The 72,089-nt window shown below is 34.8% G+C and overlaps 4 protein-coding genes across 6 annotated transcripts in view; 3 read left to right on the top strand and 1 right to left on the bottom strand.

Moving 5' to 3' along the window:
• The window catches only part of LOC110105761 (protein BUD31 homolog 2), a 17,245-nt gene extending 12,262 nt beyond the window's left edge, over positions 1 to 4,983 (top strand). Inside the window, exon 4 of the mRNA XM_020835394.2 lies at positions 4,658 to 4,983. Coding sequence (XP_020691053.1) covers positions 4,658 to 4,813 — 156 coding nt within the window. The 3' untranslated portion in view covers positions 4,814 to 4,983. The remainder of the gene's footprint in view (positions 1 to 4,657) is intronic.
• A 3,249-nt stretch (positions 4,984 to 8,232) lies between these two features.
• Positions 8,233 to 10,051, top strand: LOC114578326 (2-oxoglutarate-dependent dioxygenase DAO-like). Its single transcript, XM_020835386.2, has 3 exons — positions 8,233 to 9,170; positions 9,278 to 9,593; positions 9,800 to 10,051. The coding sequence occupies exons 1-3, from the start codon at positions 8,833 to 8,835 to the stop codon at positions 10,049 to 10,051; spliced, it is 906 nt and encodes a 301-aa protein (XP_020691045.1). The 5' UTR covers positions 8,233 to 8,832.
• A 1,407-nt stretch (positions 10,052 to 11,458) lies between these two features.
• On the top strand, positions 11,459 to 12,852 carry LOC110105848 (2-oxoglutarate-dependent dioxygenase DAO-like). The gene is made up of 3 exons (XM_020835513.2): positions 11,459 to 11,990; positions 12,104 to 12,419; positions 12,497 to 12,852. Exons 1-3 carry the CDS (start codon positions 11,542 to 11,544, stop codon positions 12,755 to 12,757), a joined length of 1,026 nt encoding a protein of 341 aa, XP_020691172.2. The 5' UTR covers positions 11,459 to 11,541; the 3' UTR covers positions 12,758 to 12,852.
• Positions 12,853 to 18,352: 5,500 nt separating this feature from the next.
• On the bottom strand, positions 18,353 to 52,285 carry LOC110105750 (IQ domain-containing protein IQM3). 3 transcript variants are annotated; one of them, XM_028693641.1, is made up of 12 exons: positions 52,160 to 52,285; positions 51,709 to 51,985; positions 51,485 to 51,599; positions 51,297 to 51,362; positions 50,779 to 50,867; positions 49,348 to 49,435; positions 47,424 to 47,567; positions 47,215 to 47,307; positions 34,344 to 34,445; positions 33,786 to 34,249; positions 22,239 to 22,285; positions 18,353 to 18,561 (listed from the first exon to the last, which is right to left on the bottom strand). In XM_028693641.1, the coding sequence occupies exons 1-10, from the start codon at positions 52,215 to 52,217 to the stop codon at positions 33,788 to 33,790; spliced, it is 1,494 nt and encodes a 497-aa protein (XP_028549474.1). In that variant the 5' UTR covers positions 52,218 to 52,285; the 3' UTR covers positions 18,353 to 18,561; positions 22,239 to 22,285; positions 33,786 to 33,787. The 3 variants fall into 3 exon arrangements, with proteins under 3 accessions (XP_028549474.1, XP_020691024.1, XP_020691033.1); XM_020835365.2 differs by lacking the exon at positions 18,353 to 18,561 and having other exon boundaries at positions 22,113 to 22,285; XM_020835374.2 differs by lacking the exons at positions 18,353 to 18,561; positions 47,215 to 47,307; positions 47,424 to 47,567 and having other exon boundaries at positions 22,113 to 22,285.
• Positions 52,286 to 72,089: the final 19,804 nt, after the last annotated feature.

Genomic DNA, 72,089 nt, shown 5'->3' with positions numbered 1-72,089 from the left:
TCTATTGTAATGTGAATTTTATGTTTTATTTTATCCCCAATGATGGAAAACAATCAATGATCATGTGAAGGTAGAGTGCTCTTGGGTCATGTCCACCTTTGGTTTGTTAGCTTCCTTGGTTCCTTGGGTAATTATTGTTGGGCTGATTTTCATTTGAATGGGCTTGGCCCATAGTTCTTTGGCTGTTTGGTGTTTGGAGGATTGGGGCTGATTGGGGGCTGTTTATTTTTAGCATTGAATGCTGGGTTCATGTGTTGCCGAGCTCCTTTCTTGGTGTCTGTTTGGCTCCTGGCTGTTCCGGTTCTGGCTGTTTGGTTTGTGGTGCTGCTGTGCCTTTCCTCTTGGGTTTTTCCTCCGTTCTGGTTGGCTCAATGGGGTGGCTGCTTTGGGTGTCTTTTGGACTACTTTCCCCTATTTATAGATGATGTATTATGCTGTTGGAAGGTTGTTGAAGCTTGATATTTATCTCTAAAAACCTGAGGGTTTCTTTCTAAGCTTGAGAGCTTCTCCTTCCACCTATTTCTTCCTCCAAGGCTTCTATCTATTTCTTCTCTCCACAAGTTTCCACCCCATTGTATCTTTCTTCTCTACAAAAGGTGTAGGAGGTGTTGTTGTTGGCAGGTTTGTTGGTATTTGCTGGAGGAGTTTCATCGGTTGTTGGATCGGGATTGCTGTGGCGGTCCACTGATTTGCATGTTCTTAAGAGCACTCTAATTTTCTATTTTATCGTTAAATGTGAGGTGACCACTTGTTGGTTGTTCTGAGGGGTATTTTATTTTATATTAGTTTATTTTGCTAAGTTTTCTATGGTTCTCCTGCATCAAGTTTGTCTTATCGATGGTTGTTCACTTGTTTTTGGATTGAGTCGTGTTCCGTTTTTCTTAATTGTTCTCCTTTGTGGTTTAAGTCTCTTTCGATCCCATCAAGCTATGAATTTCACCTTCCAGAAAAGGGAAGCAAATGAGCTTCCTCGTCTACCTTATCATTCTTCACTTTGGAAGTCACATTCTTATTCATTTTTAAAGACGACCTGCCTTTGGTTTTGAATGTTATCGTTCTGAAATATATTGAAAAAAATGGAAATTGTTATGAGTCTCTAGAGGGCCATGGAACTTTGGTACTAGTTAGCTAAAAATTCATAATGAAATGGGTTTTCTTTCATGTTTATGAAGAGTTGCAAACTTTTACCTCATAGTCATGTCTGCATCGTGTTTTTTATATTGACCGCAGTTGTGAAATGCTGTCCGTCTGAATAGGCTGTTCTTAAGCAGTATATGTCTGTTTTTTGGTTTTGTGCGATGACCCTTCTTTCTAAGTTTTCTGGACATGAATGGAGCGATCGAGTAACTATTCATCAACAATGCATCATGGGAAACAGGATATTTTATCCGTTTTATTTCTCTTGATAGTTGTTCCTATTTGCCCTTGGAGAAAAATTGTTCCAGCTTATATCTTGCAAATTGCATATTTTTGAACTGATAAATATTTTAGTCATGATGAGGTGTATGCTCGGAACTTCTAGCTATTAGAAAATCTATTTTTACTATCAGAAGCTTTTCCTTTTGATACTTCAAGAGCATCATTTGCAACATTCTTAATATTACAAGCTACTATTTTTCACATAACATTACCTCCCTTATGCACCGACAAAATTTTAAGATTGTAAATTTTACTCTCAAAGATATTTTTGTTAGTCTTTAAATGCCACCATCTAATCCTAGAACAACAATATACTATATTTTTCATAATCCGCCCTTCATCTTAAAGTCCAAAACTGATAAGCAGTGTGGGTACATAGACTTTAACTTAGAATAATTTTATAATCTCTGCAATCTAAACTGTATATTTTTCTTACAAGAAAATAATCAATCTGAGTTTTACTATATCTATTCTTATAAGTGATAAGTTGCTTATCTCTTTTCTTAAATAAGATATTAGCAATAACAAATCATAAGCTAGAGCAAAATCTAATATAGTCTTACGGTCTTATCACTTTCATTAGTTGCTCCAAATCCATAGCCACCATGAATGCTTTAAAAATCCTCTACCTCTCTACCAACATTTTCATTTAAATCTTCCATATTCAAACCTATTCGAGGAGCATAATTACTTATAATATTAATAATCTTATCATCATCAATAATATTCAAAGATATAATTCTATCTCAAATTATATTAATTTTTACAACATATCTTTCAAACTTTTATCTATAATTACACATACACTATTTCTAGTACGACTCATACTAGAATACCAAAGTTTAAACCCTAAACTATCAATCTCCTTAGCCTTATCTCTGACCCATTTAGTTTCCTGAATGCATAAAATATTTATCTTCTTATGAATCATAATATCAATTAATTTCATTAATTTTGCTTGTTAAGAGAACCTGCATTCCACGAGCCTAAATTAATTTTTGTTTCATGGACTAGCTTCTTTGCCCACATCCCTTCATGATGTGGGAACCCTTGCCTATTTAACATTGTATCTGGACGTCGATGCAGTAGCCCTTGCACATTTTTCTTTATATTCAGGCCATAGAGCGCGTCACTTCCAGAAAACGCCCTAGCATTAACACAATGTATTAAATGATACATGCCATGATTATTCGACAAATTTTATGTTGTCTGTCGACTACCTAATGCAATTCTTCACTTTCTCATCCAAGATGCGGGACCTGGCGATGACAATGTTAATAGCAAGATTAGTGAATAATAATAATAAATTAGGAAAAAGAACGTACCAAATCTTTTTTTATTACAAGATATATGAAAGAAAATAGCAAGATACAGTTGGATCTTCAATTGGAGAGGAAGATCCGGCTCTTCCAAATCCATAGCTAGTGGCTAGAGCCCTTACAACCTAAGAAATTTTAATTTTAACAAACTAAAAATATAATCCTGAAATCACTATATTGTTAGCCTTAAATATGCTCTCTAATTCTCTCCCAAATCAGCTATCTTTCTCTAAATAATTCTTTCATATTTGAATTTAAATTTAAATTAGATATCTTGCTCTAAATTCCCTCTCCCTCCCAATTATACTTAAAATTTTTCTAAACAATTCCCCTTTGATTAAGAACCTTCCGAAACAGCTCCCTCTTGATTAGGAAACTTTTTAATTCCCTCCCAATCAAATCGGTCGGTCCATCAATTGTCTACTAATTACCTTGAATATTTATATACGTTATTTATCACATAATCACGGTAAAGCTGTAGTTAATTTACTTTTAGTTAGTTGTTGGTTGGTTAATTGGGAAATAGAAGAATGCGATAGCTTTTTGACATTTTCTAAAAAGTTTAAGTAATGTTTTATTGTTAATGGAATATTATTTGTTTGCTCGGGAAATTAAACCATGGATTGTTAGTTGTAATTAGATATGGTTTGTTGCTACTATGTCTTTGATTGGAGGTCAATCGGGATGGTAGATATATTTGGTTTTTCTTCAAAGCAGCAATAAAAAGGAATACTTCACTTAGGGCTTACTTGAGATCACTTATTTTTTTATTTAGTTTTTAAACAATATGTTTGCTTAGTGTATTTTTTATCTGATTTTATTTTTTGTTTTTAAAAATAAATCATGGTGTTTTAAAAGAACACTGAAATTAATTTTTAGAATTTTTTTAGTGATTTTAGAAATAGCGATCACTGTGGCCACCAACCACCACCACCATTGTGTGAGCACCCCTTCTGTCATCGTCTTGTCAGCCATTGGCACCATCATGTTGGTTACCACTGCTGCCTTGCCGCCGCCGGCCGTGGCCGCCGCCGCCATAGTCATATAAATAAACAAAAAACATGTTTGTAAGATGCCAAATATTTTTTTATTTTGTCAAAATATAAACAAAACAAAATAAAAATAAATAATAAAAGGTAAATAATCCCAAATGGCCCCTTAGTATTTATTATGAGGCATTGCAAAATATAAAATAATCTAACTGCTGATCATGTGAAACATTTGTATGGACCGAGGTCAAGAATATCACCAAATCTTAATATTAATGCCAGTTCAAACCAATCACATAAACACAGTTGAAATAGATTAGTTTTCATTTTCACCAGAAATTGAAACCTGTAGTCCTAATAAACCTCTTCTCTCAATTGAGAGCATTTGTTTCCCTCTTAAACTTACCATAGCAGATAAACTTGCCAAAAATTATCTTGTAAAGTGATTTGCATAAGTTCCATGGAAACTTTTCCCTTCTGCTTTTCTTGTATTTAATTCATTTTATCCAATCTCTCAAAGTGGCTTTACCCTTAGAGATATAAGATATGATACGAAATGAGCATATACGTGAACAGGTTGGAGTAGCTCCAGTGGAAGATAAGATCAGAGAAAGTTGCCTCAGATGGTTGGTCACATAAAACGGCGGCCTTCAGATGACCCGGTTAGGAAAGTAGATGTAGTAGATTTGATTTATGTTAAGAAAGATAGAGGTATACCTAAAAAGACTTGGTTAGAAAATATTATAAACGATCTTTCTTTATTAGATTTAAACGAGAATTTGGCTTTTAACCGGACACAATGGAGAAAAATGATTCATGTAGCCGACTCCACGTAGTGGGACAAAGGCTTGATGTTGTTGTTGTCTCTGTACCTGCTACAATCTTCTAACATATTCCACCTAACCTGAATATTTTTCTGAGCTTATGCAGCCTGGTTATGAACGGCTTTGCTGTCTTCGATGCATTCAGCCAAGAGATCACAACTTCGGAACCACATGTGTATGCAGAGTTCCGAAGCACCTGAGAGAGGAAAAGGTCATAGAATGTGTCCATTGTGGCTGTGGAGGCTGTGCTAGTGGTGACTGACCCTTCGCTGTATGTTTCATCACTTCATTCAAACTAAATTATGCCAGTTTATATCACATTGGATTCCTTGATCCTGTATTATGCTAGTTAATTCTGTCAGTGCAAGAAAAATACAACGTTTTTACGGTCGTTTATCTTAGAGCACAATTTTAAATTTTGATGATTTGTTAGCTCATCGAGTTCAGCTCACGAGAGCCCGAGCCAATTTCGTTCACTCAAGCTTCATTTAGGTCAGCTTCTTTAAGTCTTTCTAAAATAGCTTTTTAGTACAAAAATGTCTGGTTTCAATAAGAAAACTATCCCAACTGGCCGAGTGCTTTAGCTCTGCTAGAAATATCCTTGCTGGAATTGCTTATTGGCATATGAAACTCCATTGTAAAATTCATTCCAATAGATTTTTTTAAGCAAATAATATGATGAAAACCCACCAGCTTTATTATCAATGACTGTATCCACCAAAATTTTAGCAGGTGTAGCCTGCTAGACTAGCTGTTGATTATTCTTGTATCAACATTCTAGTAAAAAAACTATAATTATATTTTTTAGAAGAGATTGGAGTGCATCTGCTTTGATAGTTTGTTTCCATTTCACAGTACAAACATTTCATATCCACATCAAACAAATTATAAAGAATCATTTCATATAAATATTTCAATTTGCAATACAAATGAACCAATTTGAATCAACCAAATGCTATTGTTAATTACATGCAAGCTTTGGTAATCCTCTGCTAAATCAACCTCTTAATTACTTCTTTTAATTACATGCAAGCTTCTGTGCCATATTCATGGATCTATTGGAAATGACAGTACTATTGTTAATTTTTTATATTTAGTCTCAACAAATTAGGCCATTTAATATTCTCATCATCTATTGCGTTCTATTAAGAGTTAAATTCTCATTTAAATCTAGTTAAGAAAGTTCATTTTTAATATTTCTAATTTAGGTTTTTTTTTTTTAGATTTACATCTACCTTTTTTAAAATAAGTTAATTTTAATATATCTACTCTACTAACCGGGTCATTGGAAGGTTACCCTTTTGTGTGACAAAACCATCTAAGTCGACTCTCTAATCTTATTTTCCATTAGAGCTACTCCAACCTTTTTACATATATGCTCGTTTCATATTATGTTTCTAAGAATAATTTATAGAAATTTACTCTTCGCTTAATTGAAAAAGATGGGATTACAAAGTAATAATCTCGACCTTGGCCTCTTATAATTATAATAGAGCTTGTTTAAAAAGTAGTAGTGGGATGACGATAGTGGTCAGACGGTGTTAGTTTTTCAGTAGAGGTCCGATAATGATACTTAGGTGATTGTGATCAGATTTCTACGAGACGATGGTGGTTGCAAAATTGGATGATGATGAATGATTATGACATTTAAGTGGTGGTGGTTAGACGGAAACAATAAAATAATGAGATATTATAACTTAGATAATAGCGATGGTTGATAGTGATCAACAAAGTCAAATGTTAAGTATAATTCTAAGGTTCCTCAGATCTTCATGCTCTCTCCTTGTTCAAGACTAGATATCTTTTTAATGAGGAGAATGTGATTCTATTTATTGTTTTTTGAGAGTGGCAATTTGATTAATTTGGCAAGAATTCCATAAGACTCCATTATGGCAGCACATATTGAACGCTTTGATTATAAATCATTTATTCAACATTTATGCATCTTAATGACCATAGAATTAAATGATTCTAGGCTTGTTAGATTCGTCTTGCCTAGACATTCAATTTGATTATAAGCGCGTAAGAATTGAAGATCGGTTTATCCTTCAATCAATATCCTATATTTTCAATCATACTTTAAGTACTTGATTTGCACTCATTTGGATCCATACAAATTTACTGAAATTAAAGTTCGAATGATCTTAAAATCAATTCTGATTTTTTTTCATTGGATTCATATCTAATAAAATGAATTTCTTAGTGAGGTATCAAAGATAAATTAGATAGAACTAATAATCATCTTAATTTTTCTCAATAAAGAATCCAATTTTAAGATGATACTTCAAGAGCATCCTTTGCAACATTCTTAATATTACATGCTACTATTTTTCACATAACATTACCTCCCTTATGCACCGACAAAATTTTAAGATTGTAAATTTTACTCTCAAAGATATTTTTGTTAGTCTTTAAATGCCACCATCTAATCCTAGAACAACAATATACTATATTTTTCATAATCCGCCCTTCATCTTAAAGTCCAAAACTGATAAGCAGTGTGGGTACATAGACTTTAACTTAGAATAATTTTATAATCTCTGCAATCTAAACTGTATATTTTTCTTACAAGAAAATAATCAATCTGAGTTTTACTATATCTATTCTTATAAGTGATAAGTTGCTTATCTCTTTTCTTAAATAAGATATTAGCAATAACAAATCATAAGCTAGAGCAAAATCTAATATATTTTTAATATTTTCTAACTTAGTTTTTTTAGTAGGTTTATCTCTACCTTTCTTAAAATAAGTCAATTTTAATACTTCTACTCTCCTAATTGGGTCATTGAAAGGCCAATATTTTATGCGACCAAACCATCTAAGACGACTCTCTAATATATGCTCATTTGAAAAAGATGGGATTGCAAAGTAATAATCTCAACCTTGGTCTCTTATAATTATAATAGAGCTTGCTGAAAAAGTAGTTGTGCGATGATGATAGTGGTCATATAGTGTTAGTTGTGCAATACAGGTCTGATAATGATACTTAGGTGATTGTGGTTAGATTTCTGTCAGATGATGATGGTTGCAAAATTATATGGCAATGAATGATTATGACAGATGAGTGGTGGTGGTTAGACGACGACAATAAAATAATGACTTATGAATTATAACTTAGATAATAGTGATGGCTGACAGTGATCAACAAAATCAAATGTTAAGTATAATTCTAGGGTTCTTCAGATCATCATGCTATCTTAAGATTAGATATCTTTTTAATGAGGAGAATGAGGTTCTATTGATTGTTTTTTGAGAGTGGCAATTTGATTAATTTGGCAAGAATTCCATAAGACTCCATTATGGCAGCACATATTGAACACTTTGATTATAAATCATTTATTCAACATTTATGCGTCTTAATGACCATAGAATTAAATGATTCCAGGCTTGTTAGATTCGTCTTGCCTAGACATTCAATTTGATTATAAGCGCGTAAGAATTGAAAATCGGTTTATCCTTCAATCAATATCCTATATTTTCAATCATACTTTAAGTACTTCATTTGTACTCATTTGGATCCATACAAATTTACTGAAATTAAAATTCGAATGATCTTAAAATCAATTCTGAAAGTTTTTTTCATTGGATTCATATCTAATTAAATGAATTTCTTAGTGAGGTATCAAAGATAAATTAGATATATCTTGATTATACTTTATATAACTAATAATCATTTTAATTTTCTCAATAAAGAATCCAATTTGATCTCATATGACTGTGACCTTATCTTCTAAATAAAAAATTCGCTAAACTTCACATCTCCAGAGGAGATACCATTATCAAAGAGTTCAACAAGCTTTTAAAAAAATAGCCAATCATTTATTGTTTTTGACGTCATAAATAATTCATGAACAATAATACTAAATAAATGATCAGAAAGAAATATTATATCTAAGTAATATTATATTATTTCTGTAATTTAAAATAAACCAATCACATTATATTTAATGAATAATACTCTCAGTCTTAAAAAATATTGTTATTTAACTAACACTGAAAACATGACCTCTATGAAAAAAAAAAAAAAAAAAAAATCCAACTCATTAAATTAGATCCTTTTCTTCATTCACTACCATACATTTATACTGTTCTTTTATCATTTAATGTGAATTATGGTTATGTCTAATGACACATCTTCTAATTTATAAAGAAAGGCCCATCATTTCTTAATAGAAAGTCATTAATAACTCACTGACTTCCATGTAATATTTATTTAAATCCTACTGATCAAAGCATATTTGAGAGCATCAACAAAAGAAAATTAGGGAAGTAGATGTGATAATGGCAATGGAGGAAATCTCGGTGCCAGTTATCGACATGGCGAAGTTTGAAGTAGAGAAGGAGAAGCTTAGGGCGGCGGTGGTTGGCCTGGGTTGCTTCCGAGTGATCAACCATGGAATCACTGAGACAATTATTGCTGATATGAAGGTTTCTGCAAGAAAAATCTTAGAGCTCCCCTCAGAGGTGAAGCACCGCAACACCGATGTCATACCCGGAAGCGGTTATGTGTATCCGAATCGGTTGAACCCATTGTTTGAGAGTTTGGGCATCTATGATGCCAAGTCAACTGCTGACATCCATGCCTTCTGCTCTTGCTTGGGCATCTCATCCCATGACATGTGAGCTCTCTTTGTTCCTCTCTTCTTTTTCTCCACAATATCTATACAACAATATTTCTTAAATTCCAGATTACTTTATATAATATATCTTCTAATTGAACATACAGAGAAATTTTGAGTACGTATGCTTCTGCACTTCATGGTCTCATCGTGGATTTAGCAACCAAAATAGCTGAAAGTTTAGGAATAGTAGACTGCTCGTTTCAAGAATGGTCTTGTCACTTACGGATGAATAGATATAATTTCACAAAAGAAACTATTGGCCATTATGGAGCACATGTCCATACCGACAATAGTTTCATCAATGTCATTCTTGAAGATGAGTCTAATGAGGGATTTGAGATGATGAACTCTAATGGAAATTTTGTGGCCGTCAATCATGTACGAGAAACATTTCTTATAAATGTTGGTGATATCGGAAAGGTAATTATGATATATTTTTATAAAAAAAATGTTTGATTTGTGGATAAATTAATTTCAATTTTATCTTCTCTCTCTCTCTCTAGTAATGATAGTGACAAATTGTTTAAAATAAGTCTCTAGAATATTGCTCATTCAAAGTTTATATTTCCTAGCAAATGCAAGTGTTAATAAAAATCTCATATTTTTTTTTCTCATGCATTTTGGAGGTTTGGAGCAATGGAAGACTTAATAATGTGAAACACAGTGTAGTATGCAAAAAACCAGAGCCACGCTTCACAATTGCCTTCTTTATACTTGCACCAGAGGATAACAAGATTGAGCCTCAAGCTGAATTGATAGATTCTGAGAACCCACGACTCTATCGAAGTTTCGACTATAGAGAGTATAAAAAGATTAGGACTTCAACTCTGTCAACAGCCGGTGAAGTCCTCCTTCATTGGGCTATAGATGAAGCTTAAATCAATGGCTTAATATACCTACTATGTAGCAACTTGTTTCATGATGGAATAATGGAAGAAGTGACTCATTTGAAGGTTGAAAGGTTTTAAGTTAAGAACTTGTTTGTTAATATAATGAATTCTCTATGTGGCATTGATAATTCATTATATACTTGTTAGATTGTAGTATTGGAGGAGGTGAAAGCATTGCTCTAAGTTACAAAAAGTTCTTACAACATAAATTATTTCCTTGCATTGATATCATGAAATCTCTCTATGGCATTGATATATATATAATTTAATTATTCACTTAATTATTTCTTATTTTAAACATTATATGTAATTCATAAATAATTTAGAATAATAAACATAAGTAGAAATTTAATAGAAAACTATATATTTTATTTGTATTCAAATTTTATTGTTATATTATTTCTCTTAAAGTATAAGAATAATCTACTTCTTTATTTTAACAAAAACATAGATATAAGTAATTTAGCCGAAATTTCATAACACTCCATCGTGAGGTCCATATTGATCCTTTAATTATAGATTATTTATTTATCATTAAGTACCTTAATGACCTTACAATTGAATAATCAAAGGCTTGATAGTTTCATCCCATCAAGATGTTTGACTTGATATGCACATGATAAAATTGAAGATCATTTGATATTTCAATTAATATTATGTAGTTTTCAATCATGCTTCAAGTGTTTGATTTGGACTTATTTGTATCAGAATTGTATCACATTTAGCTTGCCGAGATATTTAATACGACTAAAAATTTGTTTAAATTTATGATCAATTATGAAATTTCTTGTATTAAAGATAAATTAACACATAATTTGATTACACTTCATCTAAACATATATAGTTATTTTAATTAGCTTAATTAAAACATTCAGTAAGAAAATTAAATTTGATCTCATCACAGTAAGATGAGCCTATCTTCTAAATAAAAAAATCACTAAACTTCACATCTACAAAGGGAGAGATTATTACGTGCGGATCATTCTGAATTTGTGAGGGTACTCAGTAAATACAAAATAAATATACAAATTTTTATACAGTTGTGTATTTATCATGAATAATACTACATCTGTTCTCTGCACGTAATCCGATGTATTTGTTATGTACCGTCATAAATCCGAACGTATCTTACATCTGTTCTCTGCACGTAATAATGTCTCCTACAAAGAACATCGTTATCAAAATAGCCAGTACTGTTCTTGACCTCATCAATATATCGTGAAATGCCATCTACATAATATTATATTATTTATGTAATTTAAGATAAATCAAATACATTATATTTAATGAATAATACTCTCCATTTAATTATATCGTTATTTAAATAACACTGTAAACGCACCTTTTACTACAAAAATCCAACTCATTTAATTAGATCCTTTTCTTCATTCACAACCATACATTTATATTACTTGTTGTCATTTAGTGTGAATTAAATAAACATCACATCTTCCAATTTATAAAGAAATTTCTTTATCATGAAGTCATCAATAACTCACAGACTTCGATGTAATTTTTATTTAAACCGCCTGATTAAAGCATCTTTGAGAGCATCAACAAAAGAAAATTGGAGGAGTAGATTGGGGATCATGAAAGTGGAGGGATTCTCGGTGCCAATAATTGACTTGGCGAAGTTTGAAGTAGAGAAGGAGAATCTTAGGGCGGCGGTTGTTGAACTGGGTTGCTTCCGAGTGATCAATCATGGAATCCATGATGCGATTATTGCAAATATGAAGTATTCTGGAAGAAATATCTTAGAGCTATCCTCTGAGGTGAAGCAACGCAACATCAATATCATACCTGGAAGCGGTTACATACATCCTAATCAGTTGAGCCATTTGTTTGAGAGTTTAGGCATCTATGATGCCAACTCAACTGCTGACATCCATGCCTTCTGCACTTGCTTGGGCATCTCATCCCACGACAAGTGAGCTCCCTTTGTTTCTCTTTTTATCCCTCTACAATATCCGTAGTACCATAAGATTTCTTATATTCCAAATTTTCTCATATAATGTATATATCTTTTGATCAAACGTACAGAGAAAATTTGAGTACGTATGCCTCTACACTTCATTGTCTCACTGTGGATTTGGCATCCAAAATAGCTGAGTGTTTAGGAGTTGTAGACTATTCGTTTCAAGAATGGTCTTGTCACTTACGATTGAATAGATATAATTTCACAAAAGAAAATATTGGCTTTGATGGTGCATATACCCATACAGATAGTAGTTTTATCAGTGTCCTTCTTGAAGACGAGTCTAATGATGGATTTGAGTTTATAAACTCCGAGGGAAACTCTGTGGTTGTTAATCATGTACCGGGAACATTTCTTATAAATGTCGGCGATATCGGAAAGGTAATCATGATATATTTTTTCAACAATTATTTAAATTAATTTCACTGTTATATTTTTTTCTCATGTGCATTTTCGAGGTTTGGAGCAATGGAAGACTTCATAATGTTAAACACAAGGTGGTATGCAAGAAAGCAGAGCCGCGATTCACCGTTGTCTTATTTATACTTGCACCAAAGGATAACAAGATTGAGCCTCAAGCTGAATTAATTGATTCTAAGAACCCACAACTCTATCAAAGTTTCGACTTTATGGAGTACAGGAAGATTAAGGCTTCAACTCGATCAGTAACTGAACTTCTCCGACATTGGGCTGTTGATGAAGCTAAAGCAATGGCTTAATGTACTTAACAAGTAGCAATTTGTTTCAAAATGTAATATTGGATGCTGAGACTGAGAATTGACAGTGGTATGAATAAATGTGAAAATAATTTTCATTTTTAGTCTGATTAGAAGCCTTTTTTTATCATGGATGAGTTGATCAATATGGAGATGGTGAAAGATGGAAGATAGATTGGGTGGAACAACTGAGGATTGACAATTTGGAAAAGAGTAAAAGCTCAAAATACTCTCTTGATTATTAGTAAATGTTCAATTTAATCCTATATTTTCATAATGCCCTAATTTAATCCCGTGACTATTAGAAAATATCTTAATTTTATCCATAAATATCAAGATGGATCTGTTGAGGGAAATAATTTGGAGGTGGTGAAGCAACAAAAGTAGTTGTATTGGAATTGGTTGTGTTTATAGATAGTATAGGGGGTTAATTTTTAAACAAAGTACTATTTAAAAATTAATTACCTTCATAATCAACATTTTTAAAAAATTTAAAAGTCGCTAAAGTCACCCATTTGACAAGTGACTTGCAACTTAACGTAAGTCAACCGTCAAACGGGCGACTTATATAAATTAAATTAAAAAAAAAGAAACATCAATCAATCAATGTCATATTTTTGAGATATGTTTTATAGCTGTACAATACATGTGGCAAATTTGATATTGATTGAGTTGTAAAGTTGTAGGGAGTACTCACATTCATTGAGCTATAAAGTTGTCTTATAAAGTCAATGTGTATTACCAAATCAGATATTTATGTTTGTGTTGTCTTGTCATATAGTCAGTAGCATTTAAAGTGATTAAATAATTTTATTATTTAGTTTAAACCATTAACCTGTGATTCTAAGGCAATATAAGTTGTTGATGATGAGTTTCCTTTAATGAGTAGGAGCTATGTCTTGTAGTCTTAAAGGTTTTTTTGCAAGAGTTTTGCAATCTTTTATACATTACCAACAATGTATTCACCGGTTATGGATAAGGTTCAAAAAATTCCCATGAAGCACATGATTCAAGAGGGAAGCACTCGGTTGAAAGAAAGTTTGGTGCAATCAACCGATGAGAGCGTTGAAGCGAAGAAAAAAACTAATGAAATATTTTGATGTATTATGAATTATTGGAGCAAAGATGAAGGTTGCTTATTGTGGCATACATATGATGAAGTTATGAAAATAAAGCTATGCTGGACGGGCAATGATATTAGAGACGTGGGGTGGAGATATTTACAGCAGAGGTTCATGGAACATGATGGACATTTGATTTTGCTAGACTTTTTAAAGGGCTGAATTCATGAAATCGAGCGCGATAGAGAGGGCTTAATTGAGGTGTTCGTTGAAAAGTCATTGCGATTTCATCTTTTTGTGTCGATGTTATCAGAAGTGTTTAGGTTTGTTCTCCGTTATATTGTTTAGCTTGTATTATGTTGTAATTTTTCTTTTTTTTTAAATTATTTTTTTAATCTATCATAAACGAAACATATTAATTCTTTGTTAATTAAGGACAAGTCTTGTTTGACCATTTTATATTGGTACCTAATTCATACTTAACATTATCCCTAGCAATTGATGCCAAAAAAGTTCTCATAAAAATTATATCAGGATATTCTTATGCAAAATGCATTAAATATATTTCAAAGCCATTCGATTTACATCGAGATTCATAAAATTTATGATATCATATACAACACTAATCTTAATGCGAATAATATAATTTTAAAATCTATCCGAATATATATTGTAGAGATAATTGTTGTTAATTAGAATTCAATAAGCTTCAGATCTTTCAAAGGAAAAAATAGGGCCCTTTATTTTTGGCTACATGAGATTACTCTGCAAAAAGCTTTGTTATTAAATATTAATTTTAGAATATTCTGATAAAAAAAAAATAATCAAGATGAAACTCAAAAATCTTAAATTTGCTTTGAAATTTATATAATATTCATTAACTGTACATTACACTAATCTTAAAGAACATCCAATGACATTAAGGCTCAATCTGACCAATATTTTGATAAGAACATCTTGGGGTATTATTTCTCATATATAAATATATATATCAATTGGTCATTTTGTAAAAAATATTATGGTTGATATTTTAAGTCAGCATAGTGATATTTTATGTAAATATATATTTATAATCATGATAAAAATGACTAAAAATAACATCTTAATTATATATTTTTTTTTACTTTTTATTCAAATATTTTAAAATAATTATAGTTTACCATTATATACTTTAATTAACAGCTAATATTAAAAAAACAATAATTGACATTTTGTTTATTTGATCAATTGTCGTTTTGTTTATTTGATTAATTAACATCTCAATTGTCATGATATCTGATTTCTTCTTCAATGCATTGCAAAGTTTTATGCTTTATTTGATCAATTGTCATTTTATGTGACCAAACTATCAAAGTCAACTCTCTCTAATCTTATCTGCCACTGGAGCAACTCCAACCTTTTCACGTATATGCTCATTTTGTATCCTATCTCTAAGAGTAAAGCCACTCATCCACCCGAGCATCCTTACATCTACAACACTTAACTTAAAATTATGCTTCTCTTTTAATGGCCAATATTATGCACCATAAAGCATTGCAGTTCTCACCACCATCTTATAGTATTTTCCCTTAAGTTTGAGTGTTGCTTTTCTATCACACAACAAGCTCGATGCATTCCTCCACTTCAACCTTCAAACTTAAATTCTACAAATAATATCCTCATCTATTTGTCATCTTGATTTGATAAATAATGCAGTGGTAAAATTGTGACTTGTCTTTATGTTAGAATATAAGAAATAAATAAATTCATGATGTTCTTACAACATAATTATACAATTGAAGAGACCAACGTTTTTATGCTCAAAGAGTTATACATTTAGGAGTTGTTTAGTTGCAAGAATTTTAGGTGTAAAATAAATACATACAACAACAACATCAAGCCTTTATCCCACTACGTGAGGTCGGCTACATGAATCATTTTTATTCATTATATTATGTTAAGGGTCAAATTCTTATTTAAATCGAATAAAGAAATGTCATTTCTAATATATTCTAACCAAACCTTTTTAGGTCTATCTCTACCTTTCTTGACATAAGCCAAATCTAATACATCCACTCTCCTAATCGGGTCAACAGAAGGCCAATGTTTTATGTGACCAAACCATCTAAGGCGATTATGCCTAATCTTATTTGCCATTGGAGCTACTCCAACCTTTTTACGTATGTGCTCATTTCATATTCTATCTCTAAGAAAAAAGTCACTCATCCACCTGAACATCCTTATCTCTGCAACACTTAACTTAGTTTTATGCTTATCTTTTAATGGCCAACATTTTGCCCCATAAAGCATTATAAATCTCACCACCATCTTATAGAAGATTTCCTTAAGTTTGAGAGGTACTTTCTATCATACAATAAGCCAGATGCATTCCTCCACTTTAACCGTCCAACTTGAATTCTACTAACAATATCATAATCGATGTTACACCTCTAGGATCTAAGTACTATTCAAACTAATCTGACCTGATTAGAAGTCAGAAAGTCTATTCAAGTTTTGTATTTGAACACTTTTATATATATTTGAAATTGATGTGTTTATGAAAAATATTTGTCTTTGTTCTAAAGCATGTTCCAAGATTTGAATGCATATTTGTGAAATCTAAAAATTTTCTTCTCGAGTTCCTTGGCTTTGAGATAGTGGCACCCTAACGTTGTGATCTTTGCTTTGGAAAATGAACTAGCGCCATGGCGCAAGACAAAATTTTGCATTTAAAAATTTCATTTTCTACTATTCACTTCATTCGTTTCATGCAAGCTAACCAACTTAGAGAGAGGAATATTATTAGAGAGAGAGAGAAAGAGGGGAGAATTTGGGCTGCTTTGGGTCATTTCAATAGTTGGCCTAGTTCTGAAAAATTGCCCGAATCGAGATAAGTCACACTATACCTATCTCAATTTAAAAAAAATATAGTGATTTCCAAAATTTTCTAATTAAATTTATATTTTATTACCGAAAAATGGAGATAACTTTGTATTGGTAAAACTTTTATTGTGTAACTCGTTGTATGTTATAGAGATTAAGATTTTGAATATTTCAAATATTTTCTAAAAAAATTATACCTGGTGTTCTGAAATGTGCATATTTTTAATTGAATAAAAAATAATCTTGAACCCAAAAAATTTACTATAATATAATTAAAGTCTTAAAATTTTGTTTTACCTACCATTGTAGAGGATCTCAAGATGTCAAGTTTTTATGTTTTACAACCCAACTTAGATATTGAGATTCTCATATTATAGCTCAACATGATAAGACTTGTTTAGTTTATAAGTCTTATTAGGTTGGGTTGTAACAATTTATTTCACTATCACTCTGAATAATAGCTCGAGACATCTAAAATATGTACTCTTATTAATGACACGATCATCCAAAGTCATAATCTCCCCACTAGATCTATTATTACTAAAATTATACTCCATGTATTCAATTTTTGATCAACTCAAAATGAAAACCTTTAGATGCTAAGGTAAACCTTTATAATTCAAGTTTACCTTTATACTCTCTAGTCTTATCAACAAGAAGAAAATTTTAAAAAATGGCCCTAATTTGCTAAAAAAAAAAAAAAAAAAACAAGAAGAATATCTTCAACAAAAAGCATACACCAAGTACATCTTCAACAAAAAGCATACACCAAGTACACCTTTATAATTCAAGTTTACCTTTATACTCTCTTGAAAATGTGTAGTAAGAACATCCATGACCACACAAAAAAAAGAGGGTTAATGATGATACCTGATGTAATCCAACTGAAATAGAAAAATACTTGGTCAAACTACCTTGTGTTTGAACACAAGTAAGAGCCCATACATATATTTATATCTTTAATGACTTGAATATAAGCAATATTAACCCATTTCTTTTCTAGAACTCTTTATAGCACTTCTATTAGAACATTATCATATGCTTTCTCTAAATCAATAAATATCATATGTAGATCATTCTTATTCTCTTTATACTTCTTCTTCAAACCTCTCAATAAACGTATAACTTATATAGTAAACCTACACGTCATGATTCCAAATTAATTTTAAGAAACATTAGTATCAATTCATAACCTATGCTTCATCACTCTCTCCCATAATTTTGAAGTATGACACATTAACTTAATTCCTCTATAATTTACATAATCTTATGCATAACCTTTATTCTTAGAAAAAAAATTAACTCACTCATTCTCCACTAATCTATCATCTTTTTTAGTCTTCTAATAGCATTGAAAAATTCAATAATCCAAAAAATCACTTCATCCCCTAATTTTAAAGTAAAATAAATACATAAGTTCTAAAATTTTTAATATTTGATTGAAAAAAAACAAGAATTATTACACTATTTTTCAAATTTCCCATCTAATTTATTTTAGATGTATTTAAAATTAACAAGATTTAGATAATTTCTACCGATACCCACTTGCCACTGCTTGTCACGACCCGACCCGGTTAGCCCGAAATAACAAGGCAGGAACAGATGGTCGTACAGAGACTTATAACTTTCATTTCATAAATGACATAAATACAATAATCATCCAATAACAGAATAGTGAAAGAAAGAGCCACTAAACTTCCAAACTGAAATATCTCTAATACATTAAAACATGAAATCTCTTAAAACATAAACTGAAAATATTATAGTAGTCCATGACACATCAACCAACACATTACATAACATGAACATAAAAACCTGACATCTTGAGATCCTCTTCAATGGTAGGTAAAATGTCTTTCAACCATCACTCTCTAACAGTTTCTCCTGAAAAACATTCCCACAAGCAGGGTGAGCTAATGCTTAGTAGATAATATGTATTTATCATAAATTCATGAAACAATAAAAAATGTTATACATGAAATTTTTATTCAGGAGAATTTGAGAAAATAAAGAAAACATACTTGACATTTGATATGCATATATTATATAACATTTCTCATTTATTTTTCTTAAACTTTTTCATTATTCATAAACTTTTTCTTTCATCATAACCTTTCTTTAAAGGCATAAAATGCTTAATCATAATATAATACATCTGTCCCAGAAGTACCTGTGTTTTATACTGATTAGGTACACAATCAAATTTGACCTTTCCTTTACCATTTGCTCCAAAGAGCCCCTTTACCATTGACTCCAAAGAACCCCTTTATCATTGGCTACGAAGAGCCCCTTTAAAATTTGGTACTCGGGATCATCATGCACATACAATCATAATATATATCATAAGGCTTAAGTCATTCATAAATTCATATATATTGCCTATACTGTTTTATACTCGAATGTTCTCATATCTACCCAAATTTCAATTAATGAAATATGTCATCACTTTTAACCTTTAAGGTTTAAAACTTAATATAACGATAAACATAAGTATAAAAATTTAATATTTCTTGAATACGAAAAATGCATATAATATTAATATGTGAAATTTAACATAAAATAAAAATTTAGAAACAAGAAATTTACTTTAAATACAATTACCTACCTTAAGAAATACCCGACGAGCGAGGGTACTAGTTCAACTTCCTAATGCTTTTCCACCTCCACCTCCACCTCCACCTCCACCTCTTCCGCTTCTAAGATATAAGAAGAACCCAATATAACATAGCTCATTACCCATAAGAAATTCTAATTTACATAATAACCACTTTAACATTTTTATAATTATTTATATGCTTTTTTAGCTTTATCATTAACCCTAATTTTTGGAAATTATAATTTCCTTAATTTCATCAAATAACCATGCAAAACCTTCATATAAACCTAATTAATATTTAGGTTAACTTAATTTTCGAATTATTTTAATTTAAAAAAATTATAAAACTGAACTTTTTACTAAAACCCTAATTTTCCACCATTAAAACATTCCTAATATCATATGAAACAAAAATCTTAAAATTCACAAATTATGAAAAATATCAACTTTCCAATCTCAAAAAGTTTTGGGAAAAACTTCTTTTTTAGGTTTAAAAATCATCCCTATTGAAATTTTTTTGTCAAATCCTAGATTTTTCTCTTCCAAAAATCTAAAGAAAGAGGCATATTTTATTAACTTAAAACATACCTTAGTCTTCTTTTAACCTTCCACTTTGATTTCCCCTAAATCTGGCCACCGAAAAATGCTGCCAAAGCCGCCCACAAACTCTCATGTTCGCCTCTCTCGTCTGCCTCCTCGCTTCAGTTCGGCCGAAAATAACATATGGGGACCGAATGAATTTCAATCCCCTTAAGAAATGAGTGTTTATGATATTTCCAAATTACCATTTTGCCCTCACAAGCTTTATTTTCATTTTAATTTTATTAAGGGCTTTTTAGTCATATTAAAACTTATATGACTTTTAACTTCCAATTTAAGCAAAATTCACCATGAGTTATTTATACCAATTTGCTCGAAATTTTACGTAAAATTTTATGAAATTAATTTCATCAAAATCCAACTACTTTAAAATTTCACTTAAATTTTATCACGACGCATCTAAATTCATGCAACACTTACGATTAACGATTTCGGGTTTTACGCTGCCCACCATTACACCTGGATTTATTACTCTGTGCGAAGTCCGGATGGTGTCCTGAGACCAATAAAAATGCGTCACACTACTCCAAAAATGTACCGAGCTCAATACCCGCACTCAGTACCACTCGGTACCGAGCACTTAACCAAATGATTTTCACGTCCAATTTCCGCACAGAATAATAGCTCTTACCCTAACTATTATTGAAATATTTTTATTTCAAACAAAACATAAGAAGTAATCTAATATATTTATAATATATCAAATCAAATAGCAAAAAATATTTTCAAATAAAGCGATGCATGCTTAATGAGATATAATTGAGCAATTTATGTTTATAATTATTTTTTATTTATAAAAATAAATAAATAAATAAAAAATTTTTTTATAAAAATTCAAAATAACTTGATAATATGTGTATTTTAAAATTACAACTTGAAATTCCGAGTTATAGCTGCAGGAATACAAAATATTATCATGCAATAAGCCCATTATTTTTTACACAATAATCTAGCTAAAATTAGATACAGTAATTTTAGGGCTAGTTTGTGTTGCCCTCATATAACCTTGACATAAGTAGCCCTAAGATTACTGTATCTAATTTTATAGCCTCTATAAATCATCATGTCTCATAAGGTATTCTCAAAGATGCTTGAGAAACTCCTAGACCACAAGCAAACTAAGGTTTCGTTTGAGATAACTTTTTTAAAACAATTTTTTAGTACAAAATTTATTTGAATAAAAAAATTGCTTTAAAAAGTTGTCCCAAACGAAACCTAAGATTATGATTTCGTTTTGGACAGCTTTCTTACTGCTTCTTAAAGCAACTTTCTACTAGAAAGCCGATCTAAGAAGCTGTAAGAAAGCCATCTCAAATGAAGTCTAAGGCTTTGTTTGGAACGGCTTTCTTACTGCTTCTTACAACAGCTTTCTAATACAAAATTTTTTAATTTTCTACTAGAAAACTAATTTAAGAAGCAGTAAGAAAACTGTCTCAAACAAAGCCTAAGTTTGGGATAGCTTATGGCCACTATTTTTTATTATTCTTAAAAGAAATTATACTAAAAAGTTATTTTAGAAAATAATAAAAAAATTGTTCAAAACAAAGCCTGAATTGGAGGGTTAGAAAATGCTGTTTAACTTCACATGATACCTTTCAAAATCCTTATTCCATACTAAGAATAATAAGCAGCAGGAATGCAGGATGCAGGAGAAGAAGAAAGGGAATAATACATATTAGCTTGTTTTGTATGGACGGCTGAGATTATATTAGGAGGCTTTAGATGAATGGCTAGAATGCATCGCAGGATAACTGGAGAGGTGAGGTATGGTTTAATGCATGTGTTATATTACCATAGTCTCTCAATATTTGAACTCCATTGGAAGCATCTGCTTGTTGTGAAGATGGTGAAAACAACTATTGGGAAGAGTAAACCCTAAACTTATGTCAATAGATTGATATTGGGATTGCGATGCGGTGAACATTGATGCCTTTAGATTTGAAGCTGTCTCCGACGAAATGGTGGTTTGTTTCCGTGTGTTTAGTGCGAGCAAGAAAGACAGACTAGCAAGAGCGACGGCGGAGATGTTGGAAGGGAGTGGTATATATGATGTGGATGAAATGTCATTTTCCTAAAATAGGCGACGTAGCCATATCACATATTCGAAAAAATGCACAATTGCTTGAAGTGAGCTTACGATCAAGAGGGTTGCATGTGACACCCTAAGATCTAATTGAAGAATTGAAAGTCTAAACCTATAATTTTACTCAATCACCAACAAAAATGACGAGATCAACTATGAAATCCAATAATAAAAGCAATACAAATATATTTCATTTCATCCAAGCATATATACATATATACTAACCCAGTACAATAAGTTCTACACATAAAAATAATCAAATACTGAATTACAAAACATTACCTTAATAACTGCCTCTAACCTCTTCTACTTTGGGCCTTGATCTTTCCCTGAAATGCCAGAAAAGTTTACAAAATGAGCACAACCAAGCTTAGTAGATTTCTTTTCCTGGCCCATCACAAATATCAATGTCCAATCTAAAATATTAAATATCAATTTAATAATAAATTTAACAATTTGCAAAGAGTAAATAAATTTTTAGTAGCAAGTGGGGCTAAAATCAGAACAAAACAGCTCAAACATAACCTCTTACACCTGCTTTCAGCAAGTGGGGTCATAATCCCTCCAACATTCACTCAAGATAGATGAGGCCAGAACAAAACATATAGGGCCCTTTTAATATATTAGAGAGTGCACTTTTCACATATCGAAACATCTCTAATATGAACATTGCAAATGTAAATGAAATAGTAACTAATTTATAAGTTCAATGCAGTGCTTAGGTGATTTATGGATTGCAAGTAAAAAGCCAAATTACATGTATAACATTATATCCCTTAAAATTTTTCCATTCAAATTTCAACTTCAGTGGGATATTCAAACAATCATTTTAAAACTTTCATATAACTGTTACAAATGTCAAAAAAGTAACAATCAACTTATATACTTAGAAACTTGCATAGGAAAAACTAACATGTGATAATCTAATTTTTTATAATTAAAATGATCAGAATAGAGCATACGACAACATATTAAAAGATACACAATTAAAATGTCGTAAAATTAGAGAAAATATATATTTTTATTCATAACTTTTTATACAACCGTAATAATTAAAATTAGAGATAGGAGTTCATAAGTCTATCTCATGCTCTATAATATTTTGAATAGACTCGACAAATGATTTTAACTCTTGGCCTTTAAAACCTCTTTCTTATTCTCTCTTCTCTCCAACAATGGGTTGGAATGACAGTGAAATGGAAAATGGATATATATATATATAGTCATCTTTTTTATCCAATGCCGTGGCGCACACCCCTTAGTAGCACTGTGCTCTCACACAATCTTTCAGATTCTCCAAGAATTCCACAATCAGAGTGCTTAGTATCATGCCCTAGCACTGCAACACCCCCTCATTTTCTCCTCCCAAATAGAAAGTTGAATGCCACAACACCGCCCATCATAGCATTGCAGTACTCCCAGAGAAAATTTTGATAAACTCAAACCTACCTTCTAATTCACTTCTCGACTTACTTGAGAATTCATTTGATATTTTAGGACTCATAATTACCAATTAGTATAAAATTAAACAATCAATTAGATTAAATAACATCAATTACTTAAATTTCTGAACAGCAGATATTACATCGCATGTCCAATCTGAATCAAAGAATGCCTAAAGTTGAACTTGCCATGATAAGTGGGAAGACCAAATAATAGTGTGCCTTTGATAAATAGAAATCATTTGAGATGTTAGTAGTGTATAGATGGCGGGTTATGCATGTGCTAACATAAGTGATTGATTGTAAAGGTGATGTCAAGTCTGGTGATAGTGAGGTCTTAGAGGAGCCAACCACATGGTGGTAGAAGGCAGTTCAATATATAGCTCAATGAAGACAACAAGGCAGACTATTCACAGAAGTTGGCTTAGAAATTGGCTTAAAAAAATAAGCCATACCCGAGCAGTGAAGTAGCTCGCAGCATACGTAGTCTGATTTAGATGTAGACCCTTTGTTATTGGAGTAGCCTAAATGCCTAGAAAGCGTGAGAGATGGAATCTGGATTCCTGACTTGGAACTTCTGCTCTTAAGTTTTGAATAAGAGTAAATAGCTAGTGGCGGAGTTGTTGTCAGCTAAAAGTATATTATCCACGTAAATGAGAATGTACATGCGATCGCCCTCAAGGTTATAATTAAGTAGGGAGGGGTTCGTAGCGCTAATACTGAAACCACTATCTCAAAGCTTTTTTGGGACGGTCATGTCTTTCTTTACAAGGAAAATGATGAGGATCATAGGGATCTTGAAAAGAATGCATTAGACACAACATTTTGAGTGATGGGCTAATTTTCGATGGCGCTACCTAACAGAGAACCTGCAGTAGAGTAAGTAAGAAGAACAGAGAGATATACAGAGAATAAGGTAGCATAAGAAGATAGTATTAATTCATCTCTAATCTGATACATAGCAATAGTGTTCTTAATATAAAAATGTAGAGAGACAGGCGGCTAGAGAGGACATAGGCTGTTTTGAGCAGTCTGCTATTGTAGGCGTAGTGGAGGATAGGACGGCTGAGCTGGCTGGAGCCAAATACTAGAGAGGAACCTGCGGTGCAGTCTATTGGTGTGTTAAAATAGGCCCCCACAAATTAATTATCCTGAGGACGGATAGTTAATTTGTCACGAAGAGTGGAGAATCGACTAGCAGTGAGAGGTTTAGTCAATATATTTGCTAGTTGATCAATTGAACTAATGTGTTTGACATCAATCTTTCGAGCCTTGATGTGACCACTGATGAAGTGATAGTCAATTTCGATGTGCTTAGTTCTGACATGAAACACATGGTTGTTGGCTAGTGCAAGAGCATATATGTTATCACAATATATTATAGTTGGTTGAGATTGAGAAGCTTTGAAGTCTGCTAGCAAACGACAGAGCCAAATGACATCGGATGTGGCTGAAGCAAAGGCACAATATTCTGCTTCAATCGAAGATTTGTTGACAATGTCTTGCTTCTTGACACTCCAAGAGATTAGATTGTTGTCTAGGTAGGTGCAAAATATCATTCCCTTGCTTCAGCAAGGAAAAATTGGAAAGCCCAGTCCTCATCGCTGTAGCTAGTGAGAGAAAGATCGCCAGGAAAAATTGGAAGGTCAAGGTCCTGAGTACCTTTTATATATCTGAGCAGACGTTTAAGAGCTTTGTAGTCGTTGATGGTGGGGTTATGCATATGTTGACAAATGACATTGGTTGTATAGGCAATGTCAGGACGAGTCACTGTGAGATATTGCAGAGAGCCTGCAAGGTGACGGTAATCCATAGTATTGTCATATGGAGTGGTGTTAGAGTTGTGTAGTGGCAGTTTGAGGGAAATTGGTGTGGGAGTAGGTTTACAGAAGGGGAAACCAGAGGAGTTGAGAATATCTCTGGCGTAGTGGGTATGATGAAGAAGTAAGCCAGTGTTGAGACGACTGACTTGAATGCCGAGAAATAAAGACACATTATCCAGCTATTTCAAAGAGAATGTCGCCTATAGATGGGAGAGAAGTTGTTGTATCACTTCCGAGTTGTTTCCTGTAAGAAGCAAATCATCTACATAAATTAGGATATATAGTTGAGCTTCTGAGTGATTGTAAATCAGGAGTGACGGGTCTGCTTTGCTGAACTGGAATAAAAAATTGAGGAGTAGCGAGTTGAGCTTGTGAAACCACCAACGTGATGCTTGTTTTAGACTGTAGATGGCCTTTTTAAGTTTGCAGACATGTTGCGGATGTTGAGAATCAATGAATTCTTGAGGTTGTTGCATGTAGATGTCTTCATGAAGCTCTCCATGGAGAAATGCATTTTCTATATCCAATTTTAATGTCTGCAAGTTCCTTTGAAGGTTATAATGAGGAAGACACATATTGTGGTCATTTTGGCGACGAGACTGAATGTGTCTTTGCAGTTGATGCCAAATTGTTGGGTGTAGCCTTGAGCAACAAGTTTCTAGCTTTGTAGCAAGCAATTGAGCCGTCAGGATGTACTTGGTCTTATAGGTCCACTTACAACCCAAAACTGGTGTGTTGGGAGGTAGTATGGTTAGAGACCATGTTCCTTGTCTTTATGGCCTTCCTCCATTGCAACAGTTTGGCGGCCTGAGAGTAACAAGAGGGTGTGGTGTTGGGTTCGGGTAAAGCGAGGAGATCAAAGAATTGTTTGGGCTTGAGGTGGCCAGTCATAAGGCGAGTTTGCATTGGGTGTGTGGGGATTGGAGGTGGAGGTTGAATGGGAGAAGGAAAGTAATGTAGGGGTGAGACTTGAGGCTGTGATAATACTGATGGATTGAGATCACAGGAGATGATAGGGGAAGTGGGTGGAGTGGGAGGTTTGTCTGGAGGGTTTATCGTATTGGTGTAAGTGGAGGTTGGGATAACAAGAAGAGGAGATGTTGATTAGTTGGAAAAAGTAGACGGATTAATAGAGGGGTGTTCATTGAGGGAAATGTTTGTTCTTGAAACCGGACATGTCGAGAGATTGTGATTCTTTAGGTTTGTGGAAGGTTGCATCGAAAATCCTAATGAGAGGTTGAGTAGCCCAAGAAGATGCATGTGGATGAGATCATGGTGCAAGTTTGTGAGGGGCATGTGGTTGTAACCACAGGAAACAAAGGCATCCAAATGATTTTAAGTTGTTTTAGGTAATAGCATGACCGTGAAGTAAGTGAAATGGTATTTGGAGGTTGAGAGTTGAAGTGGGCATTTTGTTTATTAGATAGTTTGAGGTTTGAAGAGCCTCAGCCTAAAATTGGAAAGGTAGTTTGGATGCATGTAGTAAGGTTCGAGTAGTGTCTAGAAGGTGGCGATGCTTCCTTTCTGTTATCCCATTTTGCTATGGGGTGTAGGGATAGTTTAACTCAAGAGTTATACCATTTGTGAGCAAGAATTGTTTGTATGAGTTACTAGTAAACTCACCTCCTCCATCAGGGCGGAAGGTAATAATGCGTGTATTGAAGTGAGTTTGTACCATTTCAAAACATTGTTGAAATTTTGGAAGCACTTCATTTTTGAGTGCATTAAGTAAAGCAAAAAAAAAAAACGTGTTGTCATTAATAAATATTATGTAGTAGCAATAACCACGTAAGGATGAGATCGGCGATGGACCTCAAACATTTGAATGTATTAGATTGAAAGGTTGAGTTACATGACTAGCTTGCTTTGGGAAAGATAACTTGTGGCTATTGGCCACATTACAAGAGTTACATGAAAAAGATGAAGGGATGCTACTTAAAGTGGGGATAAACTTGGTGAGGACTGTCATCACCCAATGATGAGGGTGTCCAAGGCGGGCATGCCAGGGGCTGGCTAGAGCTGAATTGGTGTGAAGAGCGAGCACGAATGAGCTAGTAGAGGTGCGGAGTGGGTAGATTCCATCACAGCTGCGGCCACGAAGGAGAGTGCGATGATCCTAGAGGTCTTTAATGATGAATCCACCAACATAAAAATAGATAGAGCAATTACTATCTAATGAAGTTTGGAGATAGAGAATATATTGTGGAAGAGAGAAGGAACATGAAGAAGATTATGTAATCAAAGCTTACGAGTGGAATCTGGGAGGGGTAGGATGCCTTGGCCGCTGTGTTGAATGGGAAGAGGAGTTTCATTTGCAATAGGTATGGCGTCAGTTCCTTGATAGGGTATTGGTTGCTGTATGTTGGTAACTTTGGAGGTGAGATGCGTGGAGGCTTTGGAATCAAGGACCCAATTAGTGGTTATTACTGGGAAATGAAAGCTCGCAGTTGCCAAGAGGTAGTAGGAGCATATTGGAGATTGCATCTATGCCAACATGAGAGAGCTGTAAGAGTTTGCATTACATTTGGCAGGTTGGTTTGGGTGAGGTGGTAGGTGAAACTGGTAGAGATCTTCTGAGGTCAGATAATGGATTGAAGGAAGCTCCTCTTCCTCAAGTAGATTTGGGGATTTTGGTGGGAGTGGATCGACCTCTAGAGGGTTGGCCTCAGTTGGTGTAGAGAGCCTGATGGTTGGTGTATGTGTGTGTGTGTGTGGGGAGGGGGGGTATTTTGTTGCAACTCATCTTGAATATGAATTTCCTCACTGTAGAGAAGTGAATAGAGAGCCTCTAAGCTGATAAGTTGCAACAATGTTCGTATGGATGCCTTGAAGGAGCTGTAAGAGGAGGGGAGACCATTGAGGATGTAGATGATGATATCCTCCGTGTCGATGTGCGATCCAGTGGCTACAATATTGTTGATCAGAGTTTTGATCTGGGCAAGATATTGGGTGACATTTTGATCACGCATTTGAACATTATGAAGTTCATTCTTCAGTTGAATGGCTCTTGTTCAGTTTGTTGGTTGCAACTAGAGTTCTAAGGTGATCCAAATCTCATGAGCTATGGTGAGGTGCAGGATGTAGGGTAGTATCGATGATGAGATTGTAGAGAATAATGCCGCAACTAGATTTTGATATATTAGTTTCCACAACATGTGGTCATTATTGCAAGTGATGGGGGATGGTTCAGGTGGACAATAAATGTGGCCTGTGAGGTATCCATCGAACCCATTAGCAGAGAAGAGTTTATGGATTTGTAGGTGCCATATCGAATAGTTCTGATTTATCAGTTGTATGTTGACAATGGATTTAAGATTTGACAACTGGAATTTCAGTGGGGGTGGGACTATAAAGTCGGCCATGGAAGCTGAAAGGGAAGAGGTAGGTGGGGTTAGTGAGGAAGAATCTTGTTCGGCAATTTGGTTCAAATGAAGAAGGTTGCGACGTCGAGAAACTATGATACCATAACAGAGAACCTGCAGCAGAGTAAGTAGGAAGAACAGAGAGAAGTACAGAATAAGGTGGCAAAAAAAAGATAATATTAATTCATCTCTAATCTGATACATAGCGATAGTGTTCTTAATATTAGAATATAGAGAGACAGGCGATTAGAGAGGACAGAGGCTGTTTTGAGTGGTTTGCTGTTGCAGCCGTAGTGGAGGACAGGACGACGGAGTTGGCTGGAGCCGGATACTAGAAATGAACCTGCGGTGTAGTCTATTGGTGTGTTAACACTACCAATAAGCAAGAGCTAAATGGTTAGCATTTTAATCCCTTGGCTGAATGTATTAGTATGATTAATCAATGTTCCTGTTTGAACGCTTGAATGACTAGCTTGTGTAGAGGGATTGTACCATCAGAGTTTTAATTGGTTTTATAGATCCATCTACGGCCTAAAATATCTTTAGAAGGAGATGGTAGAACAAGAATTCATATTCCTTGTGATTGGAGAGCTTGAAATTCTTGAGACATGGCCTTGCACCATTTCTCAACTTTGAAGGCGACGAAGTAGCAAGTAGGATTTGAGTTGGAGGTAAGCATATGTATAAAATATACAATCTGCATTGGATTAAGATTGCCTGCTTGGAAACTTGTGACCATAGGCTGATGTTTGGTGGTTTGGATTTGACGAGTAGTCTGTGGGGAGTGTGAAGGTGGAGTTGCAAAAATGGGAGAATATGCCTGGAGAAGACAACTGGGATGTTGGTAGTCAAAAGGAGATGAGGAAAATAGATGAAATGTGGGTTCGCAGAGTGGGGTGGCTCGTATAAGGAATGGCAGTGAGGAGTTACATGTGTTGATTAGCAGAACGAGAATAAGTGAAGCGATTGAGTTGAGATGAGGTTGGGTTCGTATAGGATGAGGTACAATAGGAAAAGAGATCTTGAAACAATACATTATGTCAAATGAATGACTTGCCTATGATAGGGTTATAGCACTTGTAGCCTTCGATTGCAATTTGATGCGTAGCCTAGGAAAATAAAAAAAGCTAACTGTAGAGCTAGCTTCTGGGGTGAGTATGGTTGTAGCCAAGGATAGCATTGATAGCCAAAGGCACACAAATGAGAAGGTTTGCGACGGAGTGTTGGAAGGATGATAAGTGAAGTCCGTCAGATACTACCACTTGCTAGCTGGGTGATCAATCTTGTTTTAGATTTGACATTGAATGGTGAGAGCAAAGTTGCGACCTGTTCTGATGGAACCACCTGGATTAGATACGCCATGATCTCAATTTGTGGGAGGGTGGATTGGATGCTCTAGTTTGCTTTTTTTCCTTTGGATGTTGTGAGAGCTATAGATCTATGCTGAGCAAATTTCTTTGGGGTTCGGTGTAGAGCATGATTTCTTTGGGATGAACCGATGGTTGCAATTGCACCGACTTTGGCTTTGAAATCACATACATATTTGGTCATGGATTGCTCTCCATTGAGATGTGATGGATATATTTAAGGTTTGCAAGCAAAAAATTATGGTTATCCATCCGTCAATGTAGGAACCAAGGTTTAAGACAATGGGAAGAAGAGGTACAATGATGATGGGGTATAAGACAGAGGCAAGGTTTTGATAAATGAGAAGTCATACATTATAGTGGAGATTATATGTGCTAGAATAGTCGACACGGATGATTTGTTTGGGAGGCCATGGAGTTGAGTAGTTGAGGCAACCTTTGAACTCATAGACATATAAAATCTCGAGTACTCATTGTTATAAATCGAGCCTAGACCAGTTCAATCCGAGAGTCTTGCGAAATCTCCCTTCACGCGGGATCAGGAACTAGCCCCCCTCTCGTGAGCCGCTCTCCTTTCACGCAACTCGACCGAGCCCTCCTCGCACAGTGAACTAAGCTGCACGAGATAAGCCGCTCTCAAACCTGCTTCCTTACTTGCGCAATTGGGATAATTTCACAATCTTGTCACTCCTTTCAATTCTCCCGCTCCGTGCTCTCTCTTTTGCCATTTAAGGAGGCAAAGGAAACCTAGGGCAACCTATTCCTCATCTCGCAACAACCACTGTGCACTTTGTCTTTCCCTCACCTCTATGCAGCCATCAAACCTCCTCTCTTCTCCCTTGAAGCCGCCATTTCATTAATTGACGAAATCATCAAGCATCTTCTTCAAGGTTTTCTACTTCTCCTTCAATAGTAAGCACCATCTTCTCATTTCTCCTCCCTCTATTTTATTTTTCTTATTCCTGTTTATCAAGTCGTATAATCATGTTTTCTTCCATCATTTAACTAGTTTGATTTAGCGGAGATTTTATTTCATTTTTATTATTATTTTTTAATTAGTTTAGCTTGCTTTGGGAGGAAGCTTTATATATGTTTGATGTTTGAATTGATCTAACCTATATTATCTTAGATATTTTCAAACTTCGTTGTTTATGGCATGAATCTTGTAGGCTTGGCTATTAATATTCATTGTATTTTTAGGTGTGAATTATATACGATTTATGTTCCAAATATGTGTTCCCTTTAGTGTTACCTTGAATGTTAAATTAGGATTTATTGTTTGTAGGACTTTCGAGTTTTATCCTCGAAGCGTGATCCGCTAAGCATCTTTTGGGCATTGTGTCACACGCCTAGAAGTGTTGTTTTCTATTTTTGTATAAATGTATCATTCTTTGTGAGGGGCATAATCCATTCTAATTGTATTAGGTTCTATTATAACTATATAGATTTCCAATTCTATTTTGAATTCTTTAACATAATCACACATTTAGTAAACCTTCAACATGTGATAAACATAAATTTACCTTGATTTATTGCTCATTACTTCTTATACATGGAAGTTAAATTTCTATGTTGGAAAAGTTAAATTTATGTAATTTAGCTTTATTAAATAAAATGAATATCATTCCTGCAAATCATAGGAATTATACAAATCATACTTGACATGTTAATTTATATAATGTTTGTTGGTTATTCATAAAAGCATTTGTTCTATATGATTGTATGAATGTAGGCAGAACCCTATTGATTTTGAGCTAGCCAGGGTCGCCAGTCCCCTAGAGTGACGACTGTATAGGAAATCATTGGATTTCATTGGGTTGGTGTTTACCTTCTCGGTGGCCTTCCCGATAAAAATGCTCAGGTGGATGAGTGGCGTTATTCTTAGAGACAAGATATGAAATGAGCATATACGTGAAAAAGTTAGAATAGTTCCAGTGAGAGATAAGATTTGAGATAGTCGCCTTAGATGATTTGGTCACATAAAACGACGTCATTCTGATGACCCGGTTAAGAAACTAGATGCATTAGATTTGACTTATGTAAGAAAGATGGAGGTAGGTCTTGATTAGAAAATATTAGAAATGACCTTTCTTTATTATATTTAAATGAGAATTTACTTTTAACATGGCACAATTGAGAAAAAGGATTCATGTAGCAGACCCTATATAGTGGGATAAAAGCTTTATGATGTTGTTATTGGTGGTGGTGCTTACCTTCATGATGATGAGTATATGATAAACAAACATTAAATATATATACATAAATGTAAGAAAATATAAATTGATATGAATTGGAAACAAGAAATGACTTGCAAGTCATTATGAGGTACAAGGATACCTAGTGTGGTGCATTTGTAAACATTGAAGCGATTTGGCATCAATAACTAATTGACAAATAAATAAATATATATATATATATATATATTAGAATATGTTGTATAGAACATAACATATTTCATTACTGTTTTTGATATAGTGATTATAGGTTACTACTCTCATCTTTTGGTTGTTCATACCGCATGCCTCATTCCTTTGGTTGTTATAACATATCTCTTTTTATAGCAAGTCCTTCAAGTGTGTTTTTGTGAAAAACCACTTCAAGAGCAAGGTTACTGCAAATCATAGCAAATATACCTCAAGGCCTGTTGTCCCTTTAATTTTCATTGCACTAAAAGAGCTCTAAGAATTAAAATTTAAAAAAAAAAAACTTAAACCATAAACCCTTAAACTACTATAGTCATTCTCATTTCTATAGATCCAAAAGTTTTACTTCCTGTCTTTGACAACCCTCCTTTTCCTACTCTGAAAACTTACAAAGTATGGGCCACTTAACCTTCCTACCTATGAATTCATCAACCCAGGTTTCCCCTTGCAGGCAATAACTAGAGTATTAAAGATAGTTCTTAGAGCAAAAAATCTCTAAGTTTTTAATAGTAAACCTATTGTTTCTTACGCCAGTGATCTGCAAAACAGCTCAGTGCTAAAGATTTTCTAATATCAAAATTCTACCGGCATCAACATTGCTTAATAGCAACAAGAATTTCAAACATCCTAATCAGTTGATAAAAATGTTGGTGCAGATAAGAAATAGATTGAATAGGGCACCCTAAGTAACAAAATAGTTCCTGATTCACAAATCATTTCATTTAGGCGTTCACAGATCTTACATCGCACTAAAGATTTACTTTAATTGCAATGAAATTAAAATAAAAGATGTTCTTATTATTTAGGAAGCAAATGAGTATATTTCCATAATTTCCCCTCTTTCTATCCCACAATGATAAATTTCTTCAAAAAATCAATGCCAGCTGGCTGCCTACCCGTTTCAATTGCCATGATCTTATGTAACAATTTGGAAGTAACCATCTGATGCAAATACCAGCGTGCCAAATAACTCGGCCGATTTAACAGTTCATGCTGCCAAAAAGATAACATACTAAAGGAAAATTAAGGTTTCGTTTGGGACGACTTTTTTAGTGCTTCCGGAAGCAACTTTTCAGTACAAAAGTTTAGAAAGCTTCTTTAAGAAGTAGTAAGAAAACCGTCCCAAACGAAGCCTAAATCACCCAGATTACTTTACAGCTTCCACAATATATATACAATGTGCCCTGTGTGGAGAAGCCTGCTTGGGCACCAGCAGTTTCAGCTCCAAACTCGAGCAAATTGCTAGATTTGGGTTAATGATATAAAATACTTAATATTTTCGCATTAGGAGCAAATATAGCAGAGGTAGCTCAGTTTGGATGGCAAAATGTGACCACGGCAATGGCAGCTGAATATTAAACTTACTTGTTCAAGATTTAGCATTAGTGTTACTTGATGAACAAGAGCCATACCTTCACGAACATTTCTTTGGAGTGCGAGACCATGTTGGCGAAAGGTTCGTCAACTCCAAAGCCTGAAGCCTCAGCTCCACTGGATAATCTGCCACACACCCAATTCTTGGGCCAGCGCCAGTGGACCATTTGAAGGAGACTTGATGCCCAAGCTGGTATGAACTGGATTTCATCTTTGATTTGATCCTCTCCTGAAGTGCTTTCTCAGAAACATCCGTCTTTGGACTCTGAAGCCCCCCAGACAGAGTCCTTTTGTAAGCTTTTATTTCATTAACTTTTCCATTCTCAGTTTCAGAATTAATGGAGGTTTCTGTGGGTTGCTCTGAAGGTACTATGAAGGATCTGGGAGGGATTTGGAGAGGTGGGGGCTTAGAAATAGAAAAGGCGTCAACCACATCATCAGCTTCACCTTCACCTTCAGGCTTTTTGGTTTCTTCATAGTCTTCACTGGATGCAGAGCGTATCTGAGAAAACCAAAGAAATTTAACTGGCATAGTAGTATATTTTGAAGCAATGTATTTGTCGTCGGAAAAAAAGGATATGCTTCAATCCTCATACCACGACTTCAGTTAGATCAATCCCATTTTCTTTGAGGTAGCTCAAAAATTGGTTAAGGTTCTCATTTGATGGCTTGTAATGCCCGCTGTATGCCCAAATAGCCTGTACGCAGTTTGTAGAGCCAGATGTTGGAACTAGATTTTTTTTTAAGGCAGATTGATATGAAAATGCATGAATAAATATATTGAATAGAATTTAGTGCTAACAAGCTTAAATGATAGAGACTACAAAATTTATCGTCAAGATCCTGAGATTGAATCCCACCAATATTAAATTTTTATTCAGTACTCAACTTTTCCTCAGGAAAAAAAAAAATCCTTCATATCTAATTTCTTCAAATCTATATCTACATATATCTATATATTCTATATAGCATGTAGTAAGGGATTGAAGAGAGAGAGAGATACAAAGAAAAGGCATTTAAAAACTCTACTTTAAAATGAAGTTCTCTCAAAATTTTTGAAATTTTTGATTAATTAAATGTGGGAATGTTTATTTTAATTTAAAGACAAAAGCAGTAAAAAGAGTCAAAACACATCAATCTAATCAATTTAATCGAATATAATGAGCATATGATGTACTTTTGATGTATTACATTCTCATCCTAATTAATATAAAGATAAACTGTAAGAAATCTGCTATTGGACTTCTGTTTATCCATATCATTAAATTCAAAAACTAGAAATATGAGGAGATTGCTAATAAAATAAAATCAAAGGTTAGCTTGGCCAACTTTAAGGTTTAAATGGTCTAATAATACCGATAAGTTCTAAAATTCATAACAAATTCAGATCAAATCCAAAAAAATAATAAATATGCTATGAAATCAGGGAAATAAGGATTATTCAAATAAACAAGTAAGAAATACTATAATGGATCCTTCTGGCTTTCAGATTCTTACGGATTGCTTTAGAGATCATGTGTGAGGACATCCGAACTTGGAGAGTCTACCAGAGGGGTGGCCGTCGATCTATGGTCACGATTATGCTGCTATACTTTTGATCATCATTGTATTAGATTTATTATTGATGTATTAGTTTATGAATGCTATTGTAATTTTCCTTTTATGTCCCCACTTGAGGGCCTAGTCATGTGTATGCCCTAGGGGTAAGAAGTTGGTCTTTGTATTTTTTCTTCATTGTATTGGCTATTTAAAGTATCCCCCTCCTTTGAGAATTAATAAAAATTATTATGAAAAAATTTCAGCTTTTGTTTATTTTCTCTTATGTGATGTGAGAGAGAGTTTTGAAGACAACCTTAGGTGAGGGTGATGGATCACCCACCATCCGCAGGTGGGGGTGTCAAAAAATAACCCGACCCAAAAAATATGGGTTTGGGTCAACCCGTTAAAGAAACGGGTCGGGTTCGGGTCTAATTTCTGGACCCGTTTAGAATTCGGGTCGGGTTTGGGTTGACCCGACAACCCGAAATCAACCCAAAGTGACCCAGTCCGGGTCCGCAGTCACCTAGCTCACCTGACTGGCGATTGCCAGTTTCGAACCGGTGTGAATTTCTAAATGCGGAATCTCCAAGCGGCAATCCTTACTGCCATCCATCAGTTTCATTTGTGCCACGATGCTCCTTGTTCGCCTAGCCCTAGCCCCTATGCTCCGAGCCGCCTGATTGCCTCAATCTGGCCGCCTCATCTCACAACGGTTCACACTCGACAATCGACAGCAGACGGCAACGGACGCCGGCAAGCCGCAGCCCACAGGTCCTGCACTTTGACTCGGCAGCGAAGGCCCGCAAGCCCACGCAGCATGTTACCTGGCTTAGTCCGAGTCCCCCGCTTGTAAGCCCATACGCTCGGCCTTCGCCCAAGATGTCGGATGCCCGAGCCAATGACGCGACTCAGCAACTGCGTCGCGGGTTCACGTGTTGGGTCGAGTCAACCCGGCAACTCGTGCAGGTCGGGTTCGGGCATGGTTTAAAATTGCGCAATATGAGGCTCACCTTGAGGCCCGCCTTTGCGCAATTCCAGTAAAAAACGCCTCGATGCTTACACCTCGAGTTTTTGTTATGAGGCTTGCGCCTCAACTTAGTTGAGGCCCGCCTTAAGGCCCACCTCGCCTCACTGGCATGAGGCTTACGCCTCACGCTATATATATTAAAACTTATATAAATCTTGAAGTAAATGCCCGACATTGGACTCTATAGGAGAGGAGGAAGGGGAGAGAGCAGTTCATCACTTCATCATAATGATGATTCAAATGAAGAACACCTTATTGCTGACAGTGCTGATGATTTATGAGTTCTTATGTGATATGTCATTGCTATTTATTTTTAGAAATTGGAATTATATGTTAATGAAAAGAATACTAGGATTTGAGAAAGATAGAATTTTGAGTTGAACTATATTTCATGTTGTCTTATTATTGAGATATTTTGATTTCACTTCATATCTTATGCTTTTTTATATTTTATATTATTCACTCCTTAGTATTTAAAAAATTTATCATTTTATGTTTACGCAATCTTTTGATTTTGAGGCTTACGCCTCAAAACGCCTTGAGGCTTACGCCTCGCCTCACGAATGAAAAACTCCTCAATACCCGAATACGCAATTTTAAACATTGGGTTCGGGTTAATAATCCTGACCCATTTAGCTAAACGAGTCCGGTTCGGGTCAACCCGTTTATGTCCGTGTCAACTCGGGTTTGACCCAAACCCGACCCGTTGACCCGAATTGACACCCCTAGCTGCAGGAAGCATCTGGGCTTGTGGTCAATTCCCTAATTCCTATCCTCCTCCTCCCATAACGCCAGCCACCTTCCTCCTAGCCGCCGGTTTCAAGCCCCTCCACTATAGACGCCGACCTCCCTACCCCTCTCCTCTTACCCAAACCACCCGTCAACCCCTCCCTAAGCCGGCGACCTAGGCCCCCCTTAAACGGCTGGCCAAACCTAGCCAAAATCGGCGGCCAAACCCACCAACCAGCCGCCGGCCACCCACCAACCAAAACCCTAGCCGCCGAACCTCCTTTTCCCCTAACCTCCAACTTGCCTAAAATAATTTGTTGTTAATTTGGAAGGTTATGAATTTCAAATTCAAATGAATTTAAAATACAAATTCTTTCCTAAAATAATATAACCTATTTTAGGAAATCCCCAATCTATTCAAATCTTAAATCAAATCAGATTTAATTCAAATTTCACATTCAATTGAATGTGGACGTCAATTAATCTCCCTTGCATGGCAAGTCCACCCCTCTCTCCCATTCAATTAACCCACATTAATTCCCTCCCATTAATTCCCCAAAAAAACCCATTCAAGGGATGCTGCCCCCTCCTCCCTTCCTCTCTCTTATCTAATTAATTCCCACCCATTAAACTTTCCAATCAATCCCCTAATTCCCCTCCAAGCCCAGCCTCCCAATCTACCTCTCTCATATCTAAGTCAATTGCTCCACGAAACTCTCAAATCCCTTCACCCCCACCCACCCACCTAACGATTTCCTCTCTTTTCTGACATTCCTGAGTGCTGTCCTGGATTTTCAGCGAAAACGTCTTGCTGTCCTGCACCTATGAAGGTCACTACCTGCTACCCAAGAGCTCCCAACCCCCTATAATTGATGTTCAGGTTTCTGGCCATCTCTAGGATTGTTGTCCTGAACTTTTTAGCGAGGAGTTTTGCTGTCCAGCCCTCCTGAACGAGACCGTTCGCTGTCCAGACTTTTCTGGACATTGTTGGATGGCTGTCCAAGGAATTCCAACAAGAAGAGTTGCTGTCCTGCTCTCCGGAAATCCACTACTTGCTGTCCCGAAGTTCCAAACTTTGATAAAGATGAATCCCTCAGAATTCATCAGCCAGTACAGGCGCTTGCTGCTTCTCCAAATCTTTTCCTTTCTAAGTCTTACCATAACTTGTGGTCTTAGTTGATTCATAAAGGTTGTGTTAACACCCTTCGCTAAGCCTAGTAATTTAGAGAGTTGAGTAAGAGATATATTTTCATAATGACTAGTCTCATCGTTAATATAGGGATTTATCGTTGAAAACCTTTCATATATGATATGCTTGAGTAATTGATTCTTTTGTGATCTTAGCTTCCAATTGTGTGACTTGGCCTAAGCTAGTTTCACCAATTTTTGGTTTTATTTCGTTGTTTAAATCACTAGAAGTCTTTTAGTTAATATTACTCTTTAAATTAAGGCATGCAAAATTTTTATTTAACATTGCCTAGGCCTTTAAGTTCTGCTTCATTTGGTATCAGAGCATGGTTTGCATTTAGATGCGTGTTATATTTTCTTTCTTATTTGTTTAGCATCTAAATCGCATCCTGCGTGCATCATTAATTGGACTGCTAACATATTTAATCTCTTTCAATTTGCATATCTCTGAGTTACACTTAGATATTAGGATGGATCCAGAACAATTACACAGGAATCTAGATCTGTTGGTAGGTCAGATGAACATCATTAGCCAGCAACTTCAAGAAAACCAATCCGATCTAACTGAAGACGGGGCGATTCGACGCATTAGAATGAGTTAGGAATCATCCTACACCGTATACACCTTCTAGACCTCCTCCACTGTATGGGGACGATGCCTTTCCAGATGAGGGACACTCCCGTGCCCCTTATCGAGCTCCTCAGTACGACTATGAACATAATCACGATCTTAACACCTCTATTGAAAAACATCAAGGTAGATGCCTCAACCTTTGACGGTACCCTTGATCCCCAACTCTTCCTAGACTGGATCAAGGGAATAGATAGTTTTTTTAAGTGGTACAATATTTCTGAAGCTAGGAAGGTCAGATTCGCTGAAATGAAACTCATTGGCAAGGCTAGTCAATTTTGAGCCAACCTAGAAAGCCTTAGAGAATCCCGAAATGAGTATCCCATAACTAACTAGCCATCGATAAAGCGCAAGCTCAAATAGAAGTACTTACCTCCCTCATACTTCCCTAGACTCCTAGACAGGTGGAATAGGTTAACTCAGGGCAACAAACCAGTCAAGGATTACATAGCATCCTTTGATGATTATCTGATTCGCTGTAAGGGGGAGACCTTTACTACACCCGCACAAATTCTGTCCATGTTCCATACCAGGTTGCGTGAAGACCTGCGCAATAAACTGTTTGTCCGGAACGTTACTACCTTAGAAAATGCCTATAGCCTAGTGTTAGACCTTGAGGATCGACCTCTCACCACTTGAGTCGACGCCAAGACTCGAGACCTTCCTACCGACCCTCTAGTGGATCGACCTCTCACCACTTCACTATTCGACCGACACCTGGAAACCCCGCCCGACCACCTTCTTGTCCCTCCACACCTCGCCCCGACTTTAAAAACAAGTGTCCCGCCCTGGATTTCCCTAGGTCCCACCCGGGAAAGTGCTTTCGATGCCACGGGTAGGGGTGTCAATTTTTGATATGACCCGAAACTCGACCCGGAAAAATCCAGATTCGGGTTGAACCTGTTAGCAAACGGCAGCACTCGCACCGTCACGCGGACTCCGTCTGCATGCGCGTTGCCGCGGACACTGCCCTCACTCGCGCAGTCGCGAGCTTGCTTCTTCTCTATCTGCTAAATCGGGTGGTGTCGTGTCAACCTAGCAACCCGGTCGGGTACGGGTTGAAATGTACGACCCGTTTGCAAAAATGGGTCGGGTTCGGGTTGACCCGTTTTGATCCAGGTCAACTCGACCCGAACCCAACCCGCCGACCTGAATTGACACCCCTAGCCAGGGGTATAGGCATATCTCCTAACAGTGTTCTAGCCCCTACAAAATTACAATTATTGAGGAAATCACTGAGGAAGAACCTGAGCCCGAGGTTGACCAGATTCACCAAGTGGATGATGACGGTGAATTCTTTTGGGAGGATGACGACACAGTTATCATCTATTGTATACAAAAAATATACACCTCTCCCATCTGCGTGGTCAGATGCACACTGTCACAACCTGTTGCCACTGATGATTGTCGTAGGACAGCAATCTTTCATACCTACACTAAAATAAAAGATAAAAACATCAAAGCCATAGTGGATAGTAGCAGCTGCATCAATGTTGTCTCCTTTAGCATGGTGTCTAAACTCAGTTTGTTTGTTGTTCCTCACCCTAACCCATATAAGGTAGGTTGGGTCAACTCCACTACTTTGGAGGTAAAGGAATGAAGCCTCATATCTATCTCCTTCACTGACTATAAGGAGAACGTATGGTGTGATGTGCTTGAAATGGATGTCAAACAAATTATCCTAGGGCGTCCATGGCTCTTTGATAATGATGTCCACATCTATGGGCGTTTAAACACCTGCATGTTTGAACATGCGGGTAAAAAGATCAACCTTTTGTCATCACAACCCAGAGTTAAAGAATATCCCAAACTCAATTCAATCAAGCCCAAGAAGGGTCTGAACCTTGTAACCGCCAAGGTTATGGATTCTGAATTAGCCCTAGGTGCACCCTTGTATACCTTGGTTGGCCGTGAGACTCCCACTGAGTCTGATGAACCTATCCCTCAGAAGGTTCAACCCATACTGAGTGACTTCGCTGATGCCTTCCATGATGATCTCCTTAATCAATTACCTCCACTTAGAGAGCATGTCATAGATCTTATCCCTGGAGCCTCCCTCCCTAACCTGCCCCACTATCGCATGAACCCCATGGAACATGCTGAACTTAAGAAGCAGGTGGATGAGCTAATGCAACGGGAGTTTATCAAAGAAAGTCTTAGCCCATGTGTTGTGCCGGCCCTCCTTACACCAAAAAAGGATGACACTTGGAGAATATGCGTTGATAGCCTTGCTATCAACAAAATCGCTATCAAATAATGCTTTCATATCTCGAGGTTAGACGATATGTTTGACATGATGACGGAAGCCACTCTCTTCTAAAAGATTGACCTTAAGAGTGGATACCACCAGATCCTGATCCGACCCGATGATGAGTGAAAAATTGCCTTTAAAACTAAGGATGGTATGTATGAGTGGATGGTCATGCCATTCGAGTTGAGTAATACCCTGAGTACATTCATGAGAATCATAACCCAAGTGCTGCGCCCCTTTATGGATAAGTTTATCGTTGTCTACTTTGACGACATCCTTATCTAAGCCAATCTGTAAGTCAGCACTTACCATTTAGGGCAGGTTTGTGAAGTCTTAAGGAAGGAAAAACTTTATGCTAATCCTAAGAAATGCACCTTTCTTGTTGACCGAGTCATTTTTTCTGGGATTTATCGTGTCTGCCCAAGGGGTCTCTGCAGACCCCGAGAAGGTGAAAGCCATTGTAGAATGGCACGTTCCTCAGAACATCCGGGAAGTCCGCAGCTTCCACGATCTAGCCACCTTCTATAGAAGATTCGTTAAAAACTTTAGCATCATTGCATCTCCTATCATTGGCTGTCTCAAGAAAGATGATTTTCACTGGAGCCCGGCTGCCACCAAAGCCTTTGAGGAAATTAAGACTCAAATGGTGGAGGCCCCAGTTATGAGACTTACTTACTGATTTATCCAAAATCTTTGAAGTGACCTGCGATGCTTCGGGGGTCAGAATTGGAGTAGCCCTGTCCCAGGAAGGTCACCCTTTTGCTTATTTTAGCGAAAAGCTAAATGACATTCGACAACGCTATTCCACGTATGACAAAGAGTTCTATGCTGTGACTCAATTCCTTTGTTATTGGCGACACTACTTGCTCCCGCAAGAGTTCATTATCTTCTCGGATCATGAGACTCTTCGTTACATCAACTCCCAGAAAAAGTTAAATGCGCGTGATGGGCTTTGGGTAGAGTTTTTACAAGAATACACTTATACCCTTAGGCACAAGGCAGGTGTTGAGAATAAAGCTATTGATGCTCTCGGTCATCGTATGATGACCACAACCGATATGAGAGCAGAAGTTGTCGGATTTTAGCAAGTCAAAGAAAACTATTTGGAGTGCCCCAACTTTAAAGAAATTTACTCCCTTTTGTCTACAAGTAACACATATCTTGTGGATTATTTTCTCTTAGAGGACGGATATCTTTTTAATGCTCAAAAGCTTTGCGTCCCTAGCACTTCACTTAGGGAATTCCTTGTTTGGGAACTTCATGCTAGAGGTCTTGCCGGACACTTCGGCCAAGATAAAACCATTGATACAGTAGAGTACCACTTCTTTTAGTCAAGCTCAAGAAAGATGTTGGTAAAATGGTCAGTAGGTGCCACACTTGCCAACTGGCCAAGCAATATAAGCAAAACACTGGTCTCTACACTCCTCTACCTGTTCTCAGTTGTCTGTGGCAAGATGTTTTCTCAGTTGTCCGTGGCAAGATGTTAGCATGGACTTTGCCCTAGGCTTCCTGAAAACTTTTCGTAGGAATGACACCATCTGTGTTGCAGTTGATCACTTTTCCAAAATGACCTATTTCCTACCCTATTCCAAGATATCCAACGCCTCCGATATTGTCAAACTATACTTCAATGAGGTCATCAGATTACATGGGTTACCCAAGACCATTGTATCTGACAGGGATGTCAAGTTCACTAGTTAGTTCTGAAAAATTCTCTGGATGAAAATGGGCACGGCACTAAGTTGCAATTTCCTAAAACCTTTCATCCTCAAACTGATGGCCAAACTGAAGTGGTCAATAGGAGTTTAGGTAATTTGTTAAGGTCCCTAGTAGGTGAACACATTAAGAATTGGGATTCCCAAACTCTCCACAATTGAATTTGCCTACAATAATTATGTGAACCGCACCACTGGCTTAAGCCCTGCTGAAAATGTTTATGTCAATTGGCCTCGGCCTCGTTCGATATTAGACGTTTGGAGCTTCCACGAACTTACAAATTTCTACCGCTGTTTTATTCATGGATTTAATATTCTTATGGCGCCTATCACTAACTATTTAAAGGCTAAACAATTTTCTTGGGATGAAGAGAAACAACGTAGCTGAGAATCTATTAAACAAGCATTAACTTTCACTCCTGTACTAACACTGCCAAATTTTGATTTGCCATTCCAAGTGGATTTAGATGCCTCTGCAATCGTCATCGGTGCTGCTTTATCACAATCAGATGAACCGTTTGAGTATTTTAGTGAAAAACCGAGTCCGACGAGGCAAAGGTGGATTGTATATGAATAGGAGTTGTATGCAGTGGTCCGAGCCCTCAAATATTGGGAAAATTATCTGTTGCATAACGATTTTGTTTTGTGCAGTGATCATCGTGCCTTATAGTTCATCAATACACAAAAAATCTTAATCGAATGCATGCTCCTTGGGTCTTGTTTCTTCAAAAATTTACCTTTATGGTGAAACATAAATCTGGGAGCCAAAATCACGTGGCCGATGCACTTAGTCGTTGAACCGCACTTCTTACTCAGTTGCAAACTGAAATCACAAAGATTGATTGTTTGAAGTATTTGTATTTCGCCAACCCTGATTTTGCACACCTTTGGCAACTCTGCTCTTCAGGCCACCCGCAGGGAAATTATACCATTCGACATGGTTATTTGTTTAAAGGGAATACACTTTGCATTCCTTGTTCTTCATGGCGTCAAAAGCTAATCTAGGAAGCTCATAGCGGTGTCTTGGCCGCTCATTTAGGCCGTGTCAAAACACTAAGTCAGCAACACGCAAGGTTTTTTTGGCCGAAATTACATTGCGTCAAGAATATAAGGGCAATAAGCAACATACAGGGTTATACACCCCATTACCTGTACCTGACTCCATTTAGGAAGATATTAGCATTAATTTCATTTTGGGACTCCCTCGGACAAAGAAAGGATATGATTCCATAATGTTGTCATAGATCAATTTTTTAAGATGGCTCATTTTATTGCTTGCAAGATAATCTTAGACGCTATTAATGTAGCTCGTTTGTTCTTCAACGAAGTGGTCCGTCTGCATGGTTTACCTCGCAGCATTACTTCAGAAAGAGACGTCAAATTTATCAGCCATTTCTGGCGGGAGCTTTGGCGGTGCCTACACACGGCTATCAACCTTAGCCTGCATACCACCCACAATCGGACAGCCAAACTGATGTTGTTAATTGAACCTTAGGAAGTATGTTGTGCTGTTTAGTGCAAAGTCACCCAAAATAGTGTGAAGAGTTCCTTGGACAGTCTAAGTTTACTTACAACTCGATGACTAGCCACTCCACAGGAAAGTGTCCTTTTGACATTGTTTATACAAAGAGCCCAAACCATATCTTTGACATTGTTGTTTTACCTAAATGCTCCGACATCAATACACTGACGTATTGCAGGAGGTTCAAAACAAGTTAATTACATCCAACACAAATTACAAAGAAGTGGCTGATCTTCACTACCGCCTACTGATCTTCAATCCCGATGACCTTGTCATGGTTCACAAGAGAAAGGAACGTTTCCCGGTTGGCACCGATTCATAACTCAGTTCTCGCAAGTTTGGGCCAATTCCAATCCTCCAACGCATAAACGACAATATTTACATCGTGGAGCCTCCACCTCATATAGACACTTCAGCTACCTTCAATGTCTTCGACATCACTGCCTATCATCCACTAAACGACTCCACCATTCACGTGGACCATGAATCTCTTCGAGCAGGAGGGACCTAATGCGGTGCCGTAACAGTATAAGGAGGACGACAACCTTCCGTCACTTGCAGTGTGCACATTCCTCTCACGCTCTGCTCCACTCGTTCCTTTTTACCACGTCACTACCATTTTAATTAGTAGTTCTTTCTATATAATGTTTTACTTTAAAACAAATAGAATTACTTACACTAAGTTAGCAGAACCGCAGTAGGATATATATAGCAAATGGAAGCAAGAAGAGCATAATAGAGAGAACTTATTTCACTGTTTTATTGATTTATGAGTTCTTGCCTAGGTAGCTTGTGTTTCGCAGGGCTTTGCTGCTTGGTATCACACCAGATATGGATTTAATTATTAATCTATTTTCAAAAATTATAGTTTGTATTTGATTATTATTTTAATATTCTATTTTGTAAGAAAAAATAAACTAAATTTTAATTAAATAAGAAATTATTATTAAAAAATTAGTTTTAATCAGTGTATGCATTATCATCATTTATATTGTAGAAAAAAATCTAATACAATGAATGAGCAAAATAAAATATTATTAACTTCTCAAATTAAATAACACCTTAGCTCTAAAATTGTTAGAATAGTAGCACAGTCAATTATCCCAAGCATTACACATTTTACTTTCTTGTTTCTAAGTGAATAGAGTGCCTATTTTACATGCCACGGTGGCGCGAGTAGTACCGAGTTACAGTACCGAGCGATACTGAGTTCCAATACCAAGCGGTACCGAGTTCCAATACCGAGTAGTATCGAGTTCCAGTACCGCTCGGTACCGAGTAATATCGAGTTACAGTACCGAGCGGTACCTAGTTCCAATACCGAGCGGTACCGAGTTCCAATACCGAGCGGTACCGAGTTCCAATATTGAGCGGTACTGAGTTCCAGTACCGAGCAATACTGAGTTCCAATACCGTTCAGTACCAAGCGGTACCGAGTACCGAGTGCTAAGTACCGAGTTTCGATATCGAGCCTATGATTAAGAAAACGAAGAACGAAGAAAACGAACCTTCACTGCTCACGTCGTCTTCACTGTTCGCGTTGTCGAGCCGCTCCGTCGACGAAGGATGATCCTATCGACTTTAATGCTCGCGTCGTCAAGCCTATTTGTAGACAAAGGATGATCCTGTTTGCTTCTATGCTCGCGTCATCGAGCCGCTCCTTCAACTATAACGAAGAAGACGAACACTTGTGTGGAAACGAAAAACCTAGCTCTTTGAAATGTTTCAACCGCATAAATGAATATGGATATTGAGCGGAAACGCCGGAAAGCCGAAAACAATAGGGTAAATTGCGGCTCCATTTTTTTTTTAATAGGACACGCGTATCTGATACGCGTGTCTAGTCAAATTTAAATAATATTTTAATCGGACACGGCAAAGCCGTACCCTACACGTATCTGTGCAGTATCGGAAGCGTATCCGTATCCGACACGTGTCTGATACAGCATGCCTCGTAAATAAGAGTATCCATGCAACATAGATGCCACCTCAACACTACTAAGCAATGAAAGTACTTTAAAGAGATCACTAGCTTATTTTCCAATTGCAGGCATCTATGTTCCTAAAGCCTGAGAAATGAGAAAAGAAATCTATGATCCAATGCGCAATTACAATAAATTCCTGTTCTACTCACAGGAATTCCATAGAGAGAAACAACAAAGACAAGGATCATTTGCATTTCACAAAATATGCCGATGTAGCAGTAGTAAGTATGAATAGAACTGATAACAGACAACGGAATTGTAGGTTTATCATAAAGTTGAAATGGGAAGTAAGTGTTTAGTAAGCTTTCTGATCCAATGACATAGTAGAGATGTAGTTCACACTCACTAGTATGCTGTCACATCAGTTCATTAAAGATTAGGTATGGTTTGTATGATCAAATGGTAAGACTACACAGTATAAAATATGCATCAACTGAAGGACCAGCGTTGTAATATAGAAAAAGTATGAGGAAGCTCATGAAAGTTGAGATATTATAAGACACAGAAAGAGGAGGAAGAGGGTGCGGGGGTTCAGTTCATTAAAAATTGGCTTTTTTCTTATCAGATCAAATGGCAAGACTACGGTAGATGACATGCATTAACAGCAGGACCAGCTTTCTAATAGAAAACAATAATTGGAAAGCTTATGAAAATTGAGATATCAATAGAAATATATAAAAAAAAGTAAAGGGCATATCCACCAGGCCAGTGCAAAGTTGGGGGAGAAGTCGATATATGAAGCCTTATCTCAGGATTTGTTAAGAGGCACTTTCCATGATTCCAGGCTTCAAGTTACCATGGAAGTAACTAAGCCGTTACTCTAGGCTTGCCCTCTTTCGTCAGACATACAAATATTAAAATATAGGCCAGTACATCTTACTCGAAGAAATCCATCCTCTGCAGTGAATCTTCCAGCTACTACAGTACTCCCTCCAGCGAGAAAGCTGGAATGTTGAAACATTCCCCTCTTTTTCTGGATGTAATGAGAAAAAAAAATTAGCTAGCCCAAACTCCATTGTTTTTTACATCTATTAAATATCCTAGCACAAGAAGAAACTATTGAAAAAAATGATTTGCATCCAATAGTACCACTCCAGCATATAATCTCCGTGAAGTAGACATTACAAATATCCATTTTGCTCCTTTGGGCCACTTCGTATCTAGAGGTTGAGCCGTTCGCTTGTGTACAATTTTCCCATTAGCTAGCACATATTCGTAGTGTTCACGCTCTTGCTAAAAAAGTGAGTCCACATGCAGTAAGATGCAGTGTAAACATCAAATTGGTAGTGAGATTCGATAAAACTGAACGAAACCAAAAGGCGGTGTTGTTACTTGTTGCTCTGTATGAACTTAATCACCAAAAATCAATTATTCATTACCAGTGACTGAAGTTCTATTTTTTTTCCTCAACCAGTGACTGAAGTTCTAAGAAATTGATTACTCATGATTTAACTTTTGTTCTTTCTGTCCAGGTATCAACAATAAAAACGAAGAGTGGCACAAACACCTCTTCTCCCTAATTTACAAATAGCAAGTCTGACAGAAAATTAGGGTATGATGTAACAATTTTTCTTCCCAAGTGTTCCTAGTGAAGCTTCTTGATATTTCAATTAGAATTTAACAATATCATAAAACGAAATATGAAAATACTATAATATTCTATTGAGAATGCTCATAATATTAAGAAAAAAAATTCTTAGTTTCAAATGACACAGAAGGAGAAGACACGCAAATTATTTTAAAGGGTTTGTTTGATTTGCTTAAAAAATGAATGCAAAGTAAAACATAATATAATGTAAAAGGAATACAATGCATTTGAAATGTTTGAAATTATTTGAATGAGTATAAAAAGAATGCAGATGATTACTTTTTCCAATATGGCTTACAATAAAATGAATGTAGTGTAAATACCAATATTAGTGGTGGTTGGTGGTCGATGGGTAGCAATGGCGGGTAGTGGGCAGTGGTCGACAAAGGTGGATGCGGTGGTTGTGGCTAGGAGACTAGCGAAGGTAGCGGGTGGCAGTGGCGACTAGAGGTGGTGACAATAGCCGGCGATGACAGGTGGGGGCAATGACTGGTGATGATGATGGGGTGGTGGCTAGCGATGCTTGAGGTGTAAAAGGAATTCGTTGGAAAACGATCGAGTTTAGACTACATAAAAAATGAACTATGAAGTAAAAAATAAATTCAACAAATTTTACTCTGAGTTTCTTTTTCATCAAATCAAACCCCAAAATTTTGAATTCCGTGCATTTGAAATACTTCACACTCCTTTTTCAATAAACTAAACAAGTCTAAAATATATAAGCCGGAAGTTAGTTGAGATATGATGTATGAACATGTTAAGTAGAAGTTATGTGAAAACATCTAGAAATTCAATTTATTTGAGAAAAAAAACCTATAAGTTATAAGTAATTCTGATATCTCAAAGTCCCAATGTATTCGCTACAAGAGAAACATAAAAGTGCTCGTTACGAGAGAGACATAAAAGTGGCCGTCAAGCTCATTGTGTTTTCATCATACTTGAAACTAGATTTAGAGAAAAATTTGAAAACAGGTCATATCACTTTATAGGAACAATACTATGTTAAATGAACCAAGCGCCAGAACAACATTCACTCTAAATAGTTAATTGTTTTTCAAAACAATGGCGTCCAACACTTCTTCCCACTTGGTACCAAATAAAAATTGAATTAACACTTTTGCAGTAGGCTAAGATTAATTTTTCATACATATTTTTTTCAATTAAAATCTTAGTAAGATTACATTAATCTACAAGAAGAAATGAAATATTTTCCTAGAATGCAGAAAGATAAAGCTGTATTCATTATCCACATTCCAGAACCTCACCATTGGCATTCATAAGGAAAATGATTAATTGGCTACACCCTTTCAAAAAATTAAAACGTTTAAGTGAAAACACAAGGATATCAGTTCTTGACATCAGCTTGAAAATGCACAAAATTATATGGGTAATGCTCATAGTTAGGAGTTGAGTTGGAGAACGCACAGGGCCCAAATATTTTATGCATTGTTGTCGAAGTAATGACCTAGGGCATTCCTTCAGTTCCACATTTTTTCCATCACCAAGATCCAACCTACGCATCTTAAAAACATTCCAATTAGAAACTGTAAATTTGGCAGAGAATATAATTCTTATGTTGTATTTCATATACAATAATCAAAAGCAGTTATGTACACATTTCTATTCTTCCCCTCATGTTCCTCAATCTACTGGTTCAAAACGGCAGAGCTATTTATCATTAACACGCTAGCAAAGCTAATTTCAACTGAACATCAATCAATCAAAGCATAAACTAATCTAAAGCTCATACTAGATGACAATTTTGTTTATTAATTCTCGGCAAGTCTTTTTTTTCTAGGAGAGGGGAATACCTTCAGCATGTAACTGATTAGACTAAATAATTGAGTTTATTTAATGTCTTAGGATTAATAGGTTCGGCTTTAACGGAGGTGGATTTTAACAGAAGCAGAAATTGACAACCACCTAAACATGTAGTCATCCTATCAACCAGTGGCAAACCAGAAGGTGAGCTCACAACTACATGTGGATTGGATTCCAACTTGCCAACTACAGCAGGATGGATATACCAGATTCCACGCAAGTTCCAGTCACCCTAGGCCAACGTTCAATACTCTTTGTTGCATAGATCGTAGGATACCATCCACTGAAAGGGGAGACGCATCAAAGCCAGCTTTAGCAGCTGAAAAATTGTGCTTTTTCTATGTGAGAGAAATGAGCATGTATGAGAAAAGGTTGGAATAGCTCTAGTGGCAGATAAGATTAGAGAGAGTCACCTTAGATGGTTTGGACACATAAAACATCAGCCTTTCAACGATCGGGTTAGGAGAGTAGATGAATTGGATTTGACCTATTTCAAGAAAGGTAGAGATAGACCTAAAAAGAGTTGGCTAGAAAATATTAGAAATTACTTTTTTTTTATCAAATTTAAATGAGAATTTGACTCTTAACAAGACATAATGGACTCCACGTAATGGGATAACGGCCTTAAGGCTTGATGTTGTTGTTGTTGTTGTGCCTCTACTTTCATGCAAGCCAAAAACACATCACTACAAAATTGAAATACTAAGAGTTCAATTTAGAAAATTACTATTTAAACATTTATAATTTAGTAAATGATTATTGACTTCTATCAAATGAAATTGATGCTACATATTGCAAACTTGAAAGCGCACAATCATTCAGTCCATATGTATAATCACATTAGAAATAGGAATCAAGTTACATCACCATCAGCTTCTTTTGCCTAAGCCACTTTGATTTTGGTTAGATTGAAGCAGGCAATCCAAAGTGAATGGAAGGCCATGATGAGGAAAGCAGACATTGGCAGTTGGAGATAACACAACTAGAGTATAATCATGATGTAATTAGAATCAAACTAAATGGGGAAGAACTCACCAGTAAAAGAAGGGCTGGCCAGCATCACTATCACACCATTTTTCATAGTAAAAATGAAGATTGTGCCCATAGCGATGTCTTGGATCAATCTATACAGAAAAGTAAACAAAAAAAAGCCTCAACACCGTTAACTTCAATCTGTAGTATTTGAGGATCGAAGGAAAATAATTTCAATATAGTGCAAATTAAGCGTAATTCATTCTCAGTATCTACGGCCAGCTTTAAATCCATAACTTCTTCTATAAGAGGACACTAGTAGAAAACAAATAAAATGGAATTAAATTAATCTTTTAGAAAATAAGTTCAAATTATATTAAAACGTGATATAGCCACGTACAGGCCTTTGATGCCATATTATATATGCTACCTGAAGCCTATGCATCTGAAGGATAATTATTCTACTGAAAGTAATAATAACAATCCCGCAGCAATCTATAGAATTCAGCGCAAGTAGCCAAAAGTAAAAGAAAATAAATAATAATAATAATAATAAAAAGAATCGGAGCGATAGAACCTACAGCTTCAATCCAGTGCTGAAAGGCCAGCTTTAGAGCCTTGCTATCCTTGGATAATCCCTGACCAACCTGCCGAAAACAAAACAATCTCGGTTATTAGTACTATAATGCTCCCCCATAAATTAATTAAAGTACAATGCAAATAATCTTAAAATTGTAGAGGGAAAACTAAACAAAATGAAAGATCTAACCTTTGAAGCAATAATGCTTATGCGGTTCCAGCGCGAGATCGCCGATTCTGGTTTCGAATAGTCAAAAAAAGAAATCGTGCTATGATTCAGACGAGCGAAATCAAGAGCTTGCCACCTTTACAGAGCACCCGGATTAAGGAAGATACATATTTACAACATCCTTGAAAAATACGTTTTAAAAAAAGGAAAGAAAGACCGAACCGATGTGAAACAGGTCAACCTACCAGAGTTCTTCTGCGAGGACAGCGGTATCCGCCAGCCTCCGCCGAGTGCGATAACTCCTGTAAACCTTCTGAAGCTTTGTTGCAGCTGTAGCCTCCGATCTCCCTCCCACCGGCGCACCACCTGTTTCCAACTCAGCTCCATTTCCAATCGACGGACCAAGGATTATCTCACCCATCTCAGCCGTTGACATCGGAGACATCACCCCACTATCTACTAAGTCCTCGAAGGTCACCAAGGCGGAAGAGTGAGCATTCTCCGTTAAGGTCAAGGGATCGCCTGCAGAAGCATGAACTCCATAATTAACCGGAATTCCAGAATCAAACAAAGTTAAGCATCATCGAATCCGGAACCCATCGGCCTTCCCCCAAAGCTCCGGCTACCGCTGACTAGAGATCCTGCGGCAGAAAATGGCCATCGTCCGATAGCGATTCAAAGACGAGATTCACTTACCGATGAATGCCGCAGGCGCATGATCGAATCCATGTAGGGTCACCGTATCCATGTCCATCGGCGATTCTTCAAGAGAGTTTCCGGAGAGATAGTGAGAGCAGCAAGGAGAAGAAGCTCGGATTTCACTGTAATTAATGATTTTTTTTTCTAAATAAATCATTAAAAGATGGAGGTTGGGGTGGATGGAAATCCTATGTAGATACTGGTGCACAAGTTTTGGTAGATCAAGCAGATTACTGTTCGATTTACTTTGGCAATTGTGATAGATGTTTCAATCCATTGATTGAAGGTGATAAATAGAAAACACACGAATCTCGACGAAATTTCGAGGCCAAAATTCTTTCAGTTAATGTTTTGTGAAATTTGATTTTATATTTTTCATAATACATATTAATGATAGGCCATATTTGCATTTAAAACTTTCAAAAATTAATAAATTTGGGATTATCTGAACTTCTATTTCAACAAATGTGTAGTCGAACTCAACGTATTTACAATTAGGTGAACCCTTCAACACTACAAGTGGTCTTATTTCACTCAAAATGAGCTCAAATCAAACACGTGAGACATATTTGAAAAAAAAATTCTCCTATTATGACGTGCTCATAATCAGATCAAGTGGCTCAATGAGATGATTTTAATGAGTGCAATATAACTCGATTCTGGCATCTTGAAGCCACTCAGATATTTGATAAGCCATATATGATTAAGAGGATCAATAAGGACTGTATGATAGAGTTTTTTTTATATTATGACTAAATTTACCAAGGTTTTTAAAATCGGACCGGACCGGTCAGTTCAACCGGTTGAACTGTGAACTGGTCGGCCGGTTGGTTCTAGCACTTCCCAAAATAGTTGTTGAATCGGTTGACCTGATGGTCCGACCGAATAACAGATGAAGCAGCGCAAGTTTTAAAAAATTGTGGTTTTGTTTAAACACAACCTTAGCCGTAGGATTTGGATCAAGTAGTATATGAGCGAAGTGAAGAATAAAAACCTAATAATATAATTCTATTCCCTCTACCTCTCTGTATTTGCGTGAGCAGACGAAAGTCACGAAACTTCATGTTCACGACATTCGGTCGTTTGCGAACCAGACTAAACGAGCGCCATTATTCTTCTTCAACATTCTCTTCTCCTATTCGCCATTATTCATCTGATCGTTTGCGAACTAGACTCGACAAACCTCTCTGTGTTTGCATGAATAGATGTAAGTTTTCGTAAGTTTTTTTTTTTAAATGTTTGTGAAGGAAGTTTATGATGGATTGCAATTTTGTTGGTTATTGTATTTAGATTATCAGTTCTTTTCTAAAATAATTGTTTCTAGGTTGCAATATCTGTCCAAACAAAGATTAGAAAATGCAAATGTCTGCCCAAACAAAGATTTTACTGTTCAAATAAAGCTCATCTTCACCAGCACTTTGACCTTTTGTCTCCCCATCTTTGTCATCATCCCCATTAGAGAGGATTCACTCTTATGGCTGTCAACACAGTTTCTCCCATATGGCCTCCATTGTTTTATCTTTTGTCCTCGTCTCCAATTGGAAAGCATGGCATTGCCTTGTATAATCTAAAAGACTGGCTTTTATTTCTTCTATAGTTCCATTATTTCTTAGCTTATTATTTGTTCTCAATTTCTTGGACATGTTGGATTGCTATAATTTCGAATTAATATTTCTATTTGATATTCTATGTTTGTTCATTACTTATTCTATGGTTTTTCATTACTTATCTATTTGATATTCTATGGTTGTGTTGTACGTGACCTCAGTAAACAACCTGCAATCAAAGGTTAGAAGACAAGCAGAGAAGAAAACGTAAATGGCTCTGAATGATTCATAGTTCATTAATGCCCCCAGCTCCCCCAATGCTACAATATATAAAGTATAACTTAGGGAGCAAATCCTGCCTTAGCCGCCAGAGACAGTGAGGCAGGCTAACAAGATAACAGAGATAATGCTCACACAACTATTCTCAGGTACAAGGAACCGGATAAGCTATTTATATTTGTCGGTATATTCTAACGGTCCCCCTCAAACTCAGCATTGGAGGATCGAATGGTGAGTTTGTCCCTTAAGAGCGAGAAGTGAAGAGGGGATAATTGCTTAGTAAGAATATCCGCTATTTGATCCGTGGAATGAATGTGACAAATCGAGACAGCTTTAAGCTGTATATGTTGACTTATAAAATGATAGTCAATCTTAATATGCTTCGTGCGAGAGTGGAAAACAGGATTGTGAGCTAACGCAATAGCAGAAGTATTGTCACAAAAAATTGTTGTAGGCTCAGACTGAAATAAGGATAGATCATCCAGTAAACGACGAAGCCAAAGGATATCAGAAACTGCAGAAGAGAGTGCTCTATATTCCGCCTCAGTCAAAGATTTGGCCATGGTAAATTGCTTTTTAACAAACCAAGAAACAAGAGTCGATCCTAGATAAGTACAGAATCCAGTAACTGATTTACGATAGACTGTATCTGAAGCCCAATCGGCATCAACAAATGTTGTGAGTTGGAGTTTGCCGGGTGTTAACGGAAGGCCGAAGGATTTGGTTCCCTGTATATACCGTAAGAGCCTCTTAATAGCAAGAAAATCTGCATTCGTAGGTGCATGCATATGCTGACAAATGGAATTCACAGCGGATGCAATATCTGGACGTGTGATGGTAAGGTAGTTTAGCGAGCCAGCTAAATGGCGATAGAGTTTTGGATCAGAAAATGGCTGTTGAGCAACAGCAGTTTTGGTTGGCTTCATAGTAATAGGTGTAGGAACCAAAGTGCAGTTGGAAAATCCAGCTGAATGAAGAAGATCATTGGCATATTTGGTTTGATGCAGGATGATAGCACCAGGTAGCCGCTTGACTTGAATACCGAGAAAAGTGTCAACTGTACCGAGTTGCTTAAGAGAAAAAGTATTCTTAAGTTGCAGCAACAGTTGATCTATGGTAGGAGTGTGATTACAAGTGAGTAACAAGTCATCCACATAAATGAGGAGGTAGAGTGATCGAATCCTTGCGGTAAATGAGCAGCGAATGATCAGCTTTGCTGAAGACAAAGCCGAACTGAATTAGAAAGGTAGTGAGTTTATTATACCATTGTCGTGATGCTTGTTTAAGCCCATAAATGGCTTTGTGGAGACGACAGACATAATGTGGATGAGTTGTATCGGCAAAACCAGGAGGTTGCTTCATATAGACTTCCTCATGAAGGTCTCTATATAGAAAAGCATTTGAAATGTCAAATTGTAGAGTTTGCCAGTTATGATGAAGTGCAAGTAGCAATAATAGCCGAATGGTAGGTAACTTGGCAACCGGACTGAACGTCTCAGTGAAATTGACACCATGCTCTTGATCAAAACCTTGTGCTACCATCCTTGCTTTATACCGATCAATTTTTCCATCAGGTGTAGTTTTTAGTTTGAAGATCCATTTGCAACCTAAAAATGGTTTGTTGAGTGGTGGTGATTGTAAACTCCAAGTCCCTTTTTGCTGAAGCGCTAGAAATTCATCTGACATTGCTTTTAGCCAACATTCAGATTTAATTGCTTGATTGTAAGAGGTTGGAATAACAGGTGAACAGGGAACCGTGAGCAAATCAAATATAACCTTCGATTTTGAATGTCCAGTCTTCTGCCTTGTTAACATATGGTGAACAGGAGGTTGAGTATATGTAATTATGGAAGGAGGAACAGCTGTAGGTAAAGTAGATGAGGAAGTCATGGAAGTTGATGACTCATGAGGAGATTGAGGTGAAGAAGGAAAATTGATATGTGATAGTTGCTGGTTAGTAGAAATAGGCAAGGATTGGGTGGAGTGTAGAGGAGTGGAAATTGAAATTGGAGTAAGTAACAAGGGATTTTGAGGTGGTGATACGGGGACAGTGGGTGGAGTATGCAGAGAAGATGAATATGGAAATATATGCTCATAAAATAGAACATGGCGAGAAACAAGGACTTTATTGGTAAGAATATTGAAGCAACGATAACCTTTGTGTATGGAGGAGTAACCAAGAAAAATACATTCTTGAGAGCGAGGAGAGAATTTGTGTTGTGACATTGGTTGAAGCCAGGGAAAACATAAACAACCAAAAGTTCGTAGATGCGAGTAGGAGGGTAGAGAATGATGAAGAAATTGATAAGGTATGTTAAGGTTACGTGCTTTAGTAGGTAAAATATTAATTAGATAATTGGACGTCATGAAAGCTTCAGCCCAAAATTTATAAGGAAGTTTGGAAGCATGAAGTAGAGCACGAGCAGTTTCCAGTAGATGACGATGCTTGAGTTCTGCAAGACCATTTTGTTCTGGTGTATAAGGACAGCTGAACTAATGAGTAATTCCATGTTGAAGCAAGAAATTCTTAAATTGGTGACTTGAATATTCATCTCCTCCATCAGTTCGAATTGTTTGAATTGAAGTTTTAAAGGCATTGTGTATGAGATGAAAGAAATGTTGAAATTTTAAGTAAACTTCATCTTTGGAATGTAACAAATAAAGCCAAGTATAACGAGTATAATCATCTATAAAGACAATGTAGTATCGGAAACCATTTAAAGAAGGAACAGGTGCAGGTCCCCAAACATCTGAGTGTATTAATTGAAAAGGTTGAAGTACATTGCTTTGAGATAAAGAGAAGGGCAGTTTGTGACTTTTAGCCACATTACAAAAAGAGCAAACAAAAGTAGTAGGGGAGTACATATTGCGGGTACTATATAAGCTAATGTCCTTAAAGTACTAATACTTGGATGCCCCAAACGAGCATGCCACGAAGCAGTCGATCTAACAGTTGAATGAAAGGCTGACCAAGAACAGTTGGACGTGGAGCGAAGTGGATAGAGTCCATCTTGTGATTTACCACGAAGAAAAACAATATTGTCCGAGAGGTCCTTGATAAGAATACCATGAGCATCAAACAAGATTGAGCAATTATTGTCAGATGTTAACTGATGAATGGAAAGAAGATTATGAGAAAGCAATGGAACATGAAGCAGATTTTTAAGATGTAGCTTACGATTTGTATCAGGAAGAGGAAGGATTTCTTGCCCGGACTGATGTATAGGTAAGGTTCCACCACTTGCAATAGTGACAGAATCCAGACCAAAATAAGGTGTGGACATTTGTAACTGATTTGCATTAGGTGTAAGATGAGTCAAAGCACCTATATCGAGCACCCATTCAGTGACTGGAGCATTTAACCCACTGTTTGAGTTAGTAAGATACGTACGAGGAGCTGAGTTCGTGGAATTTGCTAGAGCATACTGCATATTGCATCGATGTCAACAGTTAAGTGCAACATGGCCAACCTTGTCGCAGATTTGGCATGTTGGATGAACACCAGACGGATGGACTGCAAACAGGATAACTCTGAGAAGCTGACGGGCTGTTCAAGATAGGTCCGACATTATTTGTCCTGAAGGAAGCTCCTCTGCCTCGACCTCGCGAGGCAGATCGACCATGACTTGTATTGAAGCGGTTTGTCCACAGGGCCGAATGTTCTGAAGGAAGCTGAGAATCCTTCAGCTTCTCATTGTGCAAATTTATCTCCTCACTGCACAGATAAGGATACAGAGTATCCAAGCTAATAGAGCCTTGAATTGTGCGAATGGCTGATTTAAAAGGATTGTAAATAGACGGAAGGCCATTTAAGGTATGAAGAATGATATCTTCAACATATATGTGTCCACCCGAAGCAGCAATATTATCAACTATGGCTTTGATCTGAGCTAAATATTCCTTCATTGTTGATTCCTTCATATGTATATGATGCAGTTGATTTTTAAGTTAAATCACACGAGAGCGGTTCGTCGGCTGAAGACGATTCTCTAATGTCATCCAGATCTCATGAGCAGTAGAAAGAGAGAGGATATAAGGCAGAATAGAGGTAGAAATGGTGTACATTAGAGCAGATACAAGATTTTGATCTACCAGTTTCCAGAGCCGTAGATCCTGGGTGTCGGACTCCGCCGGAGAAGAAACAGTTCCAGCCAAGTAACCCTCAAAACCATTTGCCGAAAACAAATTGAACACTTGAAGGAGCCAAATAGGATAGTTTTCATTAGTGAGAGAAATAGAAACAATGTTCTTCAAGTTGCTCATGAGAAATTTTAACGAAGAAGGGATAGTAATCTCCGACATTGCCGCCGAGAGAGACGATGCCGACTCTGAAGCAGACATCGCGGAGGAAGTCGATTCAGGATTTGCCATTCAAAGCTTCACTGAATCACTCTCTCTTATACCATGTAAACAACCTGCAATCAAAGGTTAGAAGACAAGCAGAGAAGAAAATGTAAATGGCTCCGAATGATTCATAGTTCATTAATGCCCCCAGCTCCCCCAATGCTACAATATATAAAGTATAACTTAGGGAGCAAATCCTTCCTTAGCTGCCAGAGACAGTGAGGCAGGCTGACAAGATAACAGAGATAATGCTCACACAACTATTCTCAGGTACAAGGAACCGGATAAGCTATTTATATTTTTCGGTATACTCTAACAACCTCCATAAATTGTGAGCACAGTAAATGGAGTGAGTGATTTGAATTATGACGTATTTTTTGGACAAACAGACATATTGTGAAGATGATAAGTTAAAGCTCTTACTGAATTTTTTTGCATTTTGTTCTATGGAATTCTCATCATTTGAAATCAGTTGATATGAATGGTTATTTGATGAGTTAGATTATTTGGATTTAGTAATTCTCCTAATTTTCGTTTGATATAAATTTTTATGTTGTGTGATAGAAAATTTTTAAGAGATTCCTTGGTTATGCATAGTGTTAACTTAACTGTTAAGTGTTAACATGACAATATTTATGAAGGAAATATTTTAGTGGTTATCATTTTAATTTTGTTATATCAAGATTCAGGTTTTGTACTAATTGATTACAATTTTCTTTTAAAATGGATCCACCAAGAAGTCAGCCTGCATCTTTTCCTCATAACATGTGAGAGAAATTAGATATTGCTTGGAATCATTTTAGTGAGTCCAGAACAGCTGATGGAAAGAGACAACTTAGTTGTCTTTATTGTGGGGTTATTTATAAGGGTGGAATGATTAATAGGATGAAACAAAACCTAGTTGGGATTAAAAAAAATATTGTTGCTTGTAAAATGGTCTCACATGATATCCGATACCAAATGCAAGAGAATTTGAATGAATTATCAAAGAGGAAACAATAGAAAAAAGAACATTTAGATGAAAGTGCAGCTATATTAGAAGGGGAAGTAGAAGAAGAAGAGAGAGGTTCATCTTCACTACCAAAATCTCAGAGCTCAGATGCACATCATACAAGCACTAATAAGGGAAAGAGGACGATAGATGAGATTGATAATGTTTTTACACTCAGAACAAAACCTGGATCTCAAACATCATTGAAAAGTGTTATGACATCTAAAGATGTTATACACCGTGTTAATTTAGCCGTAACTAGATGATTTTATTATAGTTATATACCCTTTAATGCTTTGAACTCATCTTTTGCACAAAAGGCCATTATTTTCATAGCCGCTATTCGACCAGGTTACAAGTTACCATCATATCATAAGCTATGTGTTACCCTACTACAAGATTATAAGGAGTGCAAACTGCTAGTAGAATCTTTTAGAAAAACATGGAATGATGTATGTGATGATGACAAAGTGCTTGAATTGAGGAAGTTGGTGCATTTGAGGTGGAAGGTTTCAGTGAAGAAGGATTTGGGGATGTATTATTGGAAGATACAAAATTAGGATATTATTAAATTATTAGGCTTTTTGAGTTTTTTAATGTTAAAATTGAAGTGAATGATTATATATGGATTTATGTTTATTTTAAACATTTATCTTTATAACATGAATATGCTATTTGTATTGCATCTCTTATTTGGTGTTAATTTTCTTTTCATTTCATTTATAAAATGTTTACTAGAGAAAAGAAAATGAAGATTTCAAAGAAAATTTAGAAGAGAAATTATGAAGATGTATGTTACTCATTACTTTATGTATTTAGTTTTTAAAAATAATATATATATATTGCATTGTTTTATACTTTTCTCAATTGTCTATTTTGTCATATGTTTTAAATCTTTTCTTTTGTTCATTTCATTTTTTAACAGTTTCATATGTTAAAGAAAGAGAACTAAAATGGTATCCATTCCTTAATACCCAATGCATAATAGAGCTATATAAAAGGTATGCATTTCTCCCTAATGCAATATCATTTGGTCATTTTGTGCTAGAATCTAGAGCCTCGAGATGTCCAGACCACCTCGTGGTGGAACCTAGAGCCGCAAGGTGTGTTGTTTGATAATGCTTTTTGAATTACAATTACTCTCCATTTAGGTTAGTTATATATTTTAAGTTAATTGTGAAATATTTATTTATGTTTTACTTTTATAGACTTGATGTCACATTTGTGTTATATGTTATTTGTTTATATTTTATAGACTTAGTTGATTTCTATGTGTGCTGTATTTTTTGTCAAAAGCTAAAATATAAAATGTACACTCTACCATTGTAAATTTTTTAGCACATAATAAATATATTGGGGATTTTCATACGTACCACTCTATATATCATGTTATTTATATATCTAACACCCAAAAGTTTAATATTTCATGCCTATCACACATAGACAACTTTAATATCAAGTATGTTACTCCTATATTTCATTTCTACCACTCATATCACCATATAAACTTTAATATTTTATTCCTTGCACCCATATTTGATATATGGGTGTAGGCATGGAATATAAAGTTGTGGGTATTATATATGTAGATAGCATGATATAAAGTAGTATGTACGTAAATCCCCTTAAGTATACTTTAATAAATAATTCTCTTATGTTATTACTTGGTGAAATATTTCTTAGTTTTTTTTAAGGGATGGCCTTATATGAAAATTTAAATAATATTCAAACACTTAATATAACATTCAAACAACCTAGTTCAAAGTTTGTTTGAACTTTAAATTTTGGTTTAATAACCAGAGGGTAACTAAGTTGTTTGAATCTCATTATGTCAGCAAACTTTGTTTGAACCTAATTTGAACTTTATTTTACAAACCTAGATTTCAAACATTATCTTTAAAATAGAGGTTTGAAGCTATGTTAGAACATAAGTTCAAATAAGATTTGAACTTATAATTTTGGGTTCAAACTTTGATCAAACTCATTTAGAACTTCTTTTTCAAACCTAGAGTTTGATTATTATCTTTGAAATAGAATTTTGAACCTAGTTTCAAACATATAATATGAGGTTCGAATCTTGTTCAAACTTAATTCAAATTTATTTTTGAACCTAATTAATTAAGACAATGATGATTACTCTACTATGTTTAACATTGAAAAGAATAATAGAAAGTTTAAAATTTTTAAATTTGCTTTGATTACTAAGTTAGGGTTTGGTAAATTTTCCTTAGAAGGTATTTGAAGAGCTGACCACAAGCAAAAGATACTTTGGTGTAACACCACGAGCACAAGACACATTGGATGATATGAAGGGTCCAATTATAAGGGCTCAATCTACGAAATTTACACATGAGCAAAATGAAAGCTTTAACTTATGAAATTAGTTGTTTAGTTTTTCTTATTAAGATGTTATGTGAATATTATAAATTTGCTAAACCTCATGTAATATATGTAGTTTGTTGTGTGTATGTATAAATTTTAGGTTTCAAATTAATTTTTCAAGCTTATATTTTAATTACTATGGGAAATTATTTAAAAAAAATAAATTACAATTAAACAAATAATTAAATATAATATTTCATAAAGGAGGGGACGGCCGTGGTAGTTAAGCTTGGGTGGTTACATTTAGTTACATGGGGGCCCGACCTCGATAAATCTTCCCTCTCTTTGTGATTTGAATTGAGAGATTTATAAATACTTACAGAATGCTTTGTAAAAATAATTGAACATTGATTTTGAGCGAATTCCAATCGAATTAGTGGTAATAAACCCAGTTTTATTTCCCAAAAGTTTTGGAAAATAGTTAGTGAGAGTGCTGTAGTGGCAAGATGGTAAGCGTCACAACTTTAAGCTCTCAAATTTTTGGGAAATTAAATGGGCACAATGATGCTAGAGTCTTAATTCACCGTGGAACTGGGTCTATTTAAAAAAAAAAGAAAATATAAAAACCATTTAATCATATCCCTCTTCCATCCACCCACTTCCCTATTTCTTCTTTGTTTTGCCAAGAGAGAAAGGAGAGAGAGGAGGAGAGAGAGATAAGACAGAAAGTCACATATGCGTCATTTTTTATCTATCAATCTAATTATAAAAAGTATCATGATCATAGTAGGTAATCTGAATCCTATTTTTTTTTATTAATTTTGAATTTCTAGATTTTATCTCTACTAAAATTGATTAAAATGCAATATATCTCATTTTAGTGATTTTCCTATGTATAATTTTTTATATATGGTAGACATCATTCCATTGAATATTTTGATTGATTAATATTAAAATTTCACCTATTGATTTTGTATATATATCATTTTAATTGAAATGTATATTATAATACTTAGTATAAAATGATTAGGAGTCAATTTGTTGCTTTTGGACATGAAATATATAATATGCATACATTTATTGTTCATTTAATTCAACATACATTTTTAGCATACTATATACATACTGATGAGCATCATGATACTTGTATTGAGTGTACATGATATTTGCTATTATATTTTATATGATATGAAATTGAAATATGTGTAAAAGAAAGTAAGACTGGTTGGAAATGATTGATTGATTTAAGTTTATCTGAGATATGTTTCTCTTTATAGGAGGGTTGGCTGATGAGCAATTTTTTTAAAAAATAAAATTTATGTATAATCTTTAGTGATGTGAAAAAATGAGGTATAAAGAAATTGATTGACGTGATATGGTACATTAAAGGGTAAGAAGTGATAACTTCTTTCATGAAACTCACCTGACTTGTGATATGAGATATGAGATTGATTCATAGAAATATGATTGATATGATTAAAACTCATTTATGTAGGTTTGGTCTACAGGACTAGATATAAGAAAAGCACCATAGGTAGTTGGATGTCATATTTTGCTTATATTGCTTACATATGCATATGACATTAATATATATGATAAATTGTATAAGTAACACGATATGATATGATATGCACTTAATATATGAAATGACTGATACATACATGATATATCTGATTGAAAATATTGATATGATTTATGCAAAGGGTATATAATGCATATGAATTACATGATATATATTATACACTGTATTGGATACATTATATTATATATAGAATATGATATAGAACGACATGTATATGATAGATGTAGAATGATAAATACTTATTTAATAAATTAAAGTAGACTATTTTGTAACTAATGGATATAGAAATAACAAAATTTACTGATTCTTTATTTGGCTGTTGATCATTAAATTTTAATTATATTATTTATATTAGTTTTCATTGCTCCTATAAAATGGCATTATCCTATTGATTCCCATTTGTTTGTATTGCTATATTTTTATACTAATATGGATTGAATAACTTTATGCATACACCATAGGAAAACACGGGTTCATCGTCGGAGCTTCCGACGGATTTATATACGCCGGTTTCTACGGCGTTATTACTGGCGTTTAAAGCGACATAATTACTATGGCGACATTACCAACAAAAATTTTGTATGTACATTTTTGATGCATAGTACGCCGGTTAATACGTCGTAATCGGTAAGCATATTGTATGTTGCGGCATATTTTATGCCGAAATTTTTGGCGTTCTAATCGACGGATTATATGCCTATCATTTTAAACACAACGAAATTAATCGGCATAAAAAATGTCAGAAAAACTTCCGGCGTCGTATCCGTCGAAAAATTCGTCGGTGAAAGCCTATTTCAAACTCGAGCATGTCTAGCTTATTATTTCATTCCGCTCGCCTCTATCGCTCTCATTTTTAACGTTTTATTTTATTTTTTTTTGAGTATTTTCTAAAGTTGTTAAAATCTATGCTATGAAAATCTATGATGTTGAGTAGTTTTAGCTAATTAGCGCTGGAAATATTTGAAATCTTTACTGAAAATTTTTGTAATTATTTGTAGGTGTGGAAATCTGATTGCTGCCTGAGAAGGTAATTTTTTTTTTGTTTTTTCTATAGGTTTCCAATGGATAAAGCTTCGGTAATCCCCCAGAAATGATGATACAACAAATTCTATATATAAGTATTTCTGGCATCTTTCTTACGTCGGTATTTCCGGAGGATACTGCACCGGTTACGTTCATCATTTACGTTGCAGCGTATTTAGCAGCATTTATTTCGCAGGTAATACCGGTGGAATAGTATGCCGATAATTCTGACGTATTTAATGCCGAAATAAGTTAATTTAAATTGACGTAACCGGCACCCACCTTTCCACCAATTTTTTGCAGGAAAGTACGCCGAAACACATTATGACACAGAAACACATTATGACCAATTATTTACGTCGAAAATCTTTTTCTGATGCGTGTAAAATCGGCGTATGAAATTCTGTCGGAAAGTCGACGAAAATATCCTCTTTCTGTGAAAATTTTCTTTTTATCAGCGGATTAAGTCCGCCGGTAATAGCGGGTTTTCTTGTAGTGATACTGCTTCTATCTTAGGTCGATTGTACTTATAGGTCCTGGTAAACTACTCACCACATGAATTTTACATATTTTTTAGGAATGGGTTAGGACCCAGTGGAGTGAGATAGATTAAAAATTTAGATTTTATTTTACTTGTTGTATTTTTAATTTTTTCTTTTGTAGTCAGAAGTATTGAGAGGAATAGATTGATGCAGTGATTGATCTTTTGGCTATTATGTGTAAATTTTGAGGAATGAATAAGTTATATATTTTGATGAATATAATTATAGTTTCTCATGCTAAAAATTTTCATATCAATGAATAATTGAAGCTATGATAGTTTAATTAAGAGATAAAACATACAATTCTTTCAAATTTAGGGGTTGGGGCATGACAAAATTATTATAAAGCAAAGGTTATTTTGAGAATTACATTATAACTAGCGCTATAAGAATTGATTGAGATGAGTAGAAATGGGGTGGTTTTAAGGTGCATTCATTTTTGTATTTACAATTATATGTATATATATGATTAAATCATAATTTGATAGAAAAGAGAGCGAGGGGAAGGACCCTGATAACTCTTCCTTCTATTTGTAATTTGAATTGAGAGCTTTGAAAAGACTTATAAATAGGTTTTGTAAAAATAATTTAAGATTTATTTAGAGTGAATTCCAAGAAGCTTAGGCTTGATGGTCAACCAAAAGGGATGGTTTAGTTATCTTCCATTCACATTCACTTTGGTGTGTGAATTATCTTTTTATATAATGTAGTTTTTAAATTCTATATTTTGAATGTATATCTTCATGTTTTTCTTGTATTAAAAATACTAATCCCATGTTTTTGTTCACAATTCCTATAGTAAATTCCTTTTAGATTGGTCGATTAAGCATAGTTTGAAATTAGACCTAGTCTAGTTTAGGTGGTTGTTTGGTAGCCTTAAACCCAACAATTTTTTTTTGAAAAACTTAATATTTATTCTTATGACATCCTTATCCCACCTACAAGTGTTTTACTTGAAGTTCCTTCACTTGATGTTGTGTTTCTAAAGCATAAACCCTAACACCAGAAAATCAGCCAAACTTGAATATTTCTCTACACATTAACTTCTAAAATCCCAAAAAATATCTCAAAATTTTTAAATATCATGAAACCTTTCAAATAATAAGTATACATATTCTCTTGAATAATTCAAGTAATTTCATAAAGTTTGTATGAGTATTAAGCTTGTTCTCATCATTTTAGTCAGTCTAGTTCTCTCAATTTTCCATAGTCTAAATCATAGGTATCCCCTACTGCAATCTTCTCCTTCACCCCACCAAATTAACTATACCATCATATTTCACACTTACCTGGGCCTCTTGGGAAGGGTTCTCCACTAAATTGATCCTATCCAAGTGGTCTTATCATTAGGTCACATCACAAATGGAGAATTATCTTGATGATAATAATAATGACAAAAATATAGAGATTGACAATTCATTTGTAGAGTGAACTATGAAGGAAGATATTAGAAGGTTATTATTATTTTTTTTTTGGGTGGAATGCTACTCAACCATGAGTCATTCCTTGAGAAGAATAGTGTTATTTTCATTGAGATGCTGATAATGTTTAAAGAAGAAGCTTTTGTTCAATACCCAAAGGGAAGGATGCCATGGAAGAATGTATTAAGAGGGACATGGTCTATATTAAGGGGAATGCCTTTAAGGTGGAAAAGAAGATCCTAAGGAAAGCCCAAACTAGTATATTATTAGTAGATTTTGTCATATAATTCCAATACTGAGCTTAAGAAACCATTCTAGAAATGGGAAAAACTTGTGCTGAATACCTTAGAGAGAAAACCCTTAGGATGTTGAGATGAAAGTGTAATAAAATGCTCACAAGTAATTATTTTTATCACTTCAAACCAATAAAGATATAATTCATATACATAATTTTATATTTTAAATATTAGATTTGATTAATTAGCAATGTTAACTAACTTTAAATATTACATTGAATTATTTTCTTCTAAGTGATTGTTAATCATGCACCAGTGTAAAGAGCTAATGAGGAGGACTTTTATTAGTCAATTGTAAATACCCTTTTTGTTAGCCAAGAAGAATGTGGTGATTACATTGAGAAGATCATTGTATATTATGCAGAAGAATGTGGCGATTACATTGAGAAGAAAGTAGAAGAGAAGATGCTTGGAGATTGAAACAAAAATTAGTCCATTTCCTCCTCTAATTAATTGCAAGCTTTTTGTACTAGTTAGAGAGCTAAAGAATAATCAATTAAGATTAGAGCATAAATTGAATGTTTTTATCGAGTTTTAAAAAATATGACACAATGGAGAAAAATGATTCATGTACTCAACACCACGTAGTAGGATAAAGACTTCTGGTTATTGTAAATATAAAATGAGTAAGAGATTTAGTGAAAATATTGATAGAGTTCAACTCTTCTATGATTTTTGGAGTCTAAGAAAAATTGCTTATGAAAAATATTAGTTTAAAACTTTATTGTGATAATGATCACATTATTATGAATACAAGTTCTATTTTGTACTTTTGAAAATACTATCTATAAAGCATTGGCATTACTATTATGTTGATTAGAACCAAAAATTATTTTTTCTACTAAACTTACTGATTTTTTATTCTATCTATGAAATTTATTCATGAGTCATTACTTTTAAGTCAACTACTATAAACACCATTGGATGACATGTATGAGCAAAGTGACTCCATATATTGTATTAAAAAAAATCTCCATCAATGCTTAATATTAAACAACATGCATCTTAATTTGAAACCTTGAATACAAACACCAAGAAAAGAAGAGAACATAGTTTAAATATTAGTAAAGCATCAAGCTATATATTAATTAATATGCCTGTATTTTTATTATTTAGTATAAAAAATATATAGGATGCTTAAGGGGACTCTCTTATGTAAGTGATACTTGCTTACAATATTGTCAAATTTTATCATAAGATAGATCAATCACATAGTTCCTTATAAAATCATATATTATTGCCTTTGGCTTAAAATTTAGCTTCGAATCTACAAGCCTCCCCTTAATTATATGTCAAATAAGGTATGATTGAGCCTGTCGATGATATTTACTTCTAATATTAAAAAAAGTAAGTTCATTATGATTCATGGCTTTGAATCTCAAATATGTTAAGCTGCAAAACTCCTAGCTTGCAAACTCCATGAATATTTTAAAACGATATACTACATGCACTAAATATCTTTCCCATATTTTGCTCACATTGAATTATTATTATTTTTTCATTGCATATAGATATAACTTACTTCATATCATGCTTACTCTAAAATATTTACCCAACTTCTATATACAATGAGGAAAGACTCGAACATAAGGTCATAATATCAATAGTAATTAAATTAGAGGTGCTTTCAAGCACTAAATCTCATAGTATATAATTAGTTATTTATATGTTATTCATCTTATTAATTGTTGCTTTCAATCCCAAGATACATGAAAATCTAGAAGACTTCACTTTCAGATAAGTTTCAGTTGCATCATATGGGGAGATTATAATCACAAATGGATGCCTTAGTAATGAAACATCTATAGAGCCATCATCATCTTCATCATATGTCTTCCAAATCACCTTCATCTTCTCTTAAATCAATGTTCAATACAATATTAGTATATCAATGATTAACTAATTGGCCTTATTTCATTCTCATTTACTACAACTTGTTCTATCCATGTAAGAATACATAGTCCAAGGTTATAATTAATATTTAAAATCTTTTTTGGCACAACAAACATATAAATAGAAGAATGTTATTGTTGAATGGATATAGAAATCTCATTAAAAAATAGTCCAAAACCATATTCCCTTTCCACTTTTGTTGGTGGAATTAATATCATAGATTGTGCTCCATTAAAACTATATAATACCTCCAACTTCAAACTAAATTTGTTTTTATCCATCTATGTAACTCTGTGTAGAAGATCTATGAGACTTTTGAGAGTAATAATTATGGGAATCATTATTCTGATGCTCCACTTTCTACTAAAAATCTAACCAACTTGACTGTCAACATTTCATTCTCCTCCATACAACATAAGAATAATGATAGTTGATTCACCTTAAAAAGAAAAAAAAAAGAGCTATAATTATCAAGTATAAATGAGATTCGAACAATGATCTTTGCGCTTGGGGCAATGACGCTGGCAGTGAGATTCGAACGAGGTTCAAATAAAGGTTGAACCTTCAACATATTGAAACCTTATTCAAATTGATAAAAAATAAGGTTCAAACTCGGTTCGAATAAGATTCAAATCTGACTTATTAGCTCATCGAGTTCAGCTCACAAGTCATTTATCGAGTCGAGCCCAAGCAAGCTCATGAGTTAGCTTGACTCACTCACACTTCTACGTCATCACATTTGATGGTAGAATAAAAGAGCGAAGAATCACAATGAGCTAATAAGTTTATGTTGTAACTCATGAAGCGAAACACATAACAATTTTAACATTGTCTTGAAGTTCATATAAAATTACAAAATATATAGCTATAGCATTATTTGCTCTAAGAGGCAACTACATATAGCATGAATGACTAAGATATGTGGGGAAAATAAATATTTTTATCAGAACATTCTGCAATATTTTTTCCACACTTTTGCTAAGGAGAAACTACTCAGAACTGCTACTATTGCCTTCTTCCTCTACCTTCTTAATCTTCTCATTTTGCTGCAAAAAGGTGTAATTTTGTCTGAGCAAACTGAAAAGAGAAGGAAATAATTTGATAAAATGAAGAAGTAAGGATATATTTGAGATAAGGACACAATTATGTAGGGGAGTAAGTGAGTCAAGCCTACTAGTGAGCCTACTCGAGCTTGGCTTGATAAATGGCTCATGAGCCAAATTTGATGAGCTAACGAGCTAAGCTTGAGTTAGCCTAAATTCAACGAATTAGCTTGCAAGCTAGATCATTTAAAAAATATTACTATATATAAAATACACTTCAAATATATTAGAATTCATGAGTTCAAGTATACAACTATTAAAAATATTTAAAAATTATATCTCAATTTCTTATATCAAGGGTTTCTTTATTATTTATCTTCTAATCTCTCTTTCTTTTTAAAAAATTTATCATAATAATTGATTGAACCATAATCTTTATCTATCTTTCGTTATAAACGAGCTGGCTCCTGATCCAACTGAACTTGTAAATTAAGCTTGAGCTTGAACTTGATTCATTAATCAAACTCAAGTTAAAGGTGACTCAAGCTTTACTTGACTCAGTTACACCCCGACAATCTTGCCTCTTTAATTTATTTTTAATCTATGGAAAAGAACAAATTTATTTAAATTAATTTTGAAGATAAATAAAAAAATTAGATATTTATATAAAATATGCAGAGTGTAAAATTACCTCAAGAATGTAATCAAGATTTTCCTTCATCCGGTAGAATTCACGCTTTACTTGATGAAGAGCCCAAATACAACTATAAAAAAAGGAAATAAAATAAGAAAAAAATGCCAAAAAAAAAAGAATAAAAATTATGTAGTGAAATATTTCTAACTGTTCTTTACATTGAGAAAAAAGAAATATAATTCTCTCTCTCTCAAAAAAAAAAAAAAAAAATTATCTCAGTTTCCCATCTTAAGATTTTTAATCATTAATCTAAGTTGGTATGTTCTCTCTATTTCCCATTTCAATATTTTCTGTTAATGACTTATTTGGCATCTTCTCTTAGCCTTCAATTAATTTAATATTATTAATTTCAAATTGATACAAAATTATTAATAAATAACTCATGTAAAATGTTTATCACTTAAATTAAAATTAAATAGCTAATTTAGAGTCTTAATTAAACATTTATTTCAGATTTATAAGAAAATAATCAACATTTGAAAAACTAAAATGTAAATGACATGAAATATACAATTAATTTTCTTAAGATATTCGCAGCACATAATTGACTCTTAGGAATTTTTTTCTCTTTTTATTGTAGTACTTCGAGCATTAGGGAGTTATCGATCCTATTAAGGACTTGTAATCAATTCTGTTTAATTAAAGTGTAAGCACATAATTAAATTTTATAAAAAAAAAGGACTTTTTCAGTGAAAGATGTAAGATTTCACATTGTTATTAAAGTTTTTCTAAAAAATTTATTCAATTTTATGAGACAATAATCAACATTATGAAAAGATAAAAAACTTTAGATTTTGACACATGACTTCTATATTATATGTACATGATATAAAATCATGTAATTTTAATTTATAGATAATACAAAATATTGACGATGTTTATTTTTGAAATAATAATAAAAATAATAAGATATTTAGATTTAAATAATAAAATAATAATCATAGAAGTTGACATAGAAATTCATTAAATATACATAATAATTTAACAAATAAATATAAATTTATGAAAACATTTTCTTAGAAATCGTTTATAAAATATTTTTTGGAGATAAGCTTTGGTAATTTTCATTAAAATAATATTTTAGATAAATATGTGTATTTTTTTTCCATACATTCTTAGATTGTTGCATTTATTTACTAAAGCTCAATATCTAAGCAAATAATCAATCTTACATGTTCTATACATGATATAAAAAATTCTTGAATAAGTTAATTAAATATTATGTTTGATTAATCAATAATTATCTTATAATTAATAGAAGCATTTAAGCTTAGTTTTGATTTCCTACACTTCATTAAGTTATTTGCCTTCATTTTGATATATACTATCATATATTTTGATAGATTTGAATATAATTAATTTTTTGGAAGAATAACTAGCTATTAAATAAGCTAATCATAAATCAAAATTGAATATGCTTGAATTATTTATAGTGTACTTACATACCCTTGTTTGTCTTGTAACTCACAAAACTCTCTGAATTTGATGCAATCTCTTTTTATAGTAGGGCAACCAACACTGTTCAAGGGACAAAAATATATAAATTAATATGAAGTTGGCTATAATCAAACTTTTAAAAATTAAAATAAATGCTTCTAATGGAACCTAAATTAACATCCTTAAATTAAAATATTAAAATAAGAGGCACATTTGGACCATATAAAAGCCACACAATGCTACATAAAGACAACATGGAAGACAAGAAAAATAAATTTTAAGGAGGTTTATTTGTAATTTGCAAAATTAAAATCTTAGATAAGAACTCTTTTAAATGAGTCCAAATAACATTAACTAATTTTTTTAGGCAAGAGAATTTTGGTCAAATAAATTAATAGGATCAAGATTCCATTTTTTAAGTTATATCAAATCACTATTATTTTTTTTAACTGATTAACACAAAATATAGGAAGATCAAGGGAGTTCAATGAGGAAGAAATCTTATAAAAAATC

This window comes from Dendrobium catenatum, unplaced genomic scaffold, assembly GCF_001605985.2.
Source record: "Dendrobium catenatum unplaced genomic scaffold, ASM160598v2 fragScaff_scaffold_334, whole genome shotgun sequence".
Lineage (NCBI taxonomy): Eukaryota > Viridiplantae > Streptophyta > Magnoliopsida > Asparagales > Orchidaceae > Dendrobium > Dendrobium catenatum.
Note: the sequence above shows the minus strand (reverse complement) of the source record. Positions and strands in the feature narration are given on the sequence as shown.

Bases quoted from the DNA above. Each gene is read 5' to 3' on its own strand.
- LOC110105750 (XM_028693641.1), bottom strand. From the start codon at position 52,217: ATGGACATGGATACGGTGACCCTACATGGATTCGATCATGCGCCTGCG. The intron at 34,446-47,214 runs GTAAGATGTACT...AACTGCGTACAG, and splicing joins CAGAGGATGGATTTCTTCGA to GCTATTTGGGCATACAGCGG. The intron at 34,250-34,343 runs GTATGAGGATTG...TGGTTTTCTCAG, and splicing joins TTGATCTAACTGAAGTCGTG to ATACGCTCTGCATCCAGTGA.
- LOC110105848 (XM_020835513.2), top strand. From the start codon at position 11,542: ATGAAGTCATCAATAACTCACAGACTTCGATGTAATTTTTATTTAAAC. The intron at 11,991-12,103 runs GTGAGCTCCCTT...TCAAACGTACAG, and splicing joins GGCATCTCATCCCACGACAA to AGAAAATTTGAGTACGTATG. The intron at 12,420-12,496 runs GTAATCATGATA...TGCATTTTCGAG, and splicing joins ATGTCGGCGATATCGGAAAG to GTTTGGAGCAATGGAAGACT.
- LOC114578326 (XM_020835386.2), top strand. From the start codon at position 8,833: ATGGCAATGGAGGAAATCTCGGTGCCAGTTATCGACATGGCGAAGTTT. The intron at 9,171-9,277 runs GTGAGCTCTCTT...TTGAACATACAG, and splicing joins GGCATCTCATCCCATGACAT to AGAAATTTTGAGTACGTATG. The intron at 9,594-9,799 runs GTAATTATGATA...TGCATTTTGGAG, and splicing joins ATGTTGGTGATATCGGAAAG to GTTTGGAGCAATGGAAGACT.